General features: G+C 31.6%; 2 protein-coding genes across 6 annotated transcripts; one reads left to right on the top strand and one right to left on the bottom strand.

The window, feature by feature from the left end:
* Positions 1-15,356: 15,356 nt before the first annotated feature.
* Positions 15,357-29,474, bottom strand: LOC134720826 (uncharacterized). The gene is made up of 9 exons (XM_063583363.1): positions 29,343-29,474; positions 27,793-27,982; positions 27,221-27,381; positions 26,077-26,222; positions 24,993-25,095; positions 23,606-23,710; positions 22,480-22,611; positions 21,135-21,351; positions 15,357-19,665 (listed from the first exon to the last, which is right to left on the bottom strand). The coding sequence occupies exons 1-9, from the start codon at positions 29,454-29,456 to the stop codon at positions 19,352-19,354; spliced, it is 1,482 nt and encodes a 493-aa protein (XP_063439433.1). The 5' UTR covers positions 29,457-29,474; the 3' UTR covers positions 15,357-19,351.
* Positions 29,475-29,593: 119 nt separating this feature from the next.
* Positions 29,594-44,225, top strand: LOC134720824 (uncharacterized). Of its 5 annotated transcripts, XM_063583357.1 has the most exons (15): positions 29,647-29,814; positions 31,132-31,206; positions 32,435-32,509; positions 33,536-33,613; positions 33,939-34,031; positions 34,644-34,815; positions 35,296-35,426; positions 35,800-36,074; positions 36,795-36,916; positions 37,498-37,836; positions 38,176-38,289; positions 39,534-39,771; positions 41,116-41,308; positions 41,982-42,124; positions 43,541-44,225. In XM_063583357.1, exons 1-15 carry the CDS (start codon positions 29,769-29,771, stop codon positions 43,898-43,900), a joined length of 2,454 nt encoding a protein of 817 aa, XP_063439427.1. In that variant the 5' UTR covers positions 29,647-29,768; the 3' UTR covers positions 43,901-44,225. The 5 variants fall into 5 exon arrangements, with proteins under 5 accessions (XP_063439431.1, XP_063439427.1, XP_063439428.1 ...); XM_063583358.1 differs by lacking the exon at positions 32,435-32,509; XM_063583360.1 differs by lacking the exon at positions 33,536-33,613.
* The last annotated feature ends 27,864 nt before the right edge of the window (positions 44,226-72,089 follow it).

Below are 72,089 nucleotides of genomic sequence, written 5' to 3'. Positions count from 1 at the left end.
AAGAACTGACACAAAGACGATTACAAATACAAGTAGGTCACATTATGATTTCCTATTCAGCGTTTATCGTCCTGAATATGAATGAAATATTTGCCACTGGACGTTAAGCAAGCAACCAAAAATCAACTAACCTATTCAGTGTGACTCAATAAGATTTTCAAAATCTAACACACGAATATATTAAATCTGGCTTTTTCTTTATGAAAGTCTATATTAAAATTCTTCTCACATATATGATAATGTTTCTTTATTGTAGCGATAAATTAACAAAACTTCACGCGTTATTTGTTTCTAAAATTAAAATATTGGCAACTTTTACATATATCATCGATTGAACTTTTAAATATAAATTTCCAAATCGGCAACAAAAAACTATCAGTCGAATAAAATTTTGAAGTAAATTAAAGACTGCATTATCAAGGAAAATAATGACCTCACACAGGTCATTATTTTATGCCTTTGAGCATATTTCATTGAAACATGGTATCGTCCGGGTTGATTCTGAAAAAGAATGACCTGTCGTTCTGAAAGAAAATAACTCCATATAGGTATATAATTCATTGTATACAGTAGTCTTCACAAACCCGTACCTTTTCCCTGAATGTGACTTGCCGAATTTTACTTATAACCAGGTTTGTAATCAGGTACAGCATCACGATAGGTGCCTCAGGTGAAACAGGATCGATTACCTTTCAGGAGCACATAGGATCATCACAAGTTTTTGATGGGTTCATATGACTCAGTCTTTAGTTTTCAATGTTGTGCTTTTGTGTACTATTATTTGTCTTTAGTCATGACATTATTTGTGTATTTTCAACATATGACTTTGAATGTCACTCTGGTATCTTCCCACTCCCTTTTGCAATTTGTTTGTTATCAATTCTTGTTTTTTAAGACTGTTCATATCAATTTCATGGATGCTAATATGCATTATTCATTTTTTAATCTTCACGTCGTCTCGTTATATAAATGACAATTATACATGTGACTACTATCGTAATTGAAAAATCATATGAAGTATCAATTTGTATTTTCAGAAATGCTTAATCATTTGCAGTGCCCAATGTAAGTTACAAATGAAAAATTATCAAAACTACGTTACTATTGTTATGTAGTTAATATTTCATATGTTATTACATGTCTACCAATCCTATGGAAATTGATTTAAATGCTATATGTGATATTTTTCTTCACATAGAAATAAGAAGCATATGTTAAACCCTTATTTGCCTAAGACAGATTTGATTGATATTACGCATGCATTTGCTATTTTATATTTTATATACCGGATTTGTTTTAACATTAGCAACACGACGGGTGCCACACGTGGAACAGGATCTTCTTACCCTTCCGGAGCACCTGAGATTACCTCTAGTTTTTGGTGGGGTTTATGTTTAATTTATTCTTAGGTTTTCTATGTTGTGCATTGTTTGTCTTTCATATTTAGCGAGGCGTTGTCAGTTTATTTTCGATTTACGAGTTTGACTGTTCCTCTGGTATCTTTCGTCCCTCTTTTCTGACATTAATGATTTTGTTATTTTCGAGACAGTATGTTATCTTACATGGTAAAATCAAGAAGGTTGAAAATTCCTTGATAAATTATCATGTCATCTTCTCTCTTGTCGGGTTGTTGTCTTTTTGACAAATTCCAATTTCAATTCTCAATTTTATCAAATTGCATAGGAAATAATGTTACAGTGTCCTTTTTCTAAATAAAGGCAACAGCCGAGGGAAACGCATTAAATATAAGAGGAGAACAACGACACAACACCGAAACGCAACAGCACACAGAAACGGACCAAGCAACAGACAATACACCACGAGAATAACAAATATAACATCAAAACCAAATACTTAAATATGGGATAGACAAGTACCGTGCCACGTCTTATCTCAAAATTAAGAGAAAACAGAAACGACTCAACGTTAAAATGCAACACACACACACAGAAACGAACAATATTATATAATAAAAAACAAAATCGGGGCAACAAAATCACTTATCATATTGGAGTTATGTTCGTGTAGGAGAATTTAAAATCGAACTTCTGAAACGTTGTTAATATTCTTCCAAACTTATACACCGCGGTCTGTCGTCGTATTTAAACACATTATTTTATTTTCCTCTTTAGTCAAAATGACTACATTGACAATCGTTGCCAATTACATCCACGGCTCTAGAATATTAACACATTAAAAATGACAAGTTATTAAACATAGCCTAATTTAATCGTGCAACACAAAATATTTGATAGATAATTGAGACAACAAAAATCCAAATAAAATGCCGAATATTTAGAAAAAAACAAGGATAAAACATACATAAGTCATATTCCTTATTTTCAGGTGAATCTTTAAACTTGACGAATTTGTTATTCAAATCTAAAAAAAAATAAAATTAGAAGGTTTCAATGTAAGTAAATGTCGTCTTTTAACTTTAAGTAATCTTTTTGTTTTAACTTAATAAATATTTGATCTACTAAAATTATAATTATCGTTGTGCATAACAATAACATTGCCTTAACATTGCATCTGTACTTGTCTACTATCTTTTTAGTTCTTGTCAGTAATAATGACAAGAGGTCAATCTTAATTTTACAGATGAGTATATATTATGTGAGAAAAAAAGCACCAAGTTGGAGTGTTGTCCAGAATGTTTAATTCAAATTATACAGGCGAAGTACGGAAGAACAAATTCTACAGTGTGTCCGCACTTCACGGTGTCAAATTCTATAGAATACAATTATACCAATTCTGCACGCACTGTTGTGAGAAACCATTGTGACGGAAAACAGTCATGTCTGCCTATATCAAACAACAACCTATACGGTGAAGATCCTTGTCCAGGTGTATATAAATACCTAAACGTTACGTATGATTGCATGCACACAGGTATGGTACTAACTCATAGTTATATCCGTATAATAATGATATTGTTCAAATAAATATTTATCTGAGGTCTCTAATCGACGTCCGTTCCTCAAATCAAAGTCCAAATGTGACTTCACAATAAAATAACTTTCCAAATCGACGACCAATTTTATACTTTTCTAATCGACGTCCCTTTTTTGGCAGTCTCCTCTAATTGAAGTAACGTACCCTGATAACTATTTCTTTCTTAAATGATTAAAAAAAATGTCGTAACTTAACTATATGGACATGTTATTGACAGATGACATGCTTTATATAGAATGTAATGTCAATGGGGAAAATGGTTAAGAAAATGGAAACCCGACCAAAGAGCAGAAAACATCCGAAGGCCACTTATGGTCTTCAACTCGGCTAGAAAATCGGGCATCCTGATTCGGGCTTCAACTGGTTCCTAAACAAAAAAGAGTACTAGTTAAGTGAAATTAGACGTCACATTAAACTCCAAAACATATAAATGAACTAAAATTACAAAACATACAAGCTTAAGACTGACAAAGACCAAAAGCTCTTAACTTTGGTCGTACGAAAAAAAAAAAGACTGAAAGTCTGAAAAATATAAAAAAACAAACAAACAAGCAGACAAATTGAAAATGATTTCAACTCCCAAAAAAACAAAATAGATTGCTACAAATTGCACATATTTACTCTACTTGATTCCTAATATTTTTATTTTTATTTCTTATATATTTATTGAAATCTTTACATTTGTTAGTTTAAAACGTCGATTACCGGTCCCTTATCCCGGCCTCGTTTACATTAGTGATGATATTTATATATACAGGAGTTAGTGGTTGTTCGTTATATGAGTCCTAACATGTTAAAATAGAAATATATGAACCTTTGCAATTTGAAATACGAGGCGAATCTTTTTATCTTAGATTTACATTGGTATCCCAAAAGGGAAAGTTTGTGCAAACGTGAAACTAAATTAACACCACTACAATTGTATGGCTTTACTAAGTCAAGTATTCTGGGTCGATGGCACTGCTGGTGGACGTTTTGTCCCCAAAGGTATCACTGGCCCAGTAGTCAGCACTTCGGTGTTGCGGTGAGTATCAATAATCTGGTAACTTTATAAATTTCCTGTTTATATAAAAAAGAAGATGTGGTATGATTGCCAATGAGACAACTATGTACAAAAGACCTCACAAAACTTTGAATTTTTCTCCAGAATATATTACCTAAGCCGTATTTGGCACACCTTTTTGGAATTTTGCTCTTCAACTTTGTGCTTGTATGGCTGGATACCTATTTTGATCGGAGCGTCACTGATAAGTCTAATGTAAATGAAGCGCGCGTCTGGCGTATAAAATTATAATTCTGGTACCTTTGATAACTTTGTAGGGAACTCGAAGGTTCTGTGATTGTTTATATGATTGTTTGAATTTTAGATCTTTTAGCAGTACTGTTATAATTGTACTGTGTGCACGTGGAATGATCAAACTTTTACACGGATATGTGCATGCGATGACCTATTAAATATCAAAAGCTGTAGTTAGATATAGTTTTGATATAATAAGATTTAATAAATGGAAACTGCCTACTTAGACTACAAGGAGGTTATACACTTGTAAAGTGTAGGCAAAATCATAGATCCAGTAACAATATCTGAGTTCTCACTCAGCGCACTAAATTAAAATCCTGGTATTCTTGATAACTATTCTCATACATTCTGTATTGTTGAATATTGAGAGTCTTTATCCCATATCAATATCATGAACATAAACCAAAAATATTTGAAACTATAGATGCTTGTATATTTGAAATGTTCTAATTATTAAGGTGGTACCCAACACTTTCACTAAAATTAATTTGGCTCGTTTAATTTTCATAAAATTTTGCCAAAGTAAAACATTTTGTAAAATATAAAAATATATTTTTTTTCTATCAATTGTTTTGTCAGAAAAATTACACTCAGTCTGGTTATGCAGCAAGTTTTTGATCATCTAGAAGCTTAATATTCCTTTTACAACACCACGAAATTAAAATGTTTAGCTGACTTTATAGAGTTCTTCCCACTAAATCGATACACGTGTTTAAGAACAGTAAAAACGGCATGAAAAATTCTCTGTATTTCTATTTAATTATTTTTATCGTAAATATTGTTCGTTTTGTTTTGTTAGTTTTTTTGTTGTTTTCTTTTAGGGGGGTCTCGTTGTTTTGAAAGTCCGCCAGAACGCTTGTTTTAGAGATTTAGCAGTCAACTTATTGCTTTACCGCGTCTTAATATCTTTAATATCTTTAATTGTGGCACCAAAGTTCAATTACACCAAGTTGCTAATGTTTTAATATTTAATGCTGTTGCAACATACTTTGGTGCAAAAACAAAATTTCAATCTTGGTATTTATGATAATTTTATTTATACAGAATAAAAGGTGAACTTTAAAAGAGCTTGTATTTTCACCGAATTCATAATTATTAGATGAAAAAGACGCATACCTGCAAATAGAAAACGCTCTATATATACACAACAGACGTATGAGAAGCAAGGGACATTACCTAGGATTGAAATTATCGTCCAGGCGGGTCTCGTTTATCGTTTATCGTTTTCTTTTGATGCAGATATCTGAAGATGTGGCATGAGTGTCAATGATACAACTCTCCGACCAAATCACAATTTAAAAACCTAAACCATTTTAGGTCAAGAAATGGTCTTTAACGCGGAGTCAAGGCTCACATTGAACGAGAAAAAAATTAAAGGGCTCCAAAAAATTACTTGTGTAAAACCAATGGTCTAATCTATATAAACAAAAGGGAGAAACGAGAAACACTTATGAACCTCATCAACAACCAACAACAACTTAACATCAGATTCCTGACTTAGGACAGGAGCAAACAATTGAAGCGGCTTTAAGTGTTTTTTTTTGTTTAAAGAAATTGAGACTGGACCTGGGGAATATTTAAATGAGACAACAACTCGACCATAGAAAAGACAACAGCAAAAGGTCATCAACAGGTCTTCAATGCGGCGAGAAATTTCCGCACCTCAATGCGTCCTTCAGCTGGCCTACACAAATATTTATACTAGTTCAGTGATAATGAACGCCATACTAAACTAAAACTATACAAAGGAAACTAAAAAAATAAATAAATACAAGACTTTAACAAAGACCAGAGGCTCCTGACTTGGGACAGGCGCAAAAATGCGGCGGGGTTAAACATGTTAATGAGATCTTTACCCTCCCCTATACCTCTAGCCAATGTAGAAAAGGTAAACGCATAACAATAGGCACATCATAATTCAGTTCAAGAGAAACATATTTATTTTGGGCAACAAGTTTTGCAACTTATATTTATCCCTTTCCACTTTGTGGGTGCGAATGCTGCCTTATAACGGCATTAGCCTGCTCTTTTTCGAAATCTACATGAGTATCTTTAACGTGCAAGATATATGGCACTCTTTAAACACGGGTTAGTCATTCATCGTCCTTCTCCAACGGACCAGTTTTTTTGTTGTTTTCTTTTAGGGGGTCTCGTTGTTTTGAAAGTCCGCCAGAACGCTTGTTTTAGAGATTTAGAAGTCAGCTTATTGCTTTTCTGCGTCTTAATATCTTTAATATCTTCAATTGTGGCATCAAAGTTCAATTACACCAAGTTGCTAATGTTTTAATATTCAATGCTGTTGCAACATACTTTGGTAAAAGAAACGCCCGTTTGGCGCAAAAGCAAAATTTCAATCTTGGTATGTATGATAATTTTATTTATACAGAATAAAAGGTGAACTTTTAAAGAGCTTGTATTTTTACCGAATTCATAATTATTAGATGAAAAAGACGCATACCTGCAAATAGAAAACGCTCTACACAACAGACGTATGAGAAGCAAGGGAGAATACCTAGGATTGAAATTATCGTCCAGGCGGGTCTCTATTGTCGTTTTCTTTTTATATAGATATAGGAAGATGTGACATGCGTGTCAATGATAAAACGCTCCGACCAAATCACAATTTATAAACCTAAACCATTTCAGGTCAAGAAATGGTCTTTAACGCGGAGTCAAGGCTCATATTAAACGAAAAAATATAAAGGGCTCCAAAAAATACTAGTGTTAAACCAACGGTCTAATCTATATAAACAAAAAGGAGAAACAAGAAACGCTTATGAACATCATCAACAAACAACAACAACTTAACATCAAATTCCTGACTTAGGACAGGAGCAAACAATTTAAGCGGGTTTAAGTGTTTTTTTGTTTAATGAAATTGAGACTGGAAATGGGGAATATGTAAATAAGATAACAACTCGACCATAGAAAAGACACTAGCAAAAGGTCATCAACAGGTCTTCAATGCGGCGATAAATTTCCGCACCCTAATGCGTCCTTCAGCTGGCCCCTACCCAAATATTTATATTAGTTCAGTGATAATTATGAACGCCATACTAAACTAAAACTATACAAAGGAAACTAAAATAAAAAAAAAATACAAGTCAGACTTTAACAAAGACCAGAGGCTTCTGACTTGGGACAGGCGCAAAAAATGCGGCGGGGTTAAACATGTTTATGAGATTTTTACCCTCTCCTATACCTCTAGCCAATGTAGAAAAGGTAAACGCATAACAATACGCACATCATAATTCAGTTCAAGAGAAACATATTTATTTTGGGCAACAAGTTTTGCAACTTATATTTATCCCTTTCCACTTTGTGGGTGCGAGTACTGCCTTATAACGGCATAAGCCTGCTCTTTTTCGAAATCTACATGAGTATCTTTAACGTGCAAGATTTATGGCACTCTATAAACACGGGTCAGTCATTCATAGTCCTCTTCCGACAGGCTATCATCATAATCTACGAAATGTAATTTAAACGTTTGCCGTGTTCTAGAAGTTTCCGTTTGACAGTTTCAGTGAGTTTCCTTTCTACGGTGTTGTAGAGGTTTCTGTGACAGCTATATTTACCAACACCGAATTTGACAAATCATGCATTAACATACTTGGGTTCTTTGAAGTTGTTGGATTGGCATTTTATTTAAGGAAACTACACCATACAAGCTTGGACATATTTCATACAGTTAAAATGAAATTTAGCATAGGTGTCCTTTGTGAACTTTAAACGAATTGTTGGCAAACATAACATTGCGTTGGCTTATCTATGACACAAACCGCAATGTTGAAAGTTGAATTACTTGAATATAAAATTTCAAACAAAAGTTTCACTTTTCCATATAATCAGACTATATAAAAGTATACTTTTGCCTAATACATATACGATAGAAAAAGTATACTATTTCATATAATGGATTTTGATATCCTATATGTTTATGAATGACATTATATTCAAATTCAAATAAATATCACCAGACAGATAAACAGCTCTGCAACTCTTCTAGTTTTATAGATAAATGACTCTCGAAGTTTCAAGCTTGAAGGATCTTGCTGAATGTCAATAACAAAAAATTGAGATTTCATTTTGATACACATCTTGAATAAAAGTGAAATTGAAAAAGAAAACACTTTTCATAATTTAACACTATTTGATTACGTTAGAAAATTGTTTATTTAAGTCAAATACATGTATGATCTTGTAAATTACCTATCTTGCTGTAAATTGCAAAATTTTAGTATTTTCGTGTATTTATTACAAAAAGGCTCAAGCTTAGTTAAGTACTGTTTTACTACTTATTTAGTTTGAATTTGAATGCTATATATATATAATGTTTTACGCGTCGAAATAAAAATGACACACGTGATGAAATATAACCAATGTTAATCATCAATCTTTCTTGGTACAAACCCGTTTTCTTTCGGAAGTGTATACATTTGACAGCAGCACTTAACATCATACTTGGAACATACTGTTCATCGTATAGCTTCAAGTAAGTTAATTTTCTCTTTCCTTTCATTATCTTCTTTATGTAATAGCATTGTTGAAGAATATCTTAAGAATTGGATGTACAATAGAAGATCGAACATAATTTTGTATCAAACAGTAAATGAAAATTGAATACCAGTTATCATGTTTAATCACCTCTTTAAAGGAAACATTTTTTGTCGAGCTTTCGACTTAAGTCGAAAAAGCCAGACATATCGATCGTACATTCTGTGGGCGTCGTCGCCGTCGTCGGAGGCGTCGGAGGCGTCCATAAATATTCACTCTGCAGATAAAGTTTTTGAAATTTTCATAACTTTTTTAAACTATCCTGGATTTCTACCAAACTTGGACAGAAGCTTTATGTTCATAAGATAGTATCCAGAAGTGAATTTGGTAAGCAAAAATCTACTTTTCCCGTATTTTGCTTACGAATGGACTTAGTTTTTCTGACAGTTAACATTACATAAAGACTGCAGTTAAAGCTTTTAAAACATTTATATGATTCATAAAATATCCTGAATTTTTACCAAAGTTGGTCAGAAGCTTCTTACAGTAAAAAGATAGTATTGTGAGGAATATTTTTTGTTTGATCTTTTTCCTCATTTTTGTTGAGTGTGAGATTAACAGCAAACGTGGGGAGACACTGGGTTCTAGAGAACCCTTACGAATTTTTCATGGAAAATTTAACTCCATTTACTTATATTAGTACCGTTGTGCAAATTTTTAGATTTATATAATTTTTCCTTATCTGCACAGTATAGTCTACTCTGGACGATCCGGTACAAAGTAAACTTGCTGGTTGGTTATTTTTAGACTTATATAAAATAAGGCTGAAAATGCACCAAATATTTATATTTATTATGAATATTTACATTTTTTCTTTTATAATATCAACATGTTCATAATGTTCTCCATAGTATTCTATCGGTTTCATTGATTTAACAGATCTTCAAGGATATGGTTGTTGGCGACGTCGTCAAGGGTAACGTCTATTAGCGTCTATTAGTATCCTCCATAGTATCCTCCATAGTATCCTATCGATTTCACAAACACCAAAGGATGTTGAAATTATTTAATGCACACAAAGTTATTAAAAGCAAACGACAACTCTACACCAGCTTTATCCATCAGATCACTAGCAGTGATGGTGATACCAGGCTGTGTACATTATGTATATATGAAGGACTCTAAAGTGCGATGGTACTTTTAAGTGCGATGGTCACGCTAAAGTGCGATAGTCTACGCTATAGAACGATGGTGTCTCACGCTAAAGTGCGTTGGTTGTTTGTTCGCTTAAGTACGATGTTGTATCACGCTAAAGTGTGATGATCCAAAGGGTAGGATTCAAGGAATTAAAACATCGAGGTTTAAAAAGTCTTTTTGCAAAAGCTATTATGCTAATAACATTTAATTTACAATTTTGATCCATCGCACTTCTGCGTGATAAACCATCGTACTTTAGCGAACAAACAACCGTCGCACTTTAGCGTGATACACCATCGTACTTTAGCGTAGACCATCGCACCTAAGCGTGAGACGCCATCGCTTTTTAGCGTGATAAACCATCGTACTTTAGCGAACAAACAACCGTCGCACTTTAGCGTGATACACCATCGTATTTTAGCGTAGACCATCGCACTTAAGCGTGATACGCCATCGTACTTTAGCGTAGACCATCGCACTTTAGCGTGACCATCGCACTTTAGAGTACCATCGCAGTTTAGAGTCCTACATATATAAATACATGTTTTTTGCCATGCTATATACTATTTTGTTTTCTACACATCTGACTTGCATCAACGTCAGTTTCGTGATCAAATAAAAGTAACAATGATATTTAACATTCAAGACGAGAATTCTTTGTTAGGAAATTGACTGCTTGTGTGTGTTTCATGATATTTTTTTGAGGAGTGTGGATTGTAAACAGATAGTTTTGTTCAGCTTATTTAATTTTGAAATGTCTTTGACGTTAGCCTTACTTATTTTTTCATTTATCGGTAATTATGAAAATGAAATATAATAAGAATAGTAAAATCACAAAAATACCAATCTTATAGGACAATCCAATCGGAACGTCCATTATAACATGGCAAAAATCAAATGACAAAACATATAAAAAACGAATGGACAAGAACTGTCTTATTCCTGACCTGGTACAGGCATTTACAAATGTAGAAAATGGTGGATTAAACCTGGCTTGAAAGAACTAAACTCTCACTTTTTAAGAAATTAATGTTAAATAAAGATAAAAAATGGAAACTATAATTTTGTATAGTTTGAACATAAAGAGACATTATATTTTAAATATCGTTGACAGGTGGTTGTCCAAAATAGTGATTGCAGATATTTCGTAGTGCATTTCTTTTAGACAATAAATAAAAATTTGAAAAATCCCTCCTGCGATTTCTCAATAAAAAATTTTAAGTGTCACTGATGAGTCTTTTGTAGACGAAATGCACGTCTGGCGTACATACTAAATTTAGTCCTGGAATCTACGATGAGTTTATTTTGTTCTTCTTTTAGGATAAATTATATCAAAATTATAAAAAACCTCATCAGCTCTAACTCAAAATATGGACAATTTTATGTTCAGGGGGTCTTGAAATCTTTTGACAGCTTCCGAAGTAATTTAAACCTTTCCAGCTGGACCAAATCACTATTTAACTTTTAAATTAAAGACACAATTATTTTACAGTGTCATTTCACCCCTTCGTGATATGAATGACATACAACAGCGAAAAAAAATTGTAAGGGGTTTAAGAAATATTGACAAGTAACACTGTCCACACTAGGGGCTATATTCTTGAAAACGAAAATCAATGAACAATAACTGTGGTATCGGACCAGTATACCAAATTTGTATAAATGATCATGAAAAATTGAATACTTACCTTCTGTTTAAAAGATATTTCGATCACGAATTTGTTGTTTATCTTTAAACAACTTTTTAAAATTGAATAATCCGTTAGTAGAGGGTTCTGACAGTTATTATGATCATAGATATATTTTATACAGTTACGATAACAACAAAAATGTAGACTGGTTAACCATATACCTATATATATATATATATATTACAAAACCAGCAAAATCAAACAATAATGAGCCAACATTATATTAGAACTTGACCAGTTCGAAGTTGGCGAGAGAATGGTCTAAATGGGAAGTAAACCGGCGAACAGTTAGTTAATATTACGTGCCCATACATATATGCAAGAACCGTTAGTACAACAATTTTCATCAATGCTTCGAAACGCGTAAAATTATTAATACATACGCTTGTAAAACAAATAAAAGACTAAATAGTTGTTTCTTTTGAATCAAAAGCCCCGGTGAGGACTTAACAATTTATTATCCAATTATCGATATTTGAGAAATCCGATAATCTACGAGTAACTATGTAAGAATCTCTAATAGTAAAGATTAAAGGAGTAGGTCTAGTAAGACCCCTTTTTGTCCCCAAAATATAGCAGTTTTACAAAATTGTTAAACCGTAAACTTTTAGTTATTAATTGGACAGTAGAATGCTTCTGCTACATAAATAAAGGCTGTTTTTGACAATACAATGCACAAATATGGGGTACTAGCACCATTAAGTCATGCTTAATTACTGAAATCTTCACAATTCTAACATTTTAGTTAAATTTAAACAGTTTTCGTGTAAAACGAAAGTGGCCGCATTCGTGTTTATCCTTAATATTTAAATGTGAGTTGTATTTTATGATAAAACATAATATATTTTAAGATTTAGGATGAACACAAATGCGGCCACTTTCATTTTTGACAAAAAAAAACATCTAAAAAAAGACATTTTTCGGCATATTTGGTAGATTTTTCATATTTTTGCTTGAATCGGGTCGTTTTAATGACTAAATCAGTTAAAATCTTTCACATAAAATAATTGTTTCAAATGAAATAGACACCCAAGTTAGTCTTTGTTAGTCTTGTATTATATTATTTTTAGTTTATTGTGAACAATTTGGAAATTAGTATGACGTTTATTATTATTATTATTGAACTAGTACACATTTGTTTAGGGGCCAACTGAAGGACGCCTCCGGGTGCGGGAATTTCTCGTTACATTGAAGACCTGTTGGTGACCTTCTGCTGTTGTTTTTTCTATGGTCGGGTTTTTGTCTCTTTGATACATTCCCCAATGTCATTCTCAATTTTACTTAAGTGTTCAAAAAGTGGTCAAAATCTGTCGTCAGATGAACCTGAAATTTGAGGCCAAAATTGGTCCTTACCGGACCTTTTCCTTTTCATTTGCTATCAACGAAAATTCCCTTCGAGTGCCCACAACTACACAAAGTTGTCAATTTCATAAACACCTGTAAGTATATATTGAATTCTTAAAGACCTGTTTATTGGAAAATGTTTTGAATTTTGTATTATGCATTGTAAATGCTATATGTCAGACTCGTTACAATTGACTTTGATCTCATGTTGTTGATTAAGGTTAATTTGTAATGGTCAAGTGCGCACATATAACACCGTAAGTAATTGATCAACTATATTGTAGAATGATGGCACGTGCACTTCCTATAGGTTTAACCTGAACTTGACCTCATTATCACGGTTCATTGGTCAATACTAAGTGTTTAAAATGGTTTAGTCCGCTTCTCGGATACTTTTAGCAATAGTTTAACTATATTAAGTGTTTAAAAGGCTTGGAAGATGAACTTCCAACCTATCAGTTTGCCTGACATTTAACTCGTTTTTTCGGTTCATTGGCCAATGTAAAGTTTGTTGTCAAATACTGTTATCAATTGATGACATAGAATGCATGTTTACCTAGCAGTGTTAATCCAACCTTGATCACATATTCATTGTTCATTGGTTATTTTTTTCTTTTATTTACCGGGAAGCACGAGTCATCATGAATTTAGAATTTTACTTTTGGTGTGATATTTTGACAAATGAAATATGACAGCACGCACATAATTAGAATATGCTTTGTCAGTAACTCCCAAAAATTGACATTTACATTTTAGATGAAACATTTACAGTTAATGGACAAAAGTGAGAACCCACTTCAAAAAATTCATTTCAACTCAATTCAATATTTTTCAACAAAATATTACCAAGTAACAACATAGCAAATTGATGTAAAATGGATACCATGATAAGTAGAAATGATTACAATTGTATTGTTTATTTGGTTAATGATAATTAATTATGGTCATTTTGATTTTCTGACTAAGTGAACACAAAGAAAAACATTTCTAGAAAAGTTTGCTAATTATACTAATCACAAATCAAAATTGGAATACATTGCATTTGTGTTTGACCCACCAGAAAAAAATAATCTCAGAAAAAGTATGGCCAAAAAAACTTCACATATTTCTACATCTAATATGATATCTAGTTTATGATAATCGCACATAGAGTAGCCTGGTTATTTGTTTTTGAAAAAGATCAATTTCAGCTACATTGTAAAATAACAGGACATTTATATCAATGGGAACTCAATTGTGTTCATAACTGTACAGGTTAATCCGAACTACGTTCCCTGCGAAACTTAATTAAAGTATCAGAACTTTATGAACTTTGTTTCAAAAATGATAAAAACACTGTATTATTTAAATTTGGAGTAATTATTTAATATGGAATTTAACTAAATCATGGATTTCATGGATATTTACATGTCAGAGCTTGTTACCATGGAAACAATAGACAACCAATTAAATATCACATCATGAAAAAAATCCCATCCAGCACACAAACCTATTGATAAATATAAATCCTGTGCGGCGCACAGACCTGTTAAAAGCTATAAATCCTGTGCGGCGCACAGACCAAGTGAAGATTATAAATCCTTTGCGGCGCACAGACCAAGTGAAGATTATAAATCCTGTGCGGCGCACAGACCAAGTGAAGATTATAAATCCTGTGCGGCGCACAGACCAAGTGAAGATTATAAATCCTGTGCGACGCACAGACCAAGTTAAGATTATAAATCCTGTGCGGCGCACAGACCAAGTGAAGATTATAATCCTGTGCGGCGCACAGACCTGTTAAAAACTATAAATCCTGTGCGGCGCACAGACTTGTTGAAAACTATAAATCCTGTGCGATGCACAGACCTGTTAAAAACTATAAATCCTGTGCGACGCACAGACCAAGTGAAAACTGTAAATCCTCTGTGGTGCACAGACCAGGTGAAAACTGTAAATCCTCTGTGGTGCACAGACCATGTGAAAACTGTAAATCCTCTGTGGTGCACAGACCAGGTGAAAACTATAAATCATGTGTGTCGCACAGATTAAGTGTAGACTATCTATCCCGTGCGGCACACAGACCAGGTAAAGATTATAAACAATGTGTGGTGCAGACCAGATAAAGTTATAAATCCTGTTAGCTGCACAGACCAGGTGATGATAACAAGTACTGTATGGTACATAAAATAGAAGACAATAACGTATCCTGTGAAATACACTTAGTTGTAGTTTGAAATTAATATGAATTTTCATACTGAGGTTGTTAAATTGTCTCTTTGGCAATTTACACAGCTCTCGATTTACTTTTGAACATGAATGTTAAAATTATTTGGTTGTACTTTTAATGTACTAAATTACAAGATGCTTCTTTGAACATAGAAAATTACAAAATGTCAGTTCTATGATATATTTATTTCATATTTGTGTATTTTACTCTTAATATATAATTTTATTGTGTCACACGTTAAAGTTACATACAATATAGACAACTCTTGCTGTAATTAGCTTGATTATAATAAATAAATGAATATGTCTTACAATAATAATGATCAGCATTAACAATTCACAGAAAATTCATTACATCATCAAACTGGTGATGTGAGTTACATAGTAATTTATTTTAGGTTAAAATGCAGATGCTGTATGATCTAAGATATAAGCATTTGAAAATTATCTAAGGGACATAATATTCAAGACAAAATTAAGGCTGTTTATTTTTTTTCTTAATAATGACTTTGAAAATAATAATTAACAAAACATTTATTATGTTATTAAAAACAGTAGAAATGACCACATGGTGATGTTGCATTATGAAAACACTACAAAGTAATCCAGTCTGAAAAGGGAAATGGTGAAACACTTTAAATATCTATATCTACTGCATTGAGCTAAATAAAAAGTAGCACATGGACCCCCATATTTTACTTTTGCAAAAGGCTTAAGATTGCTTCAAAGATGTTAGATCAAACAGCTTTCAATATAATAATTCTGTATGACATGACAAAATATAGAAATGTAAGGTATATCTTCATGTATTTACAGGAATCTCGATAACAGTTTTAGAATGAAAGAAATTAATATAATGTCTATGAAAGTTAACCATAAAAACATTTTGTTCTTCTTTGCTTGTTTCAAAGTTAACATATAAAATATTTTGTTCTTCTTTGCATATTACAGAATTGCACATTAAACTTGACTTGAAAAAAAATGTAATTGTAGGATCTTTACTGTGTGATTTGGCTTAAATTTCCAATGACTAAGTGTTCAATACATATTATAACATTTATGACCATGACATGTAGATATATATGGAGAATGTAATGTGAGTTTAAAAATGAAAAGGAAATTACAGTATGTATTCTACTCTTACTATATACATCCATGTTCATAGATCAAACAATTTATTGACATCTATTTAGCAAAAATAAATCTGTTTAAGACATTTGTATAAATACAATTATCAGCAAAGTATTTATAAATTAACTACATCTACAATGAATAAAAATATAACTGATTATTGATAAGAAATAGAAAATTTCACAATTGACATGAAGGTTAAAACTATTAACTATATATGTACTGTGAGCAAAAAGCTCCTTGTTTTGTATTTGAAACCCCAAAATCAATTTGAACATAAATTAGAATAGGGGGTGCACAATGGCATTATAACTTGAGGATTTTGAAAAAGTGTCTATAAGTTTTTGTGTGTTAGGAAGAGTTATGGATACAAAATGTGTATCCCCATCAAAGAAAATAGTCCATAAAATTGTTATAATATGTGTCTTCTTATTTGACAATAACAATGTTCATGTTTTTGTAAAAAATAAACCCCTAAAAATAACTTTTTTTTTAAACAAAAAAGTAGGTGTACAAAGGTATGATGAAAGAAATAATATCTGAATTGAATGGTTTTGTTGGAATATTCGTATGAAGCATTGCTAAAATTGAGACATTCATTTGTGGACAAAATTAATTATTTCCGAAAAATGCATGAGAAAATCTAATACTATAAAGAAATGTTATAAAATAAGACTACAGGTAAATAACTTTTAAAAAAACCCAGCTTAATACAAGTTATACCTGAATAAATGTTTTCATATTTTCATATTTGCTAATTTGTACATTTTTGTCTTTTAAGTCCATTGAATAATATTTTTTTTTGTTGGATAATAGCAAAAATTTTACATGATTTCCACTGTTGATCCCAGCCAGATTTTTTTGTAAGAGCTTTATCTAGAATAGATTTATGAAAATCAATAACTCTCTGGACTTCATCAGTAATTACAATTTCCTGTCCCTTAGTTTTTATATCAATATTAAAATTTTGAGGAGTTTTATCTAGAATAGATTTATGAAAATCAATAACTCTCTGGACTTCATCAGTAATTACAATTTCCTGTCCCTTAGTTTTTATATCAATATTAAAATTTTGAGGAGTTTTATCTAGAATAGATTTATGAAAATCAATAACTCTCTGGACTTCATCAGTAATTACAATTTCCTGTCCCTTAGTTTTTATATCAATATTAAAATTTTGAGGAGTTTTATCTAGAATAGATTTATGAAAATCAATAACTCTCTGGACTTCATCAGTAATTACAATTTCCTGTCCCTTAGTTTTTATATCAATATTAAAATTTTGAGGAGTTTTATCTAGAATAGATTTATGAAAATCAATAACTCTCTGGACTTCATCAGTAATTACAATTTCCTGTCCCTTAGTTTTAATATCAATATCAAAGTTTTGAGTTGAAGTTTTATGAGCAGGTGTTTGAGTCTCGACTTCCAAGTCATCTCTATTAGCATTTTCCAGTGCAGGACATTGTGAATATATATTTTTATCTGATTTTTAAGTCAAAATATTTTTGTCTTTTATAAGAGCTTTATCTAGAATAGATTTTGAGTTGAAGGTTCAGGAGCAGTTGTTTGTGTCTCAGCTTCCTAGTTATGTCTATTAACATTTTCATAAGCAGGGCATTGTGAATAAATTTATATTTTTGTAACATTTGTATCTGACATTTAAGTCAAAGTTAATATTTTTGTCTTTTGTACATGTTGTAAGGGCTTTATCTGGAATAGATTTATGAAAATCAATAACTCTGTGGGCTTCCTCGGTAATTACAATTTCCTTTCCCTTAGTTTTGACTTATAAATTACATTAAAGGTTTATTTTACTTTTCAAAGCCAATACTATTGTAAGACCTTTATCTGGAATAGATTTATGAAAATTAACAACTCTGTGGGCTTCCTTACTAATTACAATTTCCTTTCCCTTAGATTTTATATCAATATCAAAATTTTGAGTTGAAGTATCATGAGCAGGTGTTTGAGTCTCGACTTCCAAGTCATGTCTATTAGCATTTTTATGAGCAGGACATTGTGAATGAATGTATATTTTTTTAACATTTTTTTCTGACATTTAAGTCAAAGTAAATATTTTTGTCTTTTGTAAGAGCTTTATCTAGAATAGATTTAAGAAAATCAATAACTCTGTGGGCTTCCTCATTTATTACAATTTCCTTTCCCTTAGTTTTGACTTATAAATTACATTAAAGGTTTATTTTACTTTTCAGACCCACTTCTTTTGTAAGAGCTTTATCTAGAATAGATTTAAGAAAATCAATAACTCTATGGGCTTCCTCAGTTATTACAATTTCCTTTCCCTTAGTTTTGACTTATAAATTACATTAAAGGTTTACTTTACTTTTCAAACCCACTTCTTTTGTAAGAGCTTTATCTAGAATAGATTTAGGAAAATCAATAACTCTGTGGGCTTCCTCAGTTATTACAATTTCCTTTCCCTTAGTTTTGACTTATAAATTACATTAAAGGTTTATTTTACTTTTCAAACCCACTTCTTTTGTTAGAGCTTTATCTGGAATAGATTTATGAAAATAAACAACTATCTGGGCTTCCTCAGTAATTACAATTTCCTTTCCCTTAGTTTTAATATCAATATCAAGTTTTGAGTTGAAGGTTCAGGAGCAGGTGTTTGTGTCTCAGCTTCTGAGTCATATCTATTAACATTTTCAGGAGCAGGATATTGTGAGTAAATGTAAAAAATTTGTCTGTTTTTATCTGACGTTTAAGTCGAAATATTTTTTATTTTTATTTTGTGGGACAATGTAAAAAATTTCATGTGATTTCCACTGTTGACCCAATCAAAATTACATTTCAAAATAAGTTTGTCAACTCCTATCTACTAGTGTAGTCCTCGCTTAATCTTAATTGATTATTCTATTTTTACAAAGAAAATGATATTTATTTTCAGATTATTTTTTTTTAATCTATTACACTACAGCTAGTGTATATAATGGAGGACATTATAATGAAGCTTTTAGAAAATTGTTTAGAAGTGAATTATAAATTACATTAATATTTAATTACTTTACTCTTCCAAAGGAAGTACTTTTGTAAGAGCTTTATCTAAAATAGATTTATGAAAATCAATAACTTTCTGTGCTTCCTCAGTAATTACAATTTCCTTTCCCTTACTTTTTATAACAATATTTATTTGAAAATTTTGAGGTGAGGATTGAGTAACAGGTGGTTGTGTATCAGCTGCTGCTGCTTCATCTATGTCCACTTGTTCTGGAGCAGAAACTTCTGACTCTTCACCATTACTACACACTGGTATTGCTGTCAGTGAGTTGCAGTAGGCAGTGAAAACTTCAGGAACAAATTTGCGTCTGATTTTTTTTTCTGAAATAAAAGATGATTATCAAACTCATTTTTTTCAAAACCAATGTCTAGATCTTATTTACAGCTCTTCCATAAAAGCATGTAAAACAAAACTTTGATCAACTTGCTTGCTTTGTTTGCTTGGATGTTTGCTAACAATAGGTAGGCAGAGTGTAATTTGTTGACAATAGACAAGCTGAACATATAAATCTTTTTCATCATATTGTGTTTTTTACTTTTAGTTACAATGTATAATTGTAAGGACTCAACTTAACTATAACAGATTTATATGTGTGATGAATGTGCAAGAAATAAAATTATTTGTAATTCATATATTTTCTCTTTGATCCTACTGCCTAATATATTCAAGTATCAACGTAGTATACTGGCTGTATCACTGAAAATATCAGGCAATACAGTGTGTGACGTCATAATTACCGATAAACTGATTAACAGGTAGTTTCGTTTTTGATAATGACGGGCTCGTCTAGATATTCCACATGATATAGTCAGTATCAAAAATGAAACTATCTATTGTTCTATATTTAGCTGTGTTTTTTTTTCTTGACGCAACAGTTAGTTTGAGTACAGTTTCTCAATTCAATCCAAACGTCAAATTTTTTATTATTATATGAATATTTTTTTTAGATAGCTCCTTTGTTTTATACATGTTTTTTTGCGTATGTGAAATGAGCAGAAGTACACAAGCCATAATTTCACACTTGGGCTTATAACCCATATCAGGTGCATCTCATGCAATAACCCCATAATAGTGCCTCTCATGCAAGTGACAATATCACCAGATGTTTGCTCTCCCTTGATGATCATGATTATTTCAAACAGGTTTGACTGAACATATGATTCCTATATTTAACAAGAGGCTGTCACAACGACAGCAAACTGGATTGATTAATTAATATTTATTTGTGTCCTGGCAATATCACAAGAACCATAACTGATGAATGGTGAAAGTGAAAATCGTCAATATCAAATTTGGCCTCCATTTTGTAGTCAGTATCAACATATTAAAATTTGAAAAGCTTAGATTGAATGGTTCATGTGTAAATGCAACAACGTGAATGGAAACATCATTTTACGATCTTTCAAGAACCATAACTCCTGAATGGTAAAAGTCAAAATCCTCATTATTGAACTCGAACTCTATTTTGTCATCGGTAACAACATATTAAAATTTTAAAAGCTTTGGTTGAACGGTTCATGAGTTAATGCACGGACACAACTGGAAACTCCATTTTTCAATCATTCAAGAACCATAACTCCTGAACGGTAAAAGTCAAAATTGCCATTATTGAACTTGACCTTCATTTAGTTGTCAGTTACAACATATTAAAATTTTAAAAGCTTTGGTTGAATGGTTCATGAGTTAATGCACGGACAACATTTGATTGCCGCCCACTCGCCGTACATCCCCAAATCAATAACCGACATTTTTGTCACAAAAATCAGGTTTAAAATAGTTATGTTCTTACCAACTAGTTCTTCAATTTTACTTGACACCTCAGGGTATGTTTTGTAAGCCTCTTCCCAGGTGTTTATCTTAACTGTCTGACATAAAAATGTCTGTAAGCTTTTTCGAGCCTTCAACCTATCGACAGTTCCAGCTGCTTTTTCCAAACCCTCTTCGGCAGCAAGGCTTAAGTACGAAAATGTGGCCTCCTCAGAAAGGCCTTGTAAAGCCCGAAATAGCTGTAACAGAAAATGGTTTTAAAAGTAATTTAATAACAAAATTGAATAATTCAGATGATTTAAATAAAAGTTATATGGTGTAGTAAATTCTTTACATAGAGTGTCATGTGGTAACCAGGTTACCCATATGGTTTACTAAGGGTTTGTAAATTTCATAGTGGTTCATGACGTCACTTCTATTGATGTTATTGTGTTTTATACTGCAATCAGCTAGTTAACTGTACAGATAAAGCTATACGTATAAACGTTACCTTTATACGTCAATGACCCCAACTGACCTATTAGCCCCGCCTCCTTATTGTATTTCATCAACAACATCACGTCACGACCATGACAACGTAAAGTAACAATGGTCAAACTTATTCAATTTAAACTTTTATGTCTTCAAATTGGTTATTTATATATCATGTTTATCAAATGTTATTAATTAAGTTCATTTTACCTTTCTAATTCCTTAATACGCCAATGTCTTACCACCTGGACTAGGCTAATAGGGAAATACCCCAAAATGGTACCTCAAGAGGGAAATTCCAAACACTTTTTTTAACAATTTTTGTTACATGTTTTTTTCATTTTTCATTTTTTTTTTCGATTTCAGTATAAAAACAATATACGTATAGTGTCTTGAAATATGAAATTTATTTGTATTTGGCACGAAACGGGAAAATGCTCGGTAGAACATCGCATTTTCCCGTTTCTAAGCCTCATGCAAATAAATTTCATATTTCAAGGCACTATACGTATATTGTCTAATTATTGTTTATTTTTCCACAAAAGTCACCATCAATCAGTGCACAGTAGACATATTTTCTTTTTATTTATACTGTTGGCAGTATTTCATTCCTTTTTTATTTCGCATACCTTGTTTCAGCTTGATTAAGAAATCAAAGTGTAAAACCATGAACAGTTGGGGTAGATTTCAGATTATATAAAAAAAAATACCATGTCTCAAATTAAATCATTGACACATCATACCTTTGTTAGACTTTGCCAATATGATTTATATACATTTATAGAATGTACAGAAAATAAGTAACAACCTTAGACAGTGCAAATCTAATCCAGCAACTTTTGTGAAAGGCACAAACTTACTGATTTTGTTAGAAAATAAACATATATTTTACAAACCTTTTGTGGAATATTCTTATGACATCCCTGCTTAGCTTCAAATTTTTTCACTAAACTAGTAAAATAAACAAAACATCTCTCAGAGTATGACGCCATGCTTTTAATAGTACTGCAGCTGTCTTCAGTTAAGTTCTGGAGGAAAAAATAAATATATAACATTAAATGCCAATGTAGAATTAACAAATTTTACATTCATCCTAAAATTTGCTACAAAGGCTATTTCAGGTAAATACTTCATAAAACTAAGTAGGAGTTATTTGATCCAACTGATTCTAGTTACATATTGTACACATTCATTTTTTATATAATTAAGGATGTAAGCTTTCTCGTTTGAATTGTTTTACGTTCCCATATCGGGGTCTTTTATAGGTGACAATGCGGTAAGGGCTCTGCTCATTGTTGAAGGATGTACTGTGACCGATAGTTTTTAATGTATGTGTCCTTTTGGTCTTTTTTGGGCAGTTGTTTCATTGGCAATCATAACACATGTTCTTTTTTATATGACCCTAAATATTATGATCACTCTTGTTTGAAATACTGGAAGATTTACATGGACCATGTTCTATACACTCTTCAAAACTTTGACTTCTTGGGAATTTGTCACCATATTTAATATCACTCATGACATTTATCTCATAGTTAAACAGTTCATTTTTTTGACATTTGTGTTTCATGTAAAAATAGCTACTGTGTTATATGTGTTTGCCTTGATGTACAAATATTCAAATTTGATTATAAAAATTGAAATAACTATATCATTCCGTGCTGGGTATATTCCAATCTTGACATGGACAGGCATATCATTTGTCAACATTTTACACCTTGCATATCCTCGATATAAATATATTGAAAATATACTGTCTATTCCCATGTCGAATGGACATAAATCACAGTATGATACAAGTTAAACTATAAGCTTCTGCTCACTGATGATACCTCCGCCACAAGTGGATAATTTAGTCTAAAAATAGGTATTAGTGGAAGCAGGAACAGGAAGTTTGAATCTGAAACTGATCACAGTGCATAGCTTACTTATATAAAGATAATTTGTCTCATATTCATCTTTTTTTCTCTCTCTCTAAAATGTTGGTGAAAAATTTCTCAGTGACTGCCTAAGATCACTTACTGTTTTATTGATATCTGTCTGCATATTTATTTTTCTTATTTGTTCCACCAAGTCTTTTCCTTTGGAACCTGCTTTAAAATACAACCTGGCCTGTTCTACTTTTTGCTACAATATAAGAAGTAAACCTTTTAAACGTTGCATTCTAATATTTATTTAAGGAATGACTGTAATATTTTTTCTGTCTATGAAGAAATAACATAAAAAATTTGGTGCACACTGAATAAAATGAGTAGCAGGTTATATAACAGTGTGCATCACATTTTTTATGTTTTTTTCGAATTGACAGAAAAAGTATTACAGTCATTTTTTATAATTTAATTCTTAATTCCATTTTAAACTGTAGAAAACCATGAAAAAATGTTTATAACATCACAGTTACATGACTAAATTATGTCTATGGGCTGATGACAAAATAATGTCAGCCAATCAAAAGACATGTAACATCCAAAATTAAATTATTTCTATTTGGTATTTATAGAATAACTAATTGAAGTATTGAAATAAAGAAAAAAATTTCAACGAGTGACCGAACAACACATTTATTTACAAATGCTCAAAGCACAGGAGTTAATTATCAGTGTTGTTCTGTCACAAGTTGAATATTTTTCGATTTATGATTTCTTTAATTAGTTTTTCTTTTGATTACATTGTCTAATGATTTTTTTTTTAAAGAAATTTATGTAAAAACATGTAAGGAACTATATCTTTTTTCTATGCATTCATAATTTGTTATAATCCGCAGTTATCTACAACGCCTATTGTTGTATGACATTAGAGAGGGAAATAACCACCTCTATTTCGCATGTGAAATTATCGGTTTTCAATGAATGACCGAACAACACTTTTATTTACGAATGTTGAAGTGCATGTCAGAGTTAATTATCAGTGTTTTTCAGTCACAAGTTAAATATTTTTTCGATATTTGATTTCTTTAATTAGTTTTTCTTTTGATTACATTGTCTAATGATTTTTTTTTTTAGAAATTTATGTAGAAAATGTAAGGAACTATTATAACTTTCTACTACACATTGACAATTTGTTTTCATCTGACGTTATTGACCTCTTGACAACGCCTATAGTTGTATGACGTCAGAGAGTGAAATAACCATGCTTATTTTGCATGTGAAATTATCGGTTTTTATGTAACTGGGAAATCAATGTAATTCATTGCAACCAATGTAATAATATTTGTTAATGATTTTCTTCTTCATTGTATGATACGTGTGTTTCTTTTAGTGTTGGTCCAGTACTGTAAATTATTTATTATGCACTTCAAACTTTGGACTGATACTATATGAAGTTCAATTTTTCTATGCTTTTACGGAATAAGAAATCTAAAAATATGTTGATTAAAAGAGTGAAATAGGTTTTTGGTAAAACGACTTACTTGAAATGTCACTGGCAAAGTTGACATTTGAAAGTTATGTCTGTTGCCTAACAGTCTTGCTTCCTCTGGTGTTAAACCTACATACACTGACACATCTAATTCTCTGCAAAGGAATTACTAAATAAATAATTAACATCCAATATTTGTGAGCTAGGCATATGAATTTAGTCTTGCTCAAGTTATGCATGCACACTCTTTGAGTATTTTTCTATATTTTAAGAAAACTTTTGTGTGTAAAAATCTAAAAACCCATATATCTTATTTTATTCAAATTTCAGCTATATTCATATGCTCTGGCCAAAAGTATCAGTCACCTGCATTTGTAAATGTTAGATCTGTAAATTTGCTTTCCAAATTTATGGTTCTTCCCTCTCCGGGTTTCCAACCCATGCTACTGTGATATTGTGACACCAAATCGCCTGCACTGCAGCCGTATATTATATGTTATTCAGGTCTCAGACAGGGTATATACTGTGACATTCCCGGCTTTGAGTTTATTTCCCCTAAGCCGGGAATGTCACAGTATATACCCTTTCTGAGACCTGAATTACACATATATTACGGATAACCACTGACTTAATGCTATTCCAGTGCAGGTATTTATTGAAAACACATATATATAAGTTGAAAAACCCAACCTTATATGTTCGGTATACGTGAAGGACTTTCTAATTTGCTGTGATCATAATTTTATCGTGTATGTAATAATTTATAATAACACTTTTAACATTAAATTTAAGTATTAAAAGTGTAAATTGCGTGTTTTTGTATCAAAAATGTATTATTGACTGAAGCAAGTCATTATTTTTTCTGTGAATCTCTGATAGTCTGATAGCTTTTGACTACGTCACAATATAGTTACTTGTGTTATGATGATGTTTTTGAGGTTCCAATCAGGGATAAAAACGTTGTATATACCCTGGCAGTTTCCTGAATATATACTGACATCTCGGTGTTGTTATCCAATCACAAACCTCGACACATTTGTAATCAGTAATATATATATATATATATGTAAAAAATACCATAATTAAAAACATTCATAAATTACATGGCTACTGTTAAAGTGATAAAACCAATTTACCCAATTCCTTTAATTCCTTCTTCTTGTAATCCCTTGATAGCAGCCACAAGGTGATTACCACCAAGCAAGTAAAGAGTAAAATCAGTAGATTTTATTTCTGAATTACTCTCTAGGAGTTGTCCTCTAAATTTGTCAGGATCAGAACACTGTAATAAATGTTAATATGCATATCAACATTTTCTCATTATTTTTATTGTGTATATGACAGATTAAGTAGTAGAAAAGAATTTTGTATTTTGAAACAGTCTAGTGTATTTTAGTTATATTTTGTACTTATTTAAAAAAAAAAACTTAACCATTATAGAGTGTAAATTATTGTAAATTTTAATATACAATCTGCAATCCTGGAACTATGTACAGAGAGATCAATACACTTACACTCTCAGGCTTTACAATGATTGTTGTTTTTGGCCCTGAATTCATTAACTGTTGGACCCATAACCCCGGAAATAAATCCCAACCTTCTACTTGTGGTATTAAACATTGTGGTATAATTTCAGAGCAATCAAAATACTTATACACAAAGCATCATCCTGAATCTTGAAAATCACTTAAACTAAAGTTATTGTCCAGAAACCAATGTTTCTTTGGACGACACAGATGATGACATTATATCATTATATTTTGTATATATTGTAATTGATCTCAGTTTTGTAGTAATAAGAATTGTTTTTGAATTAAATAACAATTAGAGTGGGCAACCGAAAATTAGATTACAGAAACAAACAAAAAATTCAGCAATTTTTCAATTTGTAAAGGGGGCATATCTCTAGAACGGCAAAAGTGTTGTGACACCACTAAAATTCTAAATTTTTTCTGTGTTTTCTGGTAATAAGCACTGTGTTTTAGTTTTACAACAATATGATTAAGGCAAACTGAAGTTGGAGATCATAAACAAAATTTAGGTTATACAAACTGACAAGGATAAAACTTATTGCTACAGCAAGACATTAATAATAATAATAAGATTAACGGTACCAAAACGTATGCATTAAAAGTACAAGGACATGTATATAAAAAAATGTACACTTATTCTTGATAAGTTTATACTGATTATTAATCAACTGTTATACATTACACGCCTGGAGTGCAAACCCTAAATATTAATACAGTTTTTGTTTCAAATTTTAGTATTTAAAAGTACCTGTGATGGGTCCACTAGCACAGGCAGATGTGTCCCCTGTGGGATTGCTGCTTGCTCACGTATCTTATTTCTTATCTCCACAACCCAGTCCTCTCTTACTGTCCTGCATAAATATTCCTGTGGTGGGCTAGAAAGGGTCTGAGCATCAACAGTAAATTCACCTATTAAAGCACAAATAATTATTTGATAATGACTTACAATAAATTGCATGTATTACAACATTTCTTTGATTTACACCTTCTGATAATGATAAGAATCAATTGCATGCTTCTTAATATGTCCACAGTGATATTATAAAGTCAATTAAAAAAGCTTTATAAAATTGAGAATGGAATTATATAATAAAATAAATACCATTTTATATGCAGATCACAAAATCCAGGCAAATATATTTTTGTACATTATCAACTTATCATGCTTTATATAATGATTAAAAAAATACTTGTAATTGTCTTCAATTTTAGATAATTTAATGAAATACAATTACATACATGAATATAAAACTGTAAGAACCAAATTATTTTTAAAATTCCTACTGTTCATATGCTAGTTCAAAATTTCAAATAAATTACCAATCAATTTATCATCTTCAACAGATTTACCAAAACTGGGCTCAATATGGGTTACTTCTGGCAGTCTGTTCTCTTTTTCTTTGGTTATTTTTCTGGAGGGTTTGGCCTGAAAACTTTTGATTACTTCAATGGAACCTGTATATTTGTCTTTGCCCAGTTTAAGCCCCTTCTTCTGACCAATGAAATAAATCTACAAAAAAAGAATACATATGCTTATCTTGATATGTTACATGCACATTATAGAATACAGAATGGAATCAGGGAATGTGTCAATTATGTATATATACCATTATTACTGATTTTTATTTTCAATAATCATAATTTATAACACAATTATAAATGTTTCGAAGGTGATGGTACACCTATTTTGACAGTTTTTTCACCTACGTTTTTTTATGATCAAGAAAAAAATGTCCATTCTGTGTTTATTTTGTAGCCCTATCCTTCTTTACTGTCTAGGTACACCAGTTTGATTTTTAATCTATATTGAGTCATTAAAAATTGGGGTTGAATCAACCTCCAAACTATTCATGATTTTGTAATGAGGAGTACCCAAATTGCATCTATGCCTAAATTCACATAGTCAAAAGTCTAATAACCGAGCTTCTGTTTAATTTCTTTAAAATATTTTGAACAATTGGATATTAGTCCATGCTTACTCTTCATATTTTAATAATACATTGTCTTTGCTAATTTTAAAAAAGATGACGTTTTCGTACATTTTGCTTTTACAGTTAACATCCATCTGTTGATAAATACTGTGAACGTTTTGTGTATATCTGTAAATATGTTTACCTATGTTGAGTATCAAATCATAAAAATAAAAATTGTTTAGTCTCTAGAAAATCTTGTAAGATTTCCGTTGCTATTCTTTTCTGAATAGGTGCAATTTGGATACCCTTATATTATTGGTCTCTGTGTGTCATTCAAATGCTATATCCATCAAGTATACAATAATATAATTAATGGGAGGGTTATGTATATCTTTCGATATTTATATACCTTCTAAAAATAGAACTCCATAATAAACACATGTAAAAATACTGGTTGCTTTATACGATGTAGTCCGGTAACTCCGCCCACATAGGGCTTTGATCTGTATATATATCTTTATTCTTTATTATATAAAAATAGCTACATATATATGTAGAGTGATCATATTATCATCAAATTCTTTAACTTTTGTACATCATTAAGGGTGTTGTCTTCTTGTTAATAAAGAATGCAAATCAACTAAATGTATGTGCGTACAATAATTTTATGTTTACGCCTACTCGGAATTTTTGTAAGTTTAATTTTAACTTTTGACACATGCGCAGATCTAATTGTTGTCTAACAAGACGACATTCATTTCGACATCTAAAAAGAAGCGATGCCCTGTACTTTAAAATCAGATTATAAATCGGACATTGAACATTTTTTAAAGTTAAATAGGATAAAAATATACTTTAATATTGTGAGAATATTGATAGTTGGGAGCCGATAGTTGTAAATGTAGCGAACTCGCAAGTTCGTGGGCTAAAGCCGATTGATTTCTAATAAATTCTTACCAAGTAGACAAATTTACTCTCTTTGACGGATTTAACCTTCGGATATTTCTTTCCATTTTCATCAACTGCTTGTTTGCCACCAATTTTTAAAACCCCTGCGTCTATCTTCCACATCTTGAGTTTGATTATTGACAGACGATCAGCTGCACGTGACCAATTTACAACCACAACACAAACAAAGCGAGCAAAGTAGTTCCATCAACAATGCGCGAATTCATATGCTGTTGCCGACATTTAGCATGTTTGAAGTAAAACGCAAACAAGTTATTTCATTAACTTTATCACAATTACATCAAATATATATCTGGAGTAATAATATCTTTAGAAGTTACTTATATTACTCCACGAACGAAAATAGAATTTGGAAATCCGCACGCGATTTGACTTCCAGATCGTCTGAACAGACTGCTGAACAGCTGAAGGAATATGGCAGATTCTGATGATTATTTCAATTCGTTAGAAGATGTAATAGGTAAGGCTTGGTTCCCAAAAAGCATTTACACATTTAAAATACTGATGTTTCAAATAAGAATAATGATATGGCCAGTTGAGACAGTTTACAATATTTCCGTGTAAGTGTGTAACATTTGATACCCGATTCACCGTAAATCGACAACTTTCAAGGACTGAAAGTTCCAATATTTTCCTACAAAACTTCAGTAAATAAAAATTGCTCCTGCCTGTTACAGCTACAACAAGTTTTTCTCATCCATACAGTTAAATTTTCCATCAAAATTTACAATGACATACATGTAATTATTAAAATCAAACTTGGACAGAAGCTTCTAAGTCCTCTTAATACTGACAAAAGATAGTATCTAGAGGAAAATATGAAAGAAGCGAAAAACCTCAGTTACAAATTTTTATTGAAAAAATTGAGGTTGTTGCACCATAGCTCTGGATAAATTTTCACCAAATAAAAACTAAATAGCAAGAATTATTAGGCAAAATTGTTCAGCAAAGTAATATCTACAAAAAAGTCAAAATGACTCTGAAACAAAAGCATTTACAGCAATCTGAAATTGGAAAAAAAATTTCATCACTTCAAGTTCTATCTGCTCAGAATTTTAAGACACATTATACCACCTGTTGATATTAATTAATACAGAAACTTATAAAAATAAATTTACAGCTACATGTACACATCTCAAGAAAGTCTGTTATGACCAAGCTGTCTAACAGTCAACATACATAAAAGATCAGTAATACAAGATCAAGAAAATAAGATTATTGTCATGAATAAAATTGAAAATGGAAATGGGTAATTTGTCAAAGAGACAACAACCCGACCATAAATCAGACAAGACAGAAGGCCGCCAATGGGTCTTGGTTGCAGCAAGTAACTCCAGCATCCAGAAGCATCCTTGAGCTGACCCATAAACAAATATATATACTAGTTCAGTGATAATGGACGTCATACGAAACTCCGAATTATACACAAAAAATAAAATTAAAAATCATACAAGACTAACAAGCTTTTGACTTGGGACAGGCACAGAAATGATGCAGGGTTAAACATTTTTTTTTTTAGATCATGACCTTCCCGCTGTACCTCTTGACTATTTTTGTCTTCAATGTTAGTGTTCTTGATGTTTGATTTGCCCATAGACCAACTTGGGTGTCATGGCCTGCTTTTTTTTATATTTCCTCCTTATCCACTCACCCTGGAAATTAATTGGTAGCTCTTTATTCACATACAAATGTCAAAATCAATGTAATATTTTGTTCTGCCCCTTTATGGATATATTGTATATTGATTGATGCTTTAATCTGTTCAATATTTCTTTAGATTCAGATTATGTAAATTTCACAGATACATGGATGATGGAAATGAATAGGCCTGATGAAAGTGATAATGGTGAAGGTAATAAATTTGATTAAGGATTTTGATTGTTTAAGAGGGGGTACTGCTTTATTCATGCTTCAGTGATTCCCTATATGATCAGCCAAAGTTTTGCCAAAAAAGGGGGTCTAGGGCCTCCTGGAAAATCCTCTAAATCCACCTCTGTAAATTTTTGAATATGTAAAACTGATTGATTATAAACATTTTTTTTAGCCCCAAACTCAATATCACAAATTATATTTTGGTTTGAATATTCAATTACCTGATTTGACGATATTGTGATATGAATGCATAAAAAAACAAATTAAGTCGTGCACAGAAGACTTATTATATTATATGGTGATAAATTTTACTTTCTCGATGTCCAGCTTAGATGAGGCCATTTAAATATTATAAAAATGAGAAATCTTTAAGCTAAAGGATGTCAATTCCAGTCAAACGTTGTTAGCTTAACAGTACATAGCTACAGTTGATTTCAAAACCATACAGAAGCCGACAATGACAACATTGTTGGGTTGATGTTTAGACGAGTTGTATATACATGTATATGAGGATACTTTTTATATGGCGTTCCAAATATCGTTTCGATCCCTAACATCACTGAAGAGACATTTAATGTCGAAATCCTGATCTGGTGTACTAAAATATATTGACACTGTATGTTTGTGGCATAAGATCGCGGCCACAAGTTTAAAAAGTGTTTCTGTTTAGTATTAAATTTATTTTAAGATCCATTTGGTTACATCTTGTGATCAATTTTATTTGGCAATTGTCAATGGCAGTCAGCAGGGTTAAGAACATCAGTTGTTCGACCGGTTAGTCAAATGCGTTTTGTTTAAATATGCTTTTTCACTTTTTTGGTCTTTTGGAAAATGTTGTTTGTGCAATTTAGACTCGTATATATATATATATACAGATATAGAAGGATGTGGTATGAGTGCCAATGAGACAACTCTCCATCCAAATAAAAATTCATAAAAGTAAACCATTGTAGGTCAAGGTACAGCCTTCAACAAGGAGGCTTGGCTCACACAGAACAACAAGCTATAAAGGGCCACAAAAAATACTAGTGATAAACCATTTAAACAGGAAAACCAACAGTCTTATTGCTTAAAAAAATGAAAAATGCATTTGTTCAAGATTGGATCAACATTATTTTTTACCAGTCACTCATTTCATATAATTTATAAAATGTATGCTATAGGTACAAATGTATAGTTATGTTTTAATCTGTTCAATAATTCTTTAGATTCAGATTATGAAAATATCACAGATACATGTATGATGGAAATGAATAGTCCGGATGAAAGTGATAATGGTGAAGGTAATAAATTTAAGGTGGGTTAGGGTGTCTTAATAAAAACTGACAGAATTTTTTGATAACTTGTCAAAATGAAGCTTTTATCATGCTTTTTTCAAATTGTCAGATTTTGAATAGCTTATTAATGGAAAATCAAATTTTGTGTGATAAAAAGAAAACGTTCTATAAGAACTTTAAGACAAAATGTGAGAATATTGCTCTTATAACATGCTTTCAAATAAGTAAAAGAAAAATGGGGTCACTGAACTTGTTTTCTTGCTACATATTGAAATAGGTAAATTTATAACACTTTCTATTGTAAAAATTACCTCATCGGAGTTATTTCCCCTTATTTGTCAAATTTTGAAAAAATCTAATGAAACAGAAACAAGGTGTTTTTGAAAATTACAACTGCAATTATGTTTAAACACACAATTTTCTATATTCATATCAAAAGTCTTGTACAAAAATTACATACAACTCTCAAAATTTGCACATTTCACCAAATATATAGACTAAAGATATCTGCTTATTCAAAATCGAAGATGGAGGAAGACACCCAAGCCTTATTAATTAATGATTTTGATTGTATAAGTAGCAAAAACTTAAAGTTTGTAGCTCCCAATTGTAATATTATAAGATTTATTCCAATCACAAATATCATCCCCAAATGCATGATTTCCTTGGATTATGCTTATATGCATATTACACTTACTACTGTATAACAATTTATACTGCAACCAGTTGTTTGTTTCCTAAATATAGTAATACAGCTATATTTTCTGCAATGAGAATTTTATCATGCAACACTTTTCCACAATCAGGGGTTCCTAAAGGATGAAAATAAGTTTGAATTTAGTTTTACAATTTTAATAGCTATCATTGTATTAATTTAAGTTGCAGTACAAAAACAATATAAAGTCAATTTAAAACAAATATAAATTAACTTAGAGATACTCCTGCTTGCATGGTTACAATTTCTAAAGTAAATTTCTTAAAATTAATTTACTATTTTGAATTAAGTGAATTTATTTATTTTTCAAATTTCAGACAGCTATCAAGATACAGATGATTCTGAGCTAGAATGCGAGTCAGGAGATGAAGTTGCGGAAAATATTGAAGCTGCAGGTAAATACTTTAAAGATGTGTATCTAAGGTTCTATGTTACACAATTTAATAGAAAAAAAACAAGCTGTTCGCCTTTTTACTGATTTTTTGTCAAGCCTGCAACTTTTTTTGCAGAAAGCTCGACATAGGGATAGTGATATGGTGAGGGCAGCAGTGGTGTTAGCTAACAGTCTTAAAAGCTTTATATTTTAGAAGGTGGAAGACCTGGATGCTTTATACAAGTTTAATTTGACCTTGACCTCATATTTATGGTTCATTGCTTAGTGTTTAGTACATGTATTTGTGTTTTAGTCTTCATGTTATCATGGTAATGTTTGCATTTCAGCACATAGAAAAAGAGGAAGACCATTTGGGTCTTCTGTTGACTGTCATCTGAATTATCCTGGAGATGAAACAATGGAAACTCCTGTGAGAAAAAGTAAGTAGCATGTATATATAATTTTATATGTTCAGCCCTATGTCAACTTGGATGCAGACCATTAATCACCCCCCTTTATTGCATGTCTACCCATTATCACACACAAAAATTCTTCGGCGGTTGCAAAATGGAAACAGTCATTACAGCATTTTTCTCAATAAAATCACAGTCTTCACGTAGAACCAAAATTTAAAGGCCCAACAGCCCAGGCTTTTAAAATTGCTCTTGTGCCTGTAAAAATCAGTATACGTGTTATCAAATTGTTAGAAGGTACAAGGGATGTGACACCAAATTCATCTGTGTGTCCAATGTAAGACATTCTATGTTTGTGCTTATAATTGCTGGATGCTTGCCTAAGTGACATAAACCAATCACCGTTTTGCATGCACTTAAATATTCAGAATCTTTCAAAGGCAACTCATTGACCCACTCAATATATTTTGATAAAATATTATATGAAAGTAAAAGTGTATCACATGTTTGTGTGCTTGAAGCGAGATGATTATTTCTGATGTTTTTAAAGGGAGATAATCCAATTAATGGGTTTTATGTTGTCACTTTGGGCTATCACTCAGTAAGCTCATTTTCATTCCATTTATTTACATTTTGCAGAAAGAAGAAGCCTGAAAGCACTGACATCGTTCGCATACATGGTTTGCTGTTCAATGCTTTGCATATCAGGATTGGACATTATGACCGCAGAGACAGTTCGAAATAATTTTCAATCCCTGTCTACAAATGAAAGAAGTCAGTTTATTCTGAATTGGCTACAAAGCCATTCTAGGTATATATTCATTACTGCACAATTTTCATCTTTCATCATGTTTATATTTCAATATAAGAAGATGTGAAATGATTGCCATTCAAAATATCAGCAATTACAATTAGGAGATAACTGTATTGTAATTTAAGCTCCGACGGCATCTACCGTCACTGATGAGTCTTTTGTAAATGAAATGCGCCTCTGGCATATATAAATTTTAGACCGTTGGTTTTCCCGTTTGAATGGTTTTACACTAGTAATTTTGGGGCCCTTTAAAGCTTGTTGTTCGGTGTGAGCCAAGGCTCTGTGTTGAAAGCCGTACATTGACCTATAATTTTTTACTTATTTTTAAATTGTTATTTGGATGGAGAGTTGTCTCATTGGCACTCACACCAAATCTTCCTATATCTATTTATAATGACAAAAATATCTTTAACTTATGACAACATAAAAATGTAAATGAATACTGATTAAATAAAACATGTTCTTATTCTCTTTTAGGATCAATGAGCTTACTTGCAAGTATGAGTTCAAGTACCTGATAGGTACATCTTCAGTGTGTCTATCAGCCTTTCTACTGGTTCTTGGAATCCCCAAATCAACGTACTATAGTATTCAGAAAAAGTTTTATGGTAAATATATAATTGCATCACACAACTAAAATTGAATATGCTTTCATTTTTCTGATTGCTAGCAGTTATATATTTAAGCCCACTTATGGTATTTCATCCATTCTAGGAACACATCTGTTTCACTGAGACAGAATTTTGTAGATTCAAACTTCTATTAAAGAAGAAGTGAAAAAAAAAATCCAAGCTGTCAACATAACAACAGTTTCAGAATCATAAACCCAAATTGTTTTAACAACATTAACCTTTCAAGTATTAAATACACACAGGTATTTTTTCTGGTAAAAAAAAATGTTATGTATGAACATATTTGAAGTTTCTTGTGTCTGGCTACATGAGTAATATAATTCTTATTGTCCATTCCATTCAATTATAGATGGATCAGTTGTCATCAATAAAATTGGTAATCGTCTTGGTAGAATGAAAGCTTCTAGCCAAAGTGCAATGACATGGTTGCATATGTATGCAATCCAGTTTGGTGAGAAATTACCCAATCAGGAGAAAATACACCTACCACCATGTGTGACCAAAAAGTCTATTTACAGTGAGATGGTTGAATACCAACATGACAAAGGGGAACCAGAAGTTATTTCCATGTCACATTTTATGTTACTCTGGAGAACATGTTTGTGTCATATTGCCATCCCTAAGGTAACAAATCCATTTGGCCAAAAATAAAATATTGTTTGTTTCCCCAATTCCAACCGACCCAGCAAAATCAGTCCTACTCAAACAAATTTATTGTCCAAACTTAGTCAAATATTATTTTATTCATTTCTGAATTTCAGGCTTACCAGATCAACCGGCTAAATTCCAGCTTTTAGGAAAAAATAAAATTATTTCCCTACCTACCTACCCACACCTGGCTTCGCAGGGTCAGCATTTGGGAAACAAACAATATATTAATTTAGGCCTAAATTAATGACCTGAATCATTATTTGTATTTAATTCTTATAAAACTTGGAAATTGGGGAATACATCGACATTAAAAAAATGAAGTTATAAGTTTTAAAAGGCCAAATTGTTTATTGAAGTGATAACCTAGGAAAGAAAGTCTGAATTAGAAATCACAAACAAGTACATTTTTATGTTGATATACAAACAAAATCATAACAAGAATTAACATCCCATCAACGACCTCATTTAACCCTGTGTGTCAGCAGCACTAATTTTGATGAAAAACTTGTTAAATAATAAGAATTTTTTTATTCTTGGATCATATATATTTTAAAACTACCATATATCAAGGTTCAGAAAATAGAAATTGCCTTTGAACTGTAAATAAAGTTTTTTTACGTTTCCATGTGATAGATGCAGACACCGTAGAGCCTTCAATAGTGAGCCTATTTACAGAGTTGATTTATTTTTCAGGTATCAAGATTTTCCAAATGCAATAAATGCATCAAAATAAAGACAAAACTTTCTTCAACAAGAAGCAAGACAAAAAAGCAAGAACTACAAAGAAGGAGAGAAAAACACTTAAAACAACAAAAGTTAGTGTTGTAAACTTTTCATTATTTCTTAATAATATTAAAATTTTCTCTTGAAATCTTTAAGTTATTTCATAGATAAGATGGTTCATTCTCTTTGGTAACATTTATGATTTATAAATCATGTACATATACTTGTTTTGTAAATATATAAACACACTTATTTCTCAGATCAAATGTTTCAATCAATTTTCAAACTGATTTCATTATAACAAGGCACTTAACCCTGGCTTTAATTTTATTCATAACATAACTGGAATTATTTAGATTTAAAATCACTTCTTTCCAAATGTGAAAATAAGTTAATAATTGTCAAGAAACTTGCTGCTTTGAAGAAAAAAAATTGATATATTACAATTTAATTGAACTTCAAAGTCGTTGTATGTTTAATATATTGATATAATGTTTTTTTTTGTTTTTTTTTATGATTACACAATATATTTTGCTATTATCAATTGAATTACTACACATGTGGACATTTACATATGAATGTCAATTACTTTAAATAGATTTTATCAAAAATCAATCAATTAGGATTACAATTATCTCATCCCTTCTTCATTTCCTTTTATTTATTCTTTCAGCATGGAAAGAAGGAAATATTACAAGCATATTCAGAAAGCTAAAGAACAACCGGAAAAATATTTATCTGTCATAATTGACTCAATGGACCAAAGCAAAACTCAGCTTCCACACTTCCTGTATAAATCAAAGTTTACAGGTAATATGTGGAAGCTGAGGGTCCACTTAATTGGGGTTTTGCTTCATGGAATAAGCACATATGGATTTTTTGACTTATTTGAATATCCTCACTCAGCAAATCTCACAATCTCAACATTGATAAACATATTGGCAGGTTTGGAAGACATCCCACCTGTCCTTTACCTGCAAATGGACAATTGTTACAGGGAAAATAAGAACAGGTTATTTACTTTTATTTAACTCTATGACCATTGATTGAAAGAATGTTACAATATAACAAAATTTAAGAAAACAATACATAAAAAATCCTGAAATTTGTGCTTTGTGAATTTTATTCATGAAATCTTCAATGAAATTTATCAATTTAAAGTTTGAAAATATGATCTGTCATTGAAAAAGCACTTTTTAAAATACAGAAATGCTCAATAAAAAAATGCAACTTGTATTTTTAATTAAAAAGAGATAATGAACCTATCGGAAGATATTTTGTTGAGTTCAAATACTGTTCGATGTAGGAATTTATTTCTTATGTTTATTGATATCAAATATATGTATTACAGATTTGTCTTTGGATTCCTTTCATTGTTAGTGGAGCTGGGTGTATTTAAAAAAGTTAAAGTGTCATTCCTTATGGTAGGACATACACATGAAGACGTTGACCAGGTATTTTCAAGGTACGTAATATATAACATAATGCTAAAATTACCTTTTTGCTATCCTTGACCAGCAAAGTAAGACCTACAAATAAGTTAACATGACCAAAATGTCAGTCAACCCCTTAAGGAGTTATTGCCCTTTATAGTCAAATTTTATCAACTTTTCTTCTTTTTTTGTAACTTGAACAAAAATCTTCTTCTCTGAAACTGCATGGCCAAATTTAACAAAACTTTGCCACAATTATCATAGTGGTATATAGTTTAAAAGATGTGTTCCATGACCCTGCCTACCAAACAAAATGGCTGACATGATTAAAATTAGAACATAGTGGTAAAATGCAGTTTTTGATTTATATCTTTGAAACTAAGACATTTAGGGCAAAACTTTCAAGATTTAAATGTCCATCAGAATAAGATCTATCCCCTCACAAATGATGAATCTGACAACTTGTTGTTGGGTTGCTGCCCTAAAATTGGTAATTTTTAGGAAATTTTGCAGTTTTTGGTTCATATCTTGAATACTTTTAAAGATAAGATAAGCTGTAAACAGCAATAACGTTAGCAAAGTAAGATATACAAATAAGTCAGCATGATCAAAATTGTTAGAGGACCCCTTAAGGAGTTATTGCCCTTTATAGTCAACACCTTTTCTTCATTTTTGTAACTTGTACTAAATCTTCTTTTCTATAACTATGGGCCAAATTTACCCAAACTTGGCCACAATTATTACTAGGGTATCTATTTAAAAAAGTGTTAAATGACCCCACCTACCAACCATGATGACTGACATCAGTAAATACAAGTGAGCAACACAGGCTCTTGAGAGCCTCCACTGGACGTTAAGCAACCAACAATCAATCAATCAATCTTGAGAGCCTCTAGTTAAGATTAGAATATGAAAAGTAAATAAAGGCACTACAGACACCAAGTGATGGCAATAACTCACACAAACCTTTAAGGCTAAGGTCAGAAAACACAAATGTTAACTGTTTTACACATGTCTGTCATTCTGTCCATCTGTTTTATGAATACTTTGACACATTTTTCTGAGCAACTGAATAATAAGCTTTTCTAAAATTTGATATCAATGTTTATATGAGTGAGCTAGACTGTAATGCTTTTTTCAGATTGACTAAACAGCAACTTCCTGTTTAACAAACACTAAAAATTTCTACACATGACCAAAAAAAAAGTGAACTATGTTCTGATGTATGGTTGCCGTGTTTTCTTCATGCTACAATTCTGTCTTAATTTAATTGCAGATTTTCTTCCTGGTTGGCAAGACAGGCAGTTCTTACATTGCCCAAACTTATGAGAGCTTTTGAGTCATGCACTACTCCAAATCCAGTGTCAGTTCAAACCTCAAAAGTGTGGGATACAGCTGGCTGGATATCTCAGTATCTGAACAAAATGTGTAACCATTCATACCCCCACATATTTAAGATAATCAAGAAAGATGAGAAAACAAGACTGTTTTACAAAAAATGGTCAACTGACAAGGTATAATTAAATACTTTCAAATACTAACAAATTATGTAATAAATGAATTAGTTATTTATTTTGTTTGAATGTTATGAATCAGTTATTTATTTTGTTTGAATGTAATGATTTGATTTAAAGTACTTGGAATCCATCAGTGTAGAATCTTTTGCTGTTTGTCAACCACAGCATTTTCATTTCAACATGTATCCTCAGTGATGGAGGATCCAAGACTTGAAAAGGGGTGCCCACTACTTTTATTTATCCTGTAAGCAGTAAGGGGAATAAATAGGGGCATCCCGTACAAACTTTGTATAACACTGTTTATGAACTTTTAGAAAATACACTTTCATCATTCTATTTATTTGGACCAACATATGTGAAAGATCTGTAATATTTAAAAATATTCTGTCAAGACAGAATGCCTTAATTTTCAGGAAACCTGGAGCACTTTTAATCTTATAATTGTAGAAGTTACATGTCAATACATTCAGTAATTTAAAAACGTCTGCACCCTTATTAGCTCACCTGGCCTAAAAGGCCATGTGAGCTTTTCTCATCACTTGGCGTCCGTCGTCGTCGTTAACAATTTTTCAAACATCTTCTCCTCTGAAACTTAGCATGATTGTTCCTTAGTATATCCTGCACAAAGTGTGTGCTTGGATTTTTGATCCGTCAAAAAACATGGCCGCCGTTACTTAAAATAGAACATAGGGGTCAAATGCAGTTTTTGGCCTATATCTTAAAAACGAAAGCATTTAGAGCAAATCTTACATGAAGTAAAAATGTTCATTAGGTCAATATCTATCAGCCCTGAAATTTTCAGATGAATCAAACAACCCATTGTTGGGTTGCTGCCACTTAATAGGTAATTTTAAGGAAATGTTGCAGTTTTTGGTCATTATCTTGAATATTATTATAGATAAAGATAAACTGTAAACAGCAAAAATTATCAGCAAAGTAAGATCTACAAAAAGTCAGCATGACCAAAATTGTCAATTGACCCCTTAAGGGGTTATTGTCCTTTAATGACAATTTTTCACAATTTATTCATCATATTTGCTACCTTTAAAAAATCTTCTCCTCTAAAACTACTCAACCAAATTCAACCAAACTTCAACTGAATGATCAGTAGGGTGTATAAAATAAAATTTGTGCTTCAAAGAACATTTAAATAAATTGAAAAGCCAAAATAATCATTGATGAGAGATTTAACCAAAAAAAATCAGGTGAGCGATTCAGGCTCTTGAGAGCCTCTTGTATTATGGTAACTGTCATCCAATCAGAACCCTTGATACACAAATTGCTTTAAAATTATTTACATACTGTAACAAAATGTGGTTAAAAATGTCAAATATATTTCAGACTTGGCAAGAACCAGAGGAGCAGCTTCTACTTAGTGTTCCCACAGACTCTCCAAAAATAATAATTCCTGACTACAACAAAATAGACCTGGCCAAGCTAAAAAACGATATCACTGGTTCATTTTCATATTTCAAGAGAGAGGAAGATAAAAAGTGGTGGACTGATTTTTTCACAGATCTTTCTAGTAATAATGGTCAGTACCAATTTAAGTTTATTTGATTAATTAACAACAAAAAAAGTTATTTCTTTATAAATATTCAAAATTTAGAAAAATCCTACAGACAAAATAAAATTTTCATTAGGGCCAAAATGTATGATGTATTCCTTCAATACTACTATATGCTCTCCCAACGTGGCAGGTATTTATATTTATACTGTGGGTTTTTCCTTGTGCAAATACAGTGGTTAAACGAAACTATCTGCCAAAAAAAGTATCATGTAGCAGAGATTTTAAGATTGTAAACATGTGCTACAACACAACTCAGCATTATCAAGCCTTAATGATATATAAAATTATAAATTTTTCCATGTTAGATTGTTAATATCCTTTGATGTCAGCTCCCGCTAGATTTTAATAAATTTTACAGTAATTTTTCTTTTTCATAAAAAAAAAGGGGGGATTTTTCAGTTTGCGACAATAATTGAAAAATGCTTTCAGCAATTCTCAAGAATTGTTTGTGAATTGTTTATATCTATTGATGTCATCTCCCTTTTGATTTTCATAAATTTCAAATATGACATTGATAAGTAAAAGAACTTTGTTGTTTGAAAATGTGAGGGTGTATCATATGCCAATGGCGCAGCTGTTTATTCTTTTTTAAACATGTAAAGAAAGAATACATATATTTATTTGTTTTGGTTCACAGAATCTCCTGAAGAAGCAGTGTGGCCATTAAGTGATTTAATTGAGAAAGCCAAGGAAAGAGATATGAAAGAAACTTCTGACACAAGACAATTAAGTGACTCAGAGTTGAGTGATGTGTCAGATGAAGATGAACCAATTCCTCAGGTAATTTATTTTGTATACTAGTATATAAAATTTTAAATTTATAAACTTCTACCAATATTTATAAGAAGACATACGTGACAAGGAGACAAATCTGTATCTAAGACACAATGTAGTATAAAGTATTAAAGCAATTATAGGTTACAGTACTATCTTCAACGTTGAGTCTTTGTTCACATGGAGCCACAAGCTATAAAATTTAATTGACCAGTGTAAAACTATACAAACAGGAAACCCAACAGTCTAATTTACATACAAAAGGAGGAACCAAAAAACACCTACATAATCTACCGATTTTTTTTTTACAAGAAATGGAAAGACTCCCTTATGAAAAATATTAATTTAAACAAGAATAATACGAACATATGTTCTTTTTTCTTAACAAAAAATGCATTTCAGGAAGTATGCTAGAACAGATAAGACCTGGTCAGATACAAACTATATTTGGTTTATATTAAACCTCTCTTCCACAACCAAATGTTTTCTTAAACATAGATTTAAACAACAATAATGCTTATCAGGGAATACGTCGATATAATTGGTGGTGTTGGAGAGGACTTATGGAAGTCGTTTTTGGAGTTGTTTATTTTTCCATAGACGACATTGATTGAACTTCTTTTTGTAACCAATGTAAACAAAATGGTGGTGATAATAACACAATTAGGCTCAATCAAGCTCCATGTTACAATATTTATTTTAACTTTGCAATAATCGTTAAACAAATAAACACAAAACATTCAGTTGAATGATAAAATAGAGGTTTTGTAGTTGATATAAATCAGAGAGCAAATTTCACAAGGTTTTATTTCTGCAGTAACCAATGTATATATTCATGCACCAGGCCAATACAATGACACGAATACACAATTTGTGTGTGATAGCGGTAACAAGTCTGTAAAAATTAATTCTTTATCTCTTATGTTAAGAATTTAAAAAATAAAATACATTTTAAAGAAATTCATTTATGTATAAACTAGACCAATTCAGACTTTAAGTTGTTGGCATGTGAATTGGTTGAGTTTATTTAAGGAATGACTAATATTTTTTCTGTCTATGAAGAAATAACATGAAAAATTTGGTGCACACTGAATAAGTCATGTAGCGTGTTATTTAACAGTGTGCACCACATTTTTTTATGTTATTTCGAATAGACAGAAAAAATATTACAGCCATTTCTTATAATTTAGTTCTAAATTCCATTTTAAAGTGTAGAAAACCATAAAAAAATGTTGATGACGTCACGGTCACATGACTAAATTATGTCTATGGGCTCATAACAAAATTATGTCAGCCAATCAGAAGACGTGTTACATCCAAAATTAAATTATATACTAATAAATTCCCTTGAAAGGGCGTTTAGTCCTATAATAATTTTATTCTAAATTATGGAAGTTTATAATGTTCTAAATTTTGTTTTAGCTTGTTGTTGGAAAGAAGAAATCTGGTAGCCAAGGGGATAACAGTACAATTGTTGTAAGTGTTGGGGAGATGGTTCTTCTAAACTTAGCAGAATATGAAAAGGAGTGGCCTCAAGTTGCCCAAGTGATCAATTCTGATGAGGAGACCTGCATGATCCATTGGTTCAGAGGATCCCAAACCAAACCATGGAAGCCATGTAGTAGAGCGATACCAGGGAAAAAAGGAAAACGTGAAGCCTGGACACAGACAATCAATATAACAGAAATCATAAGGAACAGTTTTTGTTTAACAAAGGGGGGTTTCTTACCTAAAAATGTAAAAGAGTTTTGTAAAAGTCATGAACTTCAAGCCAAGATTTAAGAATTATCAATGCTTAATATTATAATTTAATATGCATATTTATTGGAAAAACAGTTATTTTAAATTTTGGAAGTTTATCAATATTATCAAAAAATAAATACTTGCAAATAACATGAACATTAACTTTAGAAACCACATACCTTATAAAATAATTTTAGAGTAAGCTTATATATTATGTGTCCTGCATTTTACCTTCCCAATTGTTTAGGGAGTTCTTGTCTGTTGAAGATCCATTGGTGGCCTTAAGTTGTTTATACCTTTCGGTTGGTTAGCTGTCCCCAATTTCCATTCCTATTTGATTATTCTTGAATTAAAAAATTTGGTAGCACAGAACTTTAAATTAACTCTTATCATATTTATTTCAATAATTTTCTTACCATGTTTTGAAAACCATCTTTTCTATATCAGTCAATGTGGGGAGACAAATTGTTTTTGTTAGGTTCATCTGCTTATTTTCCAACTGATTATCTCCTATATTGATATGGAAAAATCTATGAATTTTATACTGTTACAATGCAAATATGTAGGCAATACTGACCCATTCATTTTTGGAGTTTCCCACTTCATATTTATATAACGTTTTTTGTCAGATATCATTTTCAACATGGAAAAACATCAAAACTTCCTGCTTTTTTATTTTAATTTGCATTTGTCATTCTGATTTACAAGAGTATGAGTGCAATCAATTTTTTAATAAGAATTAATTGCTAACACGTTTTGATGATGCCAAAAAAACAGGTCTTTTGTATGATGATATCAAGTTGGTAGGCATGAAAAATCAAAAATCTGACAGTATGAAGTACAAAATGCATTTAATATTAAATTTCTGTAAGGGATTTCATCTAGGTGATTTTTTTTATAATTTGAAAAAATAAATTTGTCCATTACTTCACTAGTGTTAAAAAATACTAAAATGAATTTTCCTATGCCCAAACAAGGATGTTACTGGTAGAAGGGCAATATATTTTTGGACTGTGTGTAAGTCTGTCTTTTCCCTTTCATGGTTACACTTTTGGGCAAGGTAGTTTTAGAGAAAGTTGAATTTCAATCAACTGCAAAATGAGTACACAATTTGATCTTGATAAGTATTTCTAATCTTTATAATCCCAGGAGAAAACGATAATGAGAGTGGGGTATCTGTGTACTATGAACAGAATATTGTTATTATGCTAAATGTTAATGAATGTATTGTTTAATCCTGAAATATATGTGGGTAACTATTTTTGGCATAAATGAATTGACTGCTGGAATAATGTTCATATATTTAAATGAAAGCAATATTATGTAAATGTATATTATGTTAAGAACAGTGTTAAGGGGAGAAAAGTTTAGGTATTTTTTATTAGATTAAAATTGTTACCCTTGTCAATTTTGATATAACTTGTAAACAAAATGTGCTTCATGTTTATGCACAATATTAAGCCTGTGTATTATTGTCATCATTTTCATATAACTATTGAGAGAAAAAAATATGTTATCAAACTACAACTGCATATGGTTTATTTGTTGGCTATTATCATGTTCCAAGAAAAACTTCACATAACATGTAAGAGAATGTCAACAATAAAGATTTGAATACATCATCAAGCATGAATCATTAAAAATACAACCATAACACTTTTTGAACAAAGATCTAGCAAGTAAATTAGGTAGATGTAGAAAATTCCAATAAGACAACAAAGCAAAGCTGCAGACTTAGTACAAACTTACATTTTAGTACACAAAAGAAAGGGCTAGTAAATCAGGAATATGTTCAAATCCCAATGAATCTACAATGCAAGCTCGTAACTTTTAAATGTGCATCATTATCACTGTAGTACAAATAACTGGCAAGTGATTACAAGGAAGTCAGGGATATGTGGTAAAATTCCAATGAGACAACATAGAAAAGCTTTTTAATTTTTAAAAGAACAACAATTCAATTCAGTTTAGTTAACAAAAACCTGGCAAATAAATCAACTTATCTAGATATATGTGTTACCAGTTTAGAAAATTCAAAATGGACAATAAGAAGAGCTTCTAATTGCAAATCAAGTACAACCACATGCTTTAACAGGATTTGTTTCAACATGTTTTGATTTTGTAGTTGTTATTTGTGTGCTACACAGCATTTATTACCATCCTCACTTCTGTGAATTTGCTGACATCTTCTAATTAAATCTATAAGGAGCACAATATATGTAGTCTTCACAGGCTCTATGGGACACAATATGTAACTTTACCCTGGTCTGTGCACAGCACATGATTTATAGTCTTCAATGAGACTGCAGTGCACAGGATTTATAATCTTGACTTGGTCTGTGCGCCGCACAGGATTTATATTCTTCACTTGGTCTGTGCGCCGCACAGGATTTATAATCTTCACTTGGTCTGTGCGCCGCACAGGACTTATATTCTTCACTTGGTCTGTGCGTCGCACAGGATTTATAGTCTTCACTTGTTTTGTGCACCGCACAGGAATTTTAGTCTTCAACAGGTCTGTGCGACGCACAGGATTTTTAGTCTTCAACAGGATTTATAGTTTTTTAAAACAGGTCTGTGCGTCGCACAGGATTTATAATCTTCACTTGGTCTGTGCGCCGCACAGGATTTATAATCCTTACTTGGTATGTGTGGTGCAAAGGATTTATATTTATCAATAGGTCTGTGTGCTGGATGGGATTTTTTTCCATGATGTGATATTTAAATTGGTTGTCTATTGTTTCCATGGTAACAAGCTTTGACATGTAAAATCCATGAAATTCATTATTTAGTTAAATTCCATATTAAATAATTACTCCAAATTTAAATAATACAGTGTTTAAAGTTAAATTAATCAGTTAAGAAGAGGGAAAATTAATTATCTACCTCATAATTGTATGTGATAAATGTCTTATCTAAAACTACATAAGCATAAACATTGAATATTTAAGTATGTATATAAAATTAGAACAAAATCTCTGTACAACATTTCACCACCATACATATGATAAATACGCGACACACAACGTACATCATATCTACTTGGCAACTATTAACAAAATACAAATACACTTTCACGAATCACTTTAGCTTTTATTTCGTTTTTAATGTATAGCTTAAATATGTCGACTTTTCCCTATCATGTAATTGTTTTTATTTATGAAATCAATAATAACTTAATGGCTGTTTTGTCCCAACTGAAAATATTATTTGTTTATAAATTTTTATCTACAGATTAACACAACAAAGCGTTTATTTAAAAAAACTTGAAAGCTTTTTATTGGTATTTTTCTTTCGTATTCAATATTTATCAAATCAAAAAGAACAATTCTACTTCATATTCAATTAAATAATCCATATATGCATTAAAGATAATGACAATGTAGGTTTTTTTATTATTTTAAATTAAAAAAGCATATGTATAAATACTCTTAACTTTTTTCACTTAGAATCACTCTGAGTGTTATCGAGAAGAAAATGAAGACTTTACTGGGATTTTCTATGTCTCTGTGTTATATAACTGCACACATATTTCCAGAACAAAACAACATGTTTGAAAATAAATTGCTTAAGATAGACATAACTTGTCATCCAACGACATCCAGTGAACATTGGATAAGTAAACCGTCTAAAGTTCAATGTGCCAGGCTTTGCTTCATGACTAACCGAGAGCCGTGTTCTGCAATGATATGGAATACTCTCGAAGAAACTTGCTGGATAATTGAATCTTCTGAGCCAATGACAATCAATGCTGACAATTTAATGACAGATTTGAACGTTTATGTTATTCCGAAAGAAGGTCAGTTTATACAGAAGTATTAGTATTGTAGCTATGTAAATAAAAAACCATGATTATCCTTAACATATAAAATCTTGTATTATGGTTGTCAAGATGAGATTTACAGTGTCGACAGTTTTGATGCCTTCACATGAACAATATGAGAAAAACTTTAAAAGTCGTCTGGAAAAGGCTGAACCATCAGATCGATACAAAACTTACAAAAAATTACAAAGATGAAAATGATTAAGACCAAATAACAGAAGATACCGACCAAAAAGTAGACGCACTTACTGTCAATATTCAAAATCAAATTTCAACTAATAAATAATATGTTAAAATATAAAATCTAACTGTTCTCATTTATCGTATTGAATCTAAATGCGTTATAAACTGCTCAACAATTATCAGAAGACGATATAAGAAAACAAAGCAAAACAACCAGCCTTCAACAAAGAGCAAATCACTTACTGTATATAGTATTTTAAATGACTCTGCATGACAAAAATAGAAACAAGACGGTGTAAATTATATATTTCAGAAGCGCTTTTCTGTATTTGACTTCAACAGGAACGCTCAAAGCTGGATAATTGGTATCCATAACACTTATAAAACTTCATGAACAACCTTGAAAATAGTCAGATACAACAAATGTCAACTTTGGGCGACGACAATGAAATCTTAGTTTCTTTAAAGGTTGCTCTTTGTAAATACAGCTGTTTCTCAAACCACGCCTCTTTTGGAGAGATTAAGAATTTTCAAAGATAAGTAATTTTGTTTACATACTGTTTCCCAATTCTGATCTGAAGGTTGCACCTCATAGAGAGTTAACTTAGGAATTTTACCAGTAAATATACATGTGAATATTGTTTATATTGAAATTTGTGATAGCTGTTCAGCCGAGGTAGTGTAGTTATGAATTTAATGTTAGTTAAACTCTTCGGGGCATATAAACGTTAAAAATATGCCACACAGCCCTATATTTTGACCTCTGAAAAATATAGTAGTGCATATGAACTTTCCATTCTAGGATATGGTAAACTTCATAGTAAAAGTGGTACAGTATGAGCCGTAAAGATAGTTCCAATGGGAAAATGCATTGTCAATATTTACAGAAATGCAACCTATAAGTTTCAGATTTTTAAACGAACAATTTAAGAAAGGCTCATTACCGCATTACTGACTACTGAGCCAAATATACTCTCGGAGACAGTATCGACCAAGTGCTGTAAGAAAAAAAAGCTTCATGAGTCCGATGAGCATTTGTAGATTTATCCTCATCACGAAAGCTCAAAATGTGAATCACTTGAAAAAAAACAACAAAGTCTTAATATTTAATAGCATCCAATATGACAGCTAACAATTATAGTACTCTATTATATAATTCTGTTAAAATGGGGATATTTAATTTTTGATAGGTTGCACAGACATTGGATACTATTTCGATTCCCTTACAAACACTTGCTTGAAATTCTTTTCCACCAGTGGTAAAACCTGGTACGATGCAAGAACGCATTGCCAACAAAATGGCGGAGATTTGATAACCATCACAACAGCAGAAAAGTGGAATTTTGTTAACTCTTTCCTAAGTTGTAAGTATTACATAAAATCTAAAATCCACTGTAAGTAAAATAACCAACATTTAATCGTAACGAGAACAAGGGCCATAAAACCCAAATACTTAGGCTCATACTCAAAGCAACCCCTGGTTATCAGGGGAGTAAAGATGCCCAATATCTAGATCATAAAACAAATAGGTGAAAACTCACAATAAAGGAAATGATGATACCCCCTTAAACTTGCCAGATCCCGCGAAACATTTTTGACTGTGCCATATCATTTTATTACTATGTAATGAAAAACAAAATACTTCAAAATGAATGTTGATCGCAAACAAAGAAAAATTAAAGTTTTATGCATTCTTGGCAGAAAAACGAATAACCTACATAGTTCTATTTTCACTGTTGGTACTAGTATCTGAATATCCTGGTCACTCCCTACATTTAACACTAATATATATATCACTGTTAATAAAAGTGTTAAGAATCTGAACACTTTTTGAACACCCTTTTGTAACACTTCTGGAACGCGTAACGGTGTTCTAAACATTAACATTGGTGTTCCAGTTTTTAATAGTATGTGTGCATCTTTCGAACGCTATGTGTGTTATTCTTGAACGGATAGTGTGTACTCCTTGAACGCCGAGTGTTTGAATCTGGAACGCGTAACAGTGTTCTAAATATTAACTTTGGTGTTCCAGTTTTTAACATCATGTGTACTCCTTGAACGCCTAGTGTTTGAATCTGGAACATGACCTTGTGAGCAAAATTGTATGCCGTTACGCGTTCCAAGCCTTGTAACACTTCTGGAACGCTCGGACTGTGTTCCAGAAGTATGTGTTAATATCCAGAACACATAGTGTATACATATGCATGTATTAGTGGAACACAATTTTACATGTTCCAGAAAAAAGTGTTCTATTCTCTGAAACATTATTGTGGTCTTGTAAAACAAATAATTAAATTAATTAAAAACATCTTTAATTGATTAAAAGAGGCAAAATTAAAAAAAAAAGTACAATACAATGTGAAATATTGAAGCAACTTTAAAATGACAAGTTAGACAAATTAAAAATATAACATTTGTAATTTGCAAAAATTAATGTGTCCAAATATTTAACCATAAACAAATTGTTCGTCATATTTAAAATTAGTATGTAACAACAAAGTTTAGTGATTTATGAACACAGTTTAACTCATCGTTTGCAACTTCTCAAGTCAAGCACTGTCCTGAATTACTCGTTTATCACCAATATTTTCGATGATCCACAGCTTTCATAGCACTCAGATAGTCAATATCAACCATAAAATACCCTGTGTATATGCTGCTACTAGTCGAGTCGGTGTTCATGTAACACTGCTACCTTAGGTACTTTTGAACATGATTTGAGTCGTCTACAACTGATTTTGAGCTGCCATTTTTTAGAACATTCGTCTTTTGAGCTTCCATTTTTTAGAACATTCGTCTCCTTGGGTTATAACTACTCTTTAACCTTGTTATCCATCAACTGTGAGTTCTAAAATATGAAATATAAAGTGTATGAGTAAACAAATTATGGATCATGTCGATATTCCTTAAGAATTAGAATTAAACTCTTATTTCGTTTTTTTAATTCCATTATACTTGTCAGCCTTATTAGATAATTAAGATACATTTGTTAAAGAGTGGTATACATGCATTTTCAAGTATATGGGCTCTCATGTTCTATAGCTTTTAAAAAAAGATGGTAGGAAGTGTCCAGCAAATGCTCATACAGTAGGTGTTTTAGGCAAAACTTTGTCGTTAGACCTGTCACTAAACTAACTGCTCACATTTCTAGAAACTAACTACTTTTTGCCTCTTTTTTTTTTAAAGATATGTAGTAATTTCACTTATGATCTGTATACGGTAATTCCAATTTAAATTGATGTTATTATATCGAATTTAGCTCAAATAGTTTTCTGATTATAATGTACACCAGTGAATGGTGCACATTTTATTGATAAATCTAAAATAACAAAACTTGTAAGAAGTCAATGGGCACTCCTAAAATTCTTAAACTTGCATATGAAAGTACTTTTATGGTGCAGGATAAGTAGTCATCTCTTGTACTGCGAAATTTTCTCTTCATTCTCGGCGAGGTATGCACGAACAAATACCCCTCAGTACTGTAGTTGTGTTTGTACCCTATAAAAGTAACATAAGAATACATAACAATGCATGTATGAACGGTGGACATTTGCTAAAATGAATTACTGTAAATTCAGAAATTATTGCGAGGTTTTTATTATTGCGAATAATGCGACTGAGTTGTAAACGCAATAATTAAAACTCGCATTTTGTAATATTTTAACTGAATTAAGCATGACTTTTCTCAAAATCGTAAAAATTAAAATCGCATTCAAGTGTAAAATGACAAAATCACAATAATAAATGCACGCAATAATTTCTGAATTTACAGTACTAAGATTTAAGTATTTAAGAATGAGAAAGCTTTTTATATAACATATACATAAGAAATTTAAAATTAGTGTTGCAGTATGCCTTTTTACAAACTTCTGTCTTGACATTGGAACACATGGTGTTCAGAGAAAACGATTAGCTGGAACGTTTCATGTTCGAAACTAAAACACATTTACAATAGCAACGATATCATTAAACATTTACGTATTAATTTACATTGGTTATCTTTTTTTAAAGCATGATCATTTAAATATATTCTCTCAATGAACCTCCTACTTTTTGAATCAAATTATGGCATAACAGCACCGTTATGTGTTGACACAAAATGTTCTACTTCCATTTATACTTCAGTGTGTCCTGTGAAAGTAGAAATTTGTTGATTTAATATTAAAAAAAATGTGTGATAAATATAGATAACTAAACATACCTTTACTGTAATTTTCTTCAGTGAAGCTTCTTCAATCACGACCAAAAACCCCACTTCCGGTACATTAAATACGTCACGCGCTGTTATGTACGCGGGCATGTTTCGAACACATGGCGTTCGGGGGGAAATGGTAAATTTGAACGCATCATGTTCGACGCCAGAACGCTTTTACAATAGCAACGTTTTCATGAGCATTTACACATTTACATTGTAAAAAAATATACCCAAAGAACTTAAGTCCTTTAGAAAGAAGATTTATACTAAAGATCAATCGTTTGCACGCTTTTATAAATACGCTCTTTCATTTTTTTTTACCAAACTATAATTTGCTTATGTTGATACAGCTAAAATACATTTATCGTCAAATTATAGTGCGAATCACCCTTATTCATCGTCTGTTTGACTCTGAAGCGATGAAATATTTTTTCACTCCCCATTACAATATTAGAACATTTCTAGTGTTCAATTTAGAACACTTGTCTTGAACATGTGCGTTCAAAGACTGAACACAATGTGTTATATTCTTTAACGCTGGCGTTCAATGTGGAACACGAATGTTAATAACTGAACATATTGTGTTTAAAAATGGAACGCGTCTAGACGCGTCAGGCGTCCGTATTTACACTTTCGGTATTTAGCTGTATCCTGCCTCCAAATGACCTTAGATCGACTCCAAATCACCTTTTGACGTCAAGCAACAAACAATTTTAAATTGTGACGTCAAATATTTTAAATTATGATGTCAAAGTTTACGGGAACCTGTGTGACTTTATGTAATGGCGGACAAATTTGCATACAAGTGTAAATACGTCTATTGCAGTGCAGAAACGTCGCACGATACTGGTGTCACCTAACGTTACACACTCAAAGACGTAAGACAAAATAAAACGTTGGAATGCGGCCTGTTGTTCAGATGGCTTTTTACAATAAACTGTAAAGTATTGATTTTTTTTCTTAAGAAAGGATTTTTTTCTCAGATAAAAGATGTTAAGCTTTAGTTTTATTAACAAATAAAAAATAAAAAAAGTAACTTGAATTGAAACCATTTTTAAAATTATATATATTTTAATTATAAGAGCAATCGATTTCTTTTTTTTATGGATAAACTATGCACTGCAAATGCAATAATTTTTGCACTGCAGAATGTCAAGGCAAAAGGACTATACGGCATATCTAGCATGGCAGTTCTGCACAAATATATGCAAGGAAATAAGCGGGAACAATTGTTATAGCTGTTTTTTTTTCTATTAATTTGTATTATAGCGGATCCGACTATATTAGTCCGGAAAACACGTCAGTTCCACGAGGAAATCTCTCTCCCCACCCTTCTTTGTGAATCGGTATAGCTTCAACATAACACATTAATTTTAAAGTTTACTTATTAAGCAACAAAATAAAAAAAGCCGTATTCCAAATCGTTTGTGAAAACCGCAATCATGACATTAGACGGAACGTTAGAAGCATATTTTATTAAATAACGTCAAAATCGTATGTGGGGACATTGTATCGGACATTTTAGTTTTATCTGATATTTTGTATATTAGATTTAATTTAAGGGAATTTAATGTCAAAATAGTGATATTTTTTTTTACTTTTATCCATTATAAATTTTTTTATGTAGCGAATGGCACTGTATCAGATAAACAACATGAAAACGCAGAAAACGTAACCCTACGCTTAATTTGGTTTGAAGGGGACAACATGTCGGACATTGCTAATCAACTCGAATAAAAAGAATTTGTTTTAAAATTTCATGATTATTGCATGAGGCGAAAGTGTGATCTTTGTACAAAATACTAGTATAAGAATTATTTACTTTCGAGATGGGGTTTGCTCTGGAATTCCCTTTTTGGGACAATTTAAAAAAAAAATACGGCAACCTTTCGTGCATGGGACACATAATTTGTATCATCTTGATCCCTCTTTCTTATATTTCCGTTTTTTCGAGAGAGAAAAATCGACATTACGTCATCGCCCACTTATAAATTGCTTGTTCTCGACAAATTTTTATATCGTTTGGTAAAAAAAAATATATGTTTTTTACGGTATTCAGAATTTCACAATACTAAAAGTGTAACGCGGGACAAGGAAATCTTATTGCAAAATAAAGGTTTTATTGAGTTTTAATTAATGAAAATTGTCTGTTACATAAACAAAATTGCAATAATCTGAAAGAAAAATTTAAAAGCTTTAAAATGATATACAACACTTTATAATATCATTTTTTATGTTTAAAAATTAACAAGATGAATGTGTCTTGTCCGCAATTTCACAAAAGTGACACCAGTAGCGTATGACGTTTCATAGTCTTCAAAAGCCCATGTTTTTATATTTTAGGCAAGCAAAACATGTGGATTGGATTAAAGGCAGAACAATGGGTAAATGGGGACCCATTCATAAATGTATTTAGTTCACTAACACAGTTTAACCACCAAGACAGCGAATACCGTGATGATAATGAAAAAGATTGTACAGTGATGTACTTGGGAGGTGTTTATGAATTTCAGGATGAAAGTTGCAATATTCGAGTTCGGAGTAATTATCTCTGTGAAATAACGATGTCATAAATATGTCACGAATACCCCATCACCGTTTTTCATATTCTATCGTAATTTTTCAGATATTAGATTTAACGTTTATAACAATAGTGAATTTACCACGTATTGAGCATGTCACCGATTGAAGTTTTTATGATTGTGATATGAATTGGTGTATAAGTGGCGTTAAGCAGTAGGATGACACCGTTTTGATGTGATATGAGAAAACCTAATGTTTTGTTCTAATCGACATACAAATTAGTAGTGAATATGCTTAACACGCGTTTCGTGTACACAAGACCCATCAGTGACGCCCAGATCAAAATAGTTATATATAAAGCCAAACAAGTTGAAGAGCATTGAAGACTGAAAAATCCAAAAATTCCAAAACGTTGTGCCAAATACGGCGAAGTTAATCAATGCCTGGGATACCAAAATTCTTAGTTTTTCGAAAAATGCAAAGTTTTGTAAACAGGCAATTTATTAAAATGAACATATAATTGATATTCCTGTCAACATCGAAGTGTTGACACTCATGACTGGGCTGATGATACCCTAGGGAACACAACGTCTACCAGCAGTGGCATCGACCCAGTGGGGATAAAATGTTATCAAAGGTAAATCGGATTTGAATGTTAACCTTGCCAATATACCTCATCTCCTTATTTTTAAACTGATACAGTCAAAAGTTATCGATCCACAGGAACATTTTACTATTTTTTCTACTATTGTATTATCCTTACTATCGTAATGACCAATGAAATTTAAAAGTTAAATAATGTTGTAACAGGCGGTGTTTTATATGTCATACAGAGATATTTAAGAAGTTCGCTACTCAGTTTCAAAATAACAAACTTTTCATAATACTAGTATATATTGATAGGAGATTTATAAATGAATAAGAAGAGCAAAAAATATATAGGTCAATGTGCTTGTAATCGAAATATTAGCCATTAAAATTTAAAAGGGAAAGGTTATCTCTTGATTTATATTAGCTGTTTCATTGATATGATAAAGTTTTCAAAAACTATTAAAAATAATTAAGATTCTAGAAGACTTTTGCAGATGGCTTATAATTATGCATGTTGAATTTTGTTTTTTTTAAGTACATACATGTAGCTTGTACTTCCTCTCGATTAAGAGAGTTGTTATCGATTCGTTGGTTGAATTTTAGATTTTATTTTGCGATTTGGCATATCCCGTTTTGAATGTTCCAAAGATTTCCCACAATTACCAACGGTGAATATAAAATTTGAAATCCGGTAAATTTTAATGGCTACGAATTTCCGGAACGTTCGATTTACATTATCCGGAAATTCGGGTCTGTCAATTTTTAACGGATTTTAAATTTTATATTCACCGGAAGTCACGTGCCGTTGGTAATTGTGGGAAATCTTTGCCAAACAAAATAAATATCCCCCCACTTCAAATGGAATCTTATCTTGTTTTATCCTTTATTTTGGATATTTCTGGAAATATTTTACATCAATAAGCACAAAAAAGGTACGGCTTTGTAACTACGTAAACATTTTCAACCGGCAATAAAAATTTCTTGTCAAAATTAGGTTTCAAAGTTCCCCCCAAAATTTACTCTCAAACTCCAGACGTAAAAAATGGCTTCGGCGTTATGACGTTGTAGGAAGGCGTCCCAGAAAAAAATAAAAATAGCCTTGCCAAATGTCATAATTATTTGGACTACTATGATTGGAGAGGTAAATAACTTTGTGTCTATCTTCTGGTCCAGACACCAATGAAAACTATTTATACGTGTAGCAAGAAAACATCACGAAAACATACATGTCAGTGATGTCACAAATCATTGCAGTACTATTAAGGATTTGTAACTGATAAAAAATAAAGGCATGCAATATTCTTTAGTATGAACGGTTCGAATATGTTACAAATTCGTAAATAGCATAAATACAACTTATGACTTCATTCATCAGCATATTCTTATTCATTACATATAACGATTAGTCTCGGGATTGTTGTAGATTGGAGAAGTAGGGCATCTTATTCACCTTTGGACTAATCATGAAGAGAATATCAAGTCTGTTGTCTATGAGTGTTTAAATATTGATTAAGGACCATAGCTCTGGCTTATCTTAAAGAGAAACAAAATTGCTATTTCATTCATAACATGTTACATTTTTTTGTTATACAAAACAATGTAATTTCTGCAAAATATCTGTACACACAATCGTGAAATACATAAATATATATAATTCGTCTAAACACCAGACCAACAATGTTATTTCTGTAAACTTGTTTCGAAATTTGTTTTCGTCCTCACATCAATCGAAATTATGCTACTGAGATATCATGACACAAAATCGCCTACACTGTATCCGACGCGCTAGATAACTCGACCACTTTGCAATTGGCTTCATAATAATAAAGCTTTTGGTGGCCAGGGGTTATCTTTCCTCGTCATTTTTTATAATTTAGCGTCGTTATACAGTATATGCTAAATATAATGTATTAAGTTCAGCTGAATTAGTTACAGATGAGCTGCAATATCTACTGTAAAGGATCCTACAAATTAATGCAAAAGAGAGTCACAGAAATAATTATTATCATAAGTACGTCTGAACCAGTGACAACTGTACAACAGATTGATCCATAACAAGCAGTGATTGTGATACATAGCTGTGTACATTCTGTAAATACTTAAAAGAAGATGTGGTATGTTGTAATGGGAACAACTCTTTACAAGATACCTATAGGCCTATACGACACAGAAAGGCCTTCAACAATTAGCGAATCCAATATCACCTATTCGCCTATAAAATTCAATAAATTCATATTTGAAGGCGGATTTGTTTTGCCTTAAGGTCAAGTTACAGTAAATGGGCTATGTCTTCGATTTCAGTAAAATTTGACATACAGCTCTGGCTCGATGAACTTCAACTGAAAATCGAAATAATAATGCATTTTTCTAAATTATCATTTGAAATATTACTGATTGAATTCTTACAAAATGGGTGAACATTTGTATAGAAAGCACATAAAATCGGCGAAAACCCTTCTAAAATTTTTCTTAAAATCGCCAAATCTCTAATTCTACTCCATAGATTTTTCTTAAAAAACTATATGTTGTTGATACATAAATTTCCGTTATAATGATGCAAAATAAAGATAGGGTCACCGACTTCGTTTTTACAGTATACATCATTCAAAGTTGCGTTCTTTGTGAAAAAATCCAACAAAACGTCGAAATAATCGTAACGTTATAGCGTTGCAGGCCGTAAAACGTTGATTTTTGACGTTTTTCACTACCAATAAGGTAACAAATTTATTATTAGATAAAAAACGAAGTCGGTGACCCTATGATTATTTCATATCATTAAAACAGAAATTTTGTCAACAATATATAGTTTTTTAAGAAAAATCTATGGAGTAGAATTAGAGATCTGGCGATTTTAAGACAAATTTTAGAAGGTTTTTCGCCGATTTTGTGTGCTTTCTATACAAATGTTCACCCATAATAAGAGAAATCAATCTGCAACTTTTTAGCAAATAAAAGAGATAAATGTATTATTTTTTCGATTTTCAGTTGTAGTTCAACGAGCCAAGGTTGTATGCAAGTTTGTAGCAAAATCTGCGACATAGCCCATTTACTGTTCCTTTACCTTGAAGTGTTTTTTTTGTAAATCTTTAATCAACTATTCTCAAAATTAGTGATTACTATGTTGAAATTAAAATGCATATAACCTAGTAGTAACTACAAATTTAGTCCAGAGCGATAAACTATGTATTAATGAAGAAGACAACGAGAGACCTGTTCCACCCATTTTTTTATCTTACAGTTTCTTGAGTGTGAAATTTTCTTGATAAATGGTTGTTGCTTTCAAGGAAGGTATGAAATCAAAAATTCCAAATGGTGAAATTTTATCATCTCTTCGTAAATATTACGGACGCCATCACGAGTCGGTTTACCGTTATGGGAAAATCGTTTCACAAATGCTATCAGATATCTTCCTTTCGTCGTAACTACAACCCCCTACCCTTTCATAAATGTTACCTACCGAATAAGACTATTTACCGGATTTGTTATCGCAAAAGCAACACGACGAATGACACATGCTGAACATGGTCTACTTACCCTTCCGGAGCACCTGAGACCACCCCTAGTTTTTGGTGGGGTTCGTGTTGTTTATTCTTTAGTTATCTATGATGTGTCATGTGAACTATTGTTTTTCTGTTCGTCTTTTTCATTTTTAGCCATGGCCTTGTCAATTTGTTTTTGATATATGAGTTTGACTGTCCCTGTGGTATCTCTCGTCCCTCTTTTAAATGCATTTTTTTTTTATCTAAAAATCAAAAAAACGAGAACTGTTAATTTCGTAATGTCAAAAGTTTTAATTGCAAAACTGTTTACTGGGAAATGTTTCACAGGCTTTTATGAAAAAAAACCCCTATTCTAGGCTGTGAAAAATATTAGTATATGTAGATGTTTGTGCTTTAAACAGTTTAGTAAATATTATGTACATTTGTACACATCTTTAAAGTATCACGCAAATAGTTTTAAAAAACAAAGAATGTGGGATATACTAGACAATGCGATACCTCTTCACGTGAGACAAAATCAAGTAGATGCAAACAACTATAGGTCATAGTAAGGCCTTCAAAAATGAGCAAAACACAGTCAGCTTCAAAAGTCTTTTGAAAGATAAATGTAAAACAATTCAATCACAACTTGCTATTCCACTCCAAGGAAAATTCAAGTCGAAAAGTCCGGTATTAAATGGCAAATCAAACGAATTGAACGAAACTATCATACTCCTGACTATGAACAGGTATATCTTAATTTATCATATGTTTAGTTGTAAATACAGTAGTTTTGCATATGTGATAAATAGCCTGTTGTTTAATCCATATCGGGTAACTTTGATGCGCACCCTTTATCGCATGCCCTTTATCACACCCCTACCCTTTATCGCACCCCTACCCTTTATCACACCCCTACTTTTTTATTTTTATTTTTTTTTACATGAAGTCAGTTTTATTTTATTTTGCTCAAGAATTTTTCCTCAAAATAGGTCATTTTTTAAATGACATCATTGTTAGGTATGTGACGTCATGAACGTCAAGTTTTCTATATTGTATGTGACGTCACGAACGTCAAGCTTTCATATTTTTGGCACACTAAATGCAACTATAAAAAGTACAAAACACACAAATAAATACAATAATAAACACAATATGTTTTTAAAACAACAGCACGCAAATTGTAAGGTGCTTCGGATAAGTAATTGAGCAGTTTGAAACAAGACAAAAGTAGAACTGAAGGTAACCCAGTGCTATGGATCAGAAAACAGTTCATATAATATAATACTCTTTTGTTGAAATATATGATAAAGTGTATAATACATGTCAAAATCCGTATCACATGCCGTATCACCCTCGACCAATATCATCCCTCGGGCCTAAAGGCCCTTGGGCTGATATTGATGTCTCGGGATGATACGACATATGATACGGATTTTGCCATGTATTATTCTCTATGTATACAATTGTTGATTGAACCTGATTTTATAGCAAGGTAAACATCGCATTTGTATGACAGTCGCATGAAATTAAATGCCATCATATTGACAAATAAAACAGACAATAACAAGTAAACATTTCAGAAATGGGGGCAAAGTAGTCAGCATTATGGAGAAATTTCACTATATAAAACAAAAATATTTCAACAAGGAATTACAAAAAAGCATAGGCAAAGTACAGACTTATAAAAACAGAAATACTTAAAAATTACAACAACACAAGAAAACATTGACAAAAAGTGCACAGCGACACAAACATGATGTTTTAAAGAATTGACTAAACCGTGAAGGTTATTTTTTTACACGGATAAATAAAATAACGCTGTAACACCTTGTCAAATAACAAACAAAGTCAGTATATATAATATTTACTTCAAGAATATCATTCATTATTGTGTAGTCAATATGAAATATTTATCAAAAATGTCTACATGTCTGTTTTACAAAAAATTATAAACGATAGTCATGAACGTTTTCAAACACACATTATCAAATAGAAATAAGAAAATTTTGTATGAATGCCAATACGTCAACTATATATCCACACCAAGTAATAGTAAATCATTATAAGTCGGCTTTGGCTCAAATTGAACAGCAAGCTATATCGGGCCCCAACAAAAAGTGTAAACCAAAGGTCTTATCTACATAAAAAAAAACCGAGAAACACTTAGGAACCACACAAACATTTATCGTATTCATGTTCCTGACTTAGTACAGATGTAAACAAATGCATCGAGTTTAAACGTTTTAATAGCCATCAACCTTCACCCTAATCATGCACAACAGTGTAACTTCACATTATAGAAAGACACACTTTTAATAATTTTAACATTGATTAAAACAGCTAAACTAAGAGAAAATAAAATAAAGAAAATAGACAAAAAACGGAACTTCAATAAAAACGATAAAATTACATATATGTCTGTCTTGATTATTTAGTATTGTTTGCTTCCTCTACCATAATTGTGACATGCTAAAACATGTCTTTTTCTTTTACTTCTTTGGATTTAAGTTTGATCAAGTAAGAAAGAAAAAAACTAATGTTATTTCACTTTATTTATGGTCTATTAAATACTTTTTTCATTTCTAATCAATTGACTTAATTTGCTGGTCTGAAAAGAGGACTTGACCGGACGTAAACTATGATTCAAGGGCGACGAAGCAGTTCATGATATCACGAAGTTGTCAAAACTGATAAATGAAGGTAAGACAATTGTTATTTAGAACAACACGACAGCAGTACATCGATTTTAAAATATCGCACATCGATAAGAAAGAGACACAACAAGCTTGACAACAACAAAGGGATGAGGTAACAAAATCAAAAGTTATAATTCGATATTATTAAACATAAAGCTTTATAATAATCAATAACGTCATCGCCACCATATAAAGACTCCATATTGTTATATTTTACATACCGAGCAGATGACATAAGCTCATCGTGTTTAGTATTTATAATATAGAGTTCAACTAGTTAACGGGTATGGTATTGGATTGCATGAACACATTTGTTAGTATCAATTTTATTGACTTTTTTAGTGATGAACACTTAACTTCGAATACTTAATATATAACCGTGCACACTGTGTAATATACAGTTTGATTATTCTGACTCAATTTAATATTCAATATAAAACCATGTTGATAAACTAAGTATTTCATATACCTCATTGGCATATAGTTTGCTTAGTTGACCTGAAAAAAAAATCAAATAATCGCATAAACGGAATATAAACTAATGTCTTACATTTAATATACCAATAAGATTTAAAAAAGACAAATACGTATAAGATGAAATAAGAAAATAATGCATTATTGGACAATTTTGGAAACCTTAATGTGTTCTATTAAATTACTATCTCTTTTTTTCTCATTTGCTAATAGTTATGAAATATTCTTTGAGAAAGTTTTTGGTAAAACTCACGAGTTGGTAATGCAAGATTTGGAATAACGTCCGTGTAAAACTGTTTAATTTTTCATTTTTACACATGATATGCTAGTAATACACTCAACAAAAAAGACCTGCATTCAGTTCAAATTTCAGTTGTCAGTATATTTGAAAAAATAAGTCTAACAAAGTGTGATCAAAATCATATAGGCATTTCCAAGTACTTTTTTGCATATGCATTCCACGAAATTATAAAATAATGCAAGTTTGATTGTATAACAACAAAAACGTTTAGATAAAGACTTCTTGAAATTGACGAAATTTAATCTTATTTTTAACGTTTGACATACATTTGGATATTGCTTCACGACTTTCTTAATCATCGTAAGAACTAAGGAATTTTTGTATAACATCAATGATTTTCAAGTCTCTTCAAAATATCTTTTAGTGTTTTTTTTTGTAATGTTAGTTTTTCAAAACAATGACCTAAATATAGATATATAACTTACCTATCATTGTGTATTTCTGCAAATGAACATCATCTTATTCATAAATGAACGAATACACCTTCTTTAAATTCTTATGAAGTATTCATTCTTGACATTTGTATGATACAAGGAAATTACCATTGTAACTGACTCATGCGTATGTTATTCTCTAGATTTGTTTTCTATTTTTAACGTTTTATGACCGATTCAGGATAGTTGTATTGATGAAGTCTTCGTTAATTAAGTATAATCGGCCATGCGTTCATACTTTCCCTGCTCATTGCTGTAAATGACTTCATATTTGGTTGTTAAATTATGAAGGAACGTTTTTTGACGATGTGAAATTGACCTTATTTTAAAAAGAATATTCATCAGATACGTAATCATACCACATATTCCAATATCTATTAACAAAATGATTTGTAATTCATCTAAACTTATAACTGGAAAATATGTAAGTCTCTCTTGGTTTCACTGTGTATTGTTTTACCTTTTTACATTTAAAGACCAGTATGATTATGATACACACAATCAGTAATGCTACCAGGACACCTGTTGTGGCACCTATGATCAAGTCTGTATGCGGAGCTGTATTGGCTTCTGTAAAAAAGACAATACGTCAATAACCAGAAGGAAATACAGATACTTTTGTGGAAAAAAATGTAAAAAGTTATTCACCTGGAATGCAGTAAGATTAAAAACCCGGTATTTTTTTTCCTGTTTTATGAAGTACATAATAGTGCGGCAGAAGATTTCAACGATGAAAAGGATTAGAAAAAACCACCAATACCATTGCAATAAAACAAATTGATGAACAGAAAATCTAGGTCATCAAGCTCTTTAAGACCATAAGAGAATCTTATATCAACAAGATTAAATGGTTTACTCATTTTCCATGCAAATACCATTAGTTGTTAAGATTTTCTGACAGTGAAAAGCACAATAAAGGCAAATTGATTATGTAAGGGGACATAATTTAACTCAATGCATACATGAGAAATAGACAAACAGTCAACTTAGAGATGTGTTCTAGTACATGTATTGTCAAACAGATTTTGGAATAATAGTTAACTGCAATCTAAAGACTCTTGTTGTATTATCCTCATAATCTGGAAATGTTTACAGTTATATAAGGCATGCTGTAAAATGTGGAATCGACTTTAATACCAGTTTTCATGATTTGGTGCTAAAACTGTTTCTGTCAGTCAGATTAACCATAAACAGAATTGGCAATCCACTAATTCGTCCTGAATCACCATGTTTGACTTCTGTGTTGATTTGAAACATCATATATTTGGGTTTTGTTCACTCTTTAAGATGAAAAAAAAGTGAAAATCTGCCAGATGGGGTAGGGATGGAATGTTTCATTTTATTTGGGTAAGAAATGAGTGCAGACTGGTATTCTTTATTGTAAAATGATCCAAAATAAGAAGTCTATGCATCATAGGTGTCATGACTGGTTTCAAGTTTATTATGTCTTGGTTAAGGGGGATATATATTTTTACACTAAATAAATAAAGGATTTTTTTTTACCTATGTAATTTGTAAGTTTATCAATACAAAGTTGATTAAGGGCAACTATGATAAAAACAAGTCTTAAATTCCACCCCTGAGAGTAAAAATTGCTGATTCAGCAAATCTTGCCTGATCTGTAGGTAATAATGTAAAAATTTACCTACAAAATAGAAATTCATTATTTTTATGTAACTTGCACGACATTTTTAATTATAAATGCTCGCTTTGACTTTTGGCAGTGTCTGACAAATGTGCAACCACTGAAATTTGAGACGCGACATTCTTCGGTTGCATGTACATCCTATTATTTTCACCGAAATAAATAAATTGCATAATTTCTTATTTTTTTCAACACAAGTACAGCTATACTATATTTCTTGACGTTTAATTTGTAGTTCTGATGTAACATGACACCTGTTTCGAATTTTGAGCTCTAGTTTCAGATTTTTGAACATAGCGCCCTTCAATACCTAGCGCAAAAGAAGTGCTTGTTTCTCCTTTACAAGACCCATATAGTCATACCCCCTGACACCCCTCATTATTTTTCTCTAGAAGTCCTAGAATAGGCCGACCCCCCTAATTTTTTGATATTTTTTTCAAATTTTTAGCTCTAGTTTCAGATTTTTGAGCATAGCGCCCTTTGATACCTAGCGCAAAAGAAGCGCCTGTTTCTTCTCTACAAGACCGATATAGTTATTCCCCGTGACACCCCTCATTATTTTTATCTAGAAGCCCTGGAATAGGCCGACCCTCCTATTTTTTTGACATTTTTTTCAAATTTTGAGCTCTAGTTTCAGATTTTTAAACATAGCGCCCTTCGATACCTAGCGCAAAAGAAGCACCTGTTTCTCCTCTACAAGACCTATATAGTTATTCCCCGTGACACCCCTCATTGTTTTTCTGTAGAAGCCCTGGAATAGGCCGACCCCCCTAATTTTTTGACATTTTTTTCAAATTTTGAGCTCTAGATTAAACAATGACATAAAAGGTGCTATATTTTACAGGGTAGGACTACTTTTACATACGTTATAAATTGAAGTGGGTGCATTGGTCGCCCTACACCTACAAATAATCCGTTAATAGATGCAGAGTTATTGTGGTACTGAATATTAGCCTAAAAAGTTATGAGACTTGTTAAATCAATGGATTGGATAAAAACCATTTCAATTGAGTTCATTGAGTTAAAATTGCTATATTTTAACTGATTTTCTGCCTTTTTTGAATATTTTTTTATTTAACGGCCGTTGTTGTCTTATTCTGTTTTTTGGTATCTCGATATATCGCCTTATTGTTCGCTGGCTTATTGTTCGCTGGCTTATTGTTCGCTAGCTTCTGCCTGTTTTTTTTTATATAACAATTAAATCTGTGTGTTTGAACAAGTTTAAGTACAGAGGACTTTTCTGAAACTTATATATATATATATATATATATACAATATATAACTTTGACATCACCACTAGAATACAGTGAAATAAAGACTGATCATACAGTTTCAAAATATACAAGCGAGACTGATCGTACAGTGAGAAATTCAAACAAATGCAATTTTCTTATTTCTGGCTTCAAAGATCTGGTTGAAACTTAAACATCTCTTAATTAAGGCAAAGATACGAATAATGAATGTGCTGAATGAGTGTGGATTGCTATGTCTGGTTCTATTGTCAAGTGGATCAAAAGATTATGTGTAGGGACTGCAACAATTTCATGAAGAATTTTGTAAAAGAAAAAAAGTCTGTATCGTAAACGCCTAGTTTCGAGTGGGTACCAATTTAGGTCTGTCATCATTTCAGTAACTGAGCATGTTATGGAAGCGGTTGCATGAGAAGCGTGCTGCTCTTCTTTGAACTTTTTCAATTTGTAGAGTTTGTTGTTTTTGATGTGGGTCCAAAATTGTTGAGCAGTACTCTAATTTTGGTCGGACAAGAGCTTTATATCCATGAGCTTTAACTTTCGGTGATGCTATTTTTAGGTTTCTACGAACAAATCCAAGGGACTAGTTTGCTCTTGATGTCATGTTATCTATATGTTTGTCCCATTTTTAATTTGATTGAAGAGTTAGGCCTAAATATTTTGTAGAGTCAACTTTTTCTAGAGAGTGATTGTGTAATTTATAAGTAAAGTCTAAAGGTTTGCGTTTTTGAGTTACACTGAGAATGTTGCACTTATCAGGGTGAAAATGCACGAGCCAGTCCTGCTCCCACCTGCCGGCCGCTTCTAAGTCAGACTGTAATTTAAGTGCGTCACATAGTTTTTCAATTTCCCTATAGATAATGCTGTCATCTGCAAACAATCTTAATGTACTGTCTTCAATATATTTTGCCAAATCATTAATGAAGATTAAAAATAAAATTGGACCAAGCACTGTGCCTTGAGGTACCCCAGATGTTACAGGAATTTTATTTGATGTTTCACCTTCAAGGACTACTGTTTGTGTTATGTTTGTTAAGCAATATTGAATCCAATAATATGCATTACAATTTATACCGTAGAAACCAATTTTATACATGAGGTGGTGGTGTGAAACTTTATCAAATGCTTTTGCAAAATCCATTTTTATGATGTCTATTTGGATGTTTTTATTATTTGAATTTGCAAGATCTTGAATAAATGATATTAGCTGAGTTTCACAGGAGCGGGAGGATCGAAAACCATGTTGTAAGTCATATAGTATTTTATTTTTTCCCTAATGTTTCATAATGCTACTAACTACAACATGTTCTAATAGTTTGCAGCAGATGCAAGTCAATGATATTGGGCGATAGTTTATAGGATCGTGTTTGTCACCTTTTTTTAATGCTGGACATACACTTGCGTGACGCCAATCATCTGGGATGTTTCCAGAGTTCAGTGATGTTTGGAATATGATTGATAAGATGGGAGTGATAGATGATTTACACTCTTTTAAAAATTTTCCATGGATGAGATCAGGCCCAGCAGCTTTGTTGATGTTGATATTATTTGGGAGTTTTTCTATGTCTGTGTAGATGTGTTATATGATTATTTTTATACACAATGTAATTTATTTTTGACAGCAATTTAACTCAACAATTTTTATATATCATATGGGATCATGATTCATTTCATTATACAGTCACTAGAAATAAGTATAACATACAAGTATACAAGTATACGTTCTTGAGTGTCCTAGATGTGGTCTCCAATATGTTGGTGAATATATGCAGCATTTCACAAACGCCTCAATGGCCACAGGAGTGACCTCACAAAAAAAAACCGTTTATTCCTGTCAGCCAACACTTCAGGTTACCAGATCACAATCTGAAAGATTTTGATCACATGAAGATCCTTGTGATCGAACAGGATTGTATATGGCAAAATAGATAAAGAGAAAATCGGGAGAAGTTTTGGGTAAAATCGGGAGAAGTTTTGGGTAAAAACACTTGGTGTCCTCCATCTAGATGGAATCAATAGAAAGAAATAATTAAATTTACAGTCTAGTGTTTGTTTAAAAGTCTTAAATTTAATGTTATGTACTGTTATTATATCATGGAAATCAACTTTATACACTATGTGATGGTGTAAAACTTTGTCAAATGCTTTTGCGACATCCATTATCATGATGTATGTTTGAATATTTTTATTATTTGAATTTGCAAGATATTGAAGAAATGACATCAATTGAGTTTTAAGGGAACGAGGTGGCTGAAAACCATGTTGTAAGTCTACCGCATACATAATTTGTATTATTCCTAGATGTTTCATGATATTACTAGTTACAACATGTTCTTATACATGTAGCATCTGCATGTAAATTAAAGATAAAAGGCAATAGTTTCTAGGATTTTGTTTGTCGCCATTTTTTGACATATTGTTGAATGACACCAATCTTCTGGGATAGTTCCAGGGTTTAGTGATTTTGACTGTATAATTGACAAGATAAGATTGATATATGTCTTGCAATCTTTGAAATTTTTTCCATAGACAAGATCGATCAAGCTCAGCTGCTTTGTTGATATTGATATTGTGTAGAAGTTTTCTATGCCCTGTTTTTGTATTATATTAAACATAAGACATCTTTGGATGTTTACTGACTCCCTTCTCTGGTATTGGGTCATCTGGTACAGATTTAAATGCCTTTTAAAACTTTCATCTACTATATTTTCTTTTTTTTTTTTTAATCAGATGTAAGTGAGCCTTCTTCCCAAAGTGGTGGTAGAGTTTTCAAACTTTTCTGTTTAAATGTAGCTGAACAGATATTTAGGGAAATGTTTTGATGTAGTAGTGTTTTACTCTCTCCATCATATATGGTATACCCCATATCATTAATATAGTATCTTCAATATATTTACCAGATGTTCTTTGTATACGTTGTTTTTGTATTTTGTGTATTAATTTCTTGAGCTGGTTTTCTTTCTCTTCGCCTTTCAATGTATACGTTTGATATGTTTTCTTACATACTATTCATTTTGTTTCTAATCAATTTGAAAATGGAAATGGGGAATGTGTCAAAGAGACAAAAATCCGACCAAAGAGCAGAAAACAAATATTGTCTGTCATCAAAGCTCAATGTTTGCCTTGTCTCGTCATTTTCTGTTGTATGTTCTCAGAGATAGTTTTTGTATAGAATGTTTTATATTATCCTAAGTGTATTTGTATCATCACTATCAATTTTAAGCATGATATTTTTATATATTTTATTTACATCCTCCAGTGTTTTTTTTATTACCTGTTTGTGTTTTTATATTTATAGATTTTACGTGGATGGTTTTGACATCTTTTTAATGATGTAAACATTCTAAAATATGAGCGTCACTGATGAGTCTTATGTAGACGAAACTCGCGTCTGGCGTACTAAATTATAATCCTGGTACTTTTGATAACTATTTCATTGTCATCCTCTCCTAATGGTGTCATGGTTTTATTTTTTGCATTAATTACATGGATATATAGATTCTTACATTGATACCAGTGGATTATCGGATTTATCCAATCGAGATAGTTAAATTATCAATTTTAAAGTTCGAGCCGCATCGGCGAGTACTTTAAAATTTATAATTTAACTATCGAGATTGGATAAATCCGATAATCCACGAGTAACTATGTAAGAATCTGTTTCTCTAATGATTAAAAAGACATTTTCTTTTTTTGTTTACCGAAAATCCCCTTCGAGTGCCTTTCACATTGCACGAAGTTGTCAATTTCATTAACACCTGTTATCATATTTTGGTTCATCCAGTCAGCCAAAAAGGTCATGACCCTTAAAATCATCCAATGATCTTCTGAGATCACCAGCAACCACACGTTGATTAAATTTTTTTATACAATGGGTTCGAAAAGGGATAAATTTCCATAGAATTAGAGAAAATATGTTAACACACGATCTAATGTTTTATCATTTCGAGTTGGTTTGTTTACAACCTGTACTTAGTCTATTGTGAAAAAATGCTGCTGCTGTTTTTGGTTCTTTATATAAAGCTACAATTTATGTAGAGTCCGCCTTGGAACTATGCTAATTAGAAATTGTTTCGAAATCACTACCATGGTACATGTTCAAATGATTATTACATATACATGTATATTACGGATTATCCCTAAATGCCATTATGTGTTTTCCCGAGTCAGATATTTCGATTAAACGTTCACCATGTAGTATATTATATATATTCCGCATACTCAAGCGGTTTTGAAATTTGCTGTGAAAATAATTTTATCGTGACTGTATGCCATAATTTGCAATAACACTTTAAGACATTTATGTACTGTAAACCGTGTGATTTTAAATTAAACTCGTTTTATTTCCCTCTGTAAGCCTCCTACGTTCACAAAACTGGACACACTTGAAATCCGATACATATACATACCCCTATTATATGAGTACACAAATGAAAATAATACTGATTCGAATATATTAAGATTTTTTTTCTCTCTGCTTTGTGTACTTTTGTTGCGGGTTTGCATTAGTACCATAACACGACAATTTTGTATTTTTGTTAAGTGTTTTCCAATTTCTATCCAAACCTTTTCGATATATTTTAGTTTGTCCTCATGTTGAATACTGTTACACAACTGTCCCAGGTTTGGGGAGGGATGGCACCTTCAACTAGTTTAACCCCGTCACATTCTATATTTACAGGTCCAAAATCAGGAGTCTGTATTTGTATGGTGGATGTTGTTTGTTGCTGTTTAATTACTTGTTTTTAGTCTGTTGCTTTGTATAGTGTGTGCTTGTTTTATGTTGTTATACCACTGTCTCCTTTTAGGGGCAGTATTTGGCGTCATAAAAATAGTTTAACCCCGCTACATTCTATAGGTGCCTGTCCCAAGTCAGGAACCTGAAATTCGATCAGTGATTGTCGTTTGTTGCTGTGTCTCATATTTGTGTTTCTTTCAATATTTTGTGCATAGATTAGGCCGATAGTTTCTTCGTTTGAAATGTTCCACGTTTGTTTTTTCGGAACCTTTTATAGCTGTCTATGCAGTATTGCTATGCTCATAGTTTAAGGTCATGCGTTGCCCTTTTCTTGTTACTGTCTGGGTCATGTTGGTCTCTTATAGGGAATTGTTTAACTGGCAATCATATTATATTAAATCTTCTTTTTTGTGATCATTATTTATAATTTAAATTACATGTTTTTTTCATTGTTGATTGGCGATTCCCGTTCCATGCGATTAAAGGTACCAATGTCTCAAAGATAAGTGCAAATCGAGTTATTCATTCTTGTTACAAACAATTAAGTCTACAAAAACAACCCTAGTTTTCTTCTTTTTTTAATAACTATTCAGTTTATATGTGTACCATTTGGAAATTAGTATGGCGTTCATGATCACTGAACTAGTATATATTTGTTTAGGGGCCAGCTAAAGGACGCATCCGGGTGCGGGAATTTCTTGCTACATTGAACATACATGTTGGTGACCTTCTACTATTGTTTTTTCTTTGGTCGGGTTGTTGTCTCTTTGACGCATTCCCCATTTCAATTCTCAATTTTATAGCACTAGTTTTCGTAACTAAACCTTGCAATGACTTAAGGTATAACCAAAGATAATTGATACTTATTTTGCACACAGGTACACACTAAGTTCAAATGAATTATCATCCTCTATAAACAATTGAAGAACATTTAATACTTTATTGACAATAAGATAACATATTAAAACTACATTTACACAAACAATGCATATATATCTATAATTATAGTGTGATTTTACAAGAAATAATGATTAGAATGATAAATTTAAATTGTTTTCCCATGTTCGATAAAAAAAACCAAGCATAATAAACAAATACTAGTAAGTTACAGAACGAGCCACACTATAATAAAAATTTTTTTTATTCTAATTTGCTTCCATAAAATTGAATTGCAAGTTTTGGCTGCAGTATAAAACAAAATATCTTTAAAAATTGTAAATAAATAATGAAATATGTACCAACTGTTCATTATCAGCTATATATAAACATCTCTTAAACTGAGTTTTACTGTGCGTATTGTTGTGCGTTTGTTTTCTCTACATTGGCTACATGTATAGTGGGAGGGTTTACTGTGCGTATTGTTGTGCGTTTTTTTTCTACATTGACTAGAGGTATAGGAGGAGGGTTGAGATCTCCAAAACATGTTTAACACCGCCGCAATTTTGCACTTGTCCCAAATCAGGAGCCTCTGGCCTTTGTTAGTCTTGTAGGATTTTTAATTATAGTTTTTGGAATGTCTATTATTTGGAGTTTAGTATGAAGTCCATTATCACTGAACTAGTATACATATTTGTTTAGGGGCCAGCTGAAGGACGCCTCCGGGTGAGGGAGTTTCTCGCTATATTGAAGACCCATTGGTGGTCTTCGGCTGTTGTCTACTCTTTGGTCGGGGTTGTTGTTGCTTTGACACATTTCCCATTTCCATTCTCAATTTTATTTAACAATAGCATGATAGATTTAATACAAACTGGAGCTTAACATTGACATCAAACAATGTTAATAAAGGAAAATAACAAAAATAACGAAACCGAGGAAAGTTCTAAACGAAAAATTTTCAAGCAAATTGCAAAGTAAAAAACTAAAAATCAATAAAACGAATGGATAAAAAATGTC

This window comes from Mytilus trossulus, chromosome 6 (genome assembly GCF_036588685.1).
Source record: "Mytilus trossulus isolate FHL-02 chromosome 6, PNRI_Mtr1.1.1.hap1, whole genome shotgun sequence".
Classification (NCBI taxonomy): domain Eukaryota; kingdom Metazoa; phylum Mollusca; class Bivalvia; order Mytilida; family Mytilidae; genus Mytilus; species Mytilus trossulus.
This window is presented reverse-complemented; position numbering and strand designations above follow the sequence as displayed.

What these genes read in the sequence shown, in the direction of transcription:
- LOC134720826 (XM_063583363.1), bottom strand. Translation starts at nt 29,456, where the DNA reads ATGTGGAAGATAGACGCAGGGGTTTTAAAAATTGGTGGCAAACAAGCA. An exon ending in TGCTAGTGGACCCATCACAG is followed by an intron (nt 26,223 to 27,220) that starts GTACTTTTAAAT and finishes CATTTATTACAG; the next exon opens with TGTTCTGATCCTGACAAATT. An exon ending in CTTTGCCAGTGACATTTCAA is followed by an intron (nt 23,711 to 24,992) that starts GTAAGTCGTTTT and finishes CTTATATTGTAG; the next exon opens with CAAAAAGTAGAACAGGCCAG.
- LOC134720824 (XM_063583357.1), top strand. Translation starts at nt 29,769, where the DNA reads ATGGCAGATTCTGATGATTATTTCAATTCGTTAGAAGATGTAATAG. An exon ending in TGAAAGTGATAATGGTGAAG is followed by an intron (nt 32,510 to 33,535) that starts GTAATAAATTTA and finishes TTCAAATTTCAG; the next exon opens with ACAGCTATCAAGATACAGAT. An exon ending in GTCATATTGCCATCCCTAAG is followed by an intron (nt 36,075 to 36,794) that starts GTAACAAATCCA and finishes TTTATTTTTCAG; the next exon opens with GTATCAAGATTTTCCAAATG.